This window comes from Saccopteryx bilineata, chromosome 3 (genome assembly GCF_036850765.1).
Source record: "Saccopteryx bilineata isolate mSacBil1 chromosome 3, mSacBil1_pri_phased_curated, whole genome shotgun sequence".
Lineage (NCBI taxonomy): Eukaryota > Metazoa > Chordata > Mammalia > Chiroptera > Emballonuridae > Saccopteryx > Saccopteryx bilineata.
The window spans coordinates 302,133,415-302,202,263 of NC_089492.1; the positions used below are offsets into that span (position 1 = coordinate 302,133,415).

General features: G+C 40.5%; 1 protein-coding gene and 1 pseudogene across 1 annotated transcript; both read left to right on the forward strand.

Annotated features, from left to right (window-relative positions):
• Positions 1–200: 200 nt before the first annotated feature.
• LOC136331966 (leukocyte immunoglobulin-like receptor subfamily A member 6) lies at positions 201–29,634 on the forward strand. Its single transcript, XM_066271161.1, is given in 10 exon segments — positions 201–325; positions 596–682; positions 841–876; positions 1,061–1,168; positions 1,171–1,344; positions 1,491–1,694; positions 1,697–1,795; positions 2,005–2,301; positions 2,545–2,847; positions 29,025–29,634. Coding segments are annotated over 9 exon segments (1,392 nt in total). The 5' UTR covers positions 201–325; positions 596–648; the 3' UTR covers positions 29,162–29,634.
• Positions 29,635–58,594: 28,960 nt separating this feature from the next.
• On the forward strand, positions 58,595–61,464 carry LOC136331969 (leukocyte immunoglobulin-like receptor subfamily A member 6; annotated as a pseudogene).
• Positions 61,465–68,849: the final 7,385 nt, after the last annotated feature.

Below are 68,849 nucleotides of genomic sequence, written 5' to 3' on the forward strand. Positions count from 1 at the left end.
GAGCCCTGCCTGAGGAACATGGGCACTGAGAAGGCAGCACTGAGCCGTAACCTTGCCCCCCACCCCACAGAAGGAGGGGGTGGACGCAGTTGCGAGAGAAAGGAGAAGACCGTGGAGGGTGTAATAGAAACCCACACGCTGGGGCCATGGAAGGACATGTTTCCTTCCCTATTTCCTCGTGTTTCCCCTTTGTGCTCATTGTCAGAGACACTGGACCTGAACTGCTCAGGGAGAGTGTGGGCCTGTCCCTGCTGATCTGAGCTCCGCAGTCACAGGGACCTGAGTCTTCCTGAAGCATCTCCAGGGCTGGTGACCACCGTCCATGGTGAGGACCCCACAGGCAGGAGCTGATGGACAAGCTGAGGATGACGGTGGCCCCATGGGGGAGGCTCTGACAGGGAAGGACGTGCCCTGGGTCACCTCACCTGGAAGGGGCGTCTCAGGAGACCATGGATCTATTTCCTGCATCTTCATGGAAATGAGAGCTAGGCCCTGGGGGGAATGTTTTCCTTTCTGGAGGGTGCTGATGTGACAGCCTTGTGACAGGGAGGAAAAACCTCCCAGTGGCTGTAATTTGTGTGTCTTTCTGTCCTAGTGGCACCCTGGTTTCCTCCATCTGCAGAGCGGGGTCCAGAGAGAGGAGACTCCATGACCCCCACACTCATAGCCCTGCTCTGCCTGGGTGAGAATGGGGAAGGGAGGGGAAGCCCTGGTCTGGGATGGACCCCGCCCCACAGCCAGGCCCTGGTCTGTCAGGACCCAGGACTCAGGAGGATCATGTTGGGGGAGGTGGTTCTGCTCAGGCTCAGGAGCAAATCTCTCACAGGAACTCTCTTCCAGGACTGAGTTTGAGCCTGAGGTCCCGAGTGCAGGCAGGTGAGTCTGTTCACAGGAGCCCCTGGTCGCATTCATCATAGGGGACAGGGGCCACCCCACGAGCAGCTGGGGATGGAGAACATCAGATCTGTCTGACAGATGAGAGACCTCTGGGAGGGCCCTGGGACTGACAGCTGGGAGCGGGGTGGGAGGGAAATGTCTTATGACCTCTGACTCCTTCCAGGGACCCTCCCCAAGCCCACGCTCTGGGCTGAGCCTGGCTCTGTGGCCCCTCGGGGGGACCCTGTGACCCTCTGGTGTCAGGGGACCCTGGGGGCTGAGGAGTACCATCTGGAAAAGAGGGAAGCACACAACCGTGGGACACACAGAAGCCACTGAAGTCCGAGAACAAGGCCAAGTTCCCCATCAAGTACATGACAGAGCGTGATGCAGGGAGATATTACTGTAGATTCCTCAACTCCACTGATGGGTCAGAGCTCAGTGACCCCCTGGAGCTGGTGGTACAAGGTAAGGAAACACTCAGGGGTCCCAGCCTCAGGCTCTGCCCTCAGGAAGGAGGTCTGCTCTCAGGGGGTCTCCCCTCTCACAGCCCAGCCCTGGGGGACGTGAGGGAGGGGTGAGCCCATCTAACATGCTGCCTCCTCCTCTCCTAGGATCCTACAGAAAACCCAGCCTCTCAGCCCTGCCCAGCCCTGTCGTGACCTCAGGAGGGAACGTGACCCTCCAGTGTGGCTCAGGGCAGGGATTTGACAGGTTTATTCTGACTAAGGAAGGAGATCACAGGCTCTCCTGGACCCTGGACTCACAGTCACACTTCTTCAGTGGGAGATATCGGGCCCTGTTCCCTGTGGGCCCCGTGACCCCAGTCAGAGGTGGACATTCAGATGCTATGGCTGTTACAGAGACAGACCCTATGTGTGGTCATTGCCCAGTGACCCCCTGGAGCTCCTGGTCTCAGGTGAGTAAGTCTCATCAGTGTTCTATTTTTGGACTGAGGCATGAAACATATTTCTTACATCTTTGCTGTGAGGGGAGCCCTGTGTGAGAGAGTGGTGTGAGGGGAGCAGAGACACAGAGAGAGAGTGAAGACAGTGAGACCTGGGCCAGGACAGGAGAAAACATTCTATGGGAGGAGCAGCCCCTGTAACTCATGTCTGGTCTCCCCAGGTGTGTCTCAGAAGCCCTCCCTCCTGACCCAGTAGGGCCCCACCGTGGTCTCTGGACAGAGCCTGACCCTCCAGTGTCACTCTGCTGTCAGCTATGACAGATTTGTTCTGTTTAAAGAGAGGGGACGTGACCTCCCCCAGAGCCTTGTCCTGCAGCCCCAGGCTGGGCTCTCTCAGGCCAACTTCTCCCTGGACACTGTGAGCAGCTCCCACGGGGGCCGGTACAGATGCTACGGTGGATACAACGTCTCCTCCGAGTGGTCAGCCCCCAGTGACCCCGTTGACATCCTGGTGGCAGGTGAGGGGCCTGTGGGTTCAGTCAGGGACCCAGACTCTGCACAGGCCCTGCTGGGGGATCTCAGGTGGTGATGGGCAGAGTGAACGTGCAGGATCCCAAGGAGGGGGACAGAGAGACAGGGGATCATAGGGGAGACTCAGAGAAACAGAGACAGACAGGAGGAGGGTCCTCAGAGAGAGGCCTGCTGACTCTCAGGTCAGAACAAGGTGGCGGGCAGTCCTCACCCACCCTCCCTCTCTCTAGGACGGCTCCCTGACAGACCCTCCCTCTCGGTGCAGCCGGGCTCCACGGTGGCCTCAGGAGAGACCGTGACCCTGCTGTGTCAGTCACAGAGCCCGACGGACACTTTCCTTCTGTCCAAGGAGGGGACAGCCGATCCCCCCCTGCGTCTTAGATCAGAGCTCCGAGCTCAGCAGTACCAGGCAGAGTTCTCCATGCGTCCTGTGACCTCAGCCCACGGGGGGACCTACAGGTGCTACAGCTCACAGAACAGCAACCCCTACCTGCTGTCACACCCCAGTGAGCCCCTGGAGCTCCTGGTCTCAGGTGAGGGGACACTGACCCTGTCCTTCCTATACTTGATCACCTCAGGGCCATGCCCCTAGGAAAGTCGGGGACAGTAATAAATGAGGGGGTGCAGAAGGTTTCAGAGAGGAAGGTCCAGCCCACGTGAGGTTGGAAACACACAGGACCTCCTACCCTGAGCCCCCATTTCTGATCTCAGCAGAGATAACGAGGAGTGGGTGGAGGGAGGTTCTGTGAAATGAGCAGGGACATGATCAGACCGAGCAGAGAAGACAGACCCCACCCAAAACCTAATGTCCTCATTTCAGAACTTGGGCCCCTGGAGTCCCAGCCCCCACGGGACACTCTCCTGTAGAGGGAAGCATCCCCCCTTGTGGGCACTGCTCTGCATGGCTCCTGTGCTCCCCTGGGGGCCTCTAGGCACTCAGTGCTCCCCTGGGAATAAGGAAGGGGTGTGCACAGCTCACAAGGGACCAGGGCCTCGCCCAGACGGTGTGCATTCGTGTCTGTGGGCTGTGCACATGGGTCTGTTATTGCTCTTGTCTGAGAACTTGTAGGCAACTCTTCAATGTCTAAACTGACAATTTAATTTCCATTATATGGAGTTACGATTCAAATATAAATAACTCTATTTCTATTTTCATTGGGAGTACATTAAATTCATACATTTATTATTGTGAGTAACATCTTGTTGATAGTGTCTTCTTATCACACACATTTTCAAAGGAGGTTTAAACCTTTTTTTTTTTTAATTTTTTTTACTGAGAGGGGGAGAGGCAGAGATAGACTCCAGCATGCACCCCAACCAGGATCTACCTGGTAAGCCCACTAGGGGGTGATGCTCTGCCCATCTGGGGCCCTGGCCATTGCAAATGCAATGGGAACTTTTTCTTAGCACCTGAGGCAGAGGCCATGGAGCCATCCTCAGCACCCAGGGCCAACTTGCTCTAATTGAACCATGGTTGCTGGAAGGGAGAAGAAGAAAGAATTAGAGAGAGAGAGAAGTGAGAGGAGGAGGGGTGAGAAGCAAATGGGTGCTTCTCCTGTGTGCCTTGACTAGGAATCAAACCTGAGATATCCACTGGCTGGGCCAACGCTCTACTGGCCAATGAACTAACAGGCCAGGGCCAGGTTTAAACTTTCTTGAAGTTAATAAATGTCAGAAACATTTTGATAGGTATTGTTATAATTCAGTAAATTTATAATATTTAAGAATTGTACACCTGAAATCAGTATGACTTTTTTAACAAATGTCACCCCAAGAAATTCAATTTAAACTTTTTGAAAAAAGAATTACACATCTAATTTGTAATTTATGAACAAAATATTTGATTCCCTTATATTTTCTTAATAATAGTAAGTATACATGAGAAAGCTGTCGGTTTGGGCATATTTATTTCATGACTTGCTAGCTTCCTAAGATTCTCTCTCTTTGATTGTTTTTTCTTTTTTTTAATTTATTTAGAAAATTAAATTTCACAGGATCACATTAATCAATGAGTATATAAGTTCCAGTAAATGATTCTATAGCATTTAAACTTTTGATTAAGTCAAATAATTTTCTGTCACCATATGTTTATTCCTCTTTATCCACTTCCCCCTCTTCCTCCCCACAGCCCCCTTTCCCAGTAACCACTTCACTTTTATCTCTAGCCATGCGTCTCAGTTTTATATCCTACGTATAAGTGAAATCGTACAGTTCTTAGCTTTTCCTGATTTACTTATTTCACTCAAGGTCCATCTATGTTGTCGTAAATGGCAACATGTCGTCATTTATTATGGCTGAGTAGTATTCCATTGTATATGTACCACTTCTTCTTTATCCAATCCTCTATCCAGGGACACTTCGGTTCTTTACATATCTTGTCCACTGTGAATAATGCTGTAATGAACATGGAGGAGGAGTACATGTGTCTTCGTGTTCCAATCTTTTTGAGATTTTTGGGGTAGATACCCTGTAGAGCGATTGCTGAGTCATATGGTAGTTCTATTCTTAATTTTTTCAGGAACCTTATACTTTATTTTATAATGGCTGTACCGGTTTACATTCCCACCAACAGTGCATGAGGGTTCCTTTTTCTCCACAGCCTCTCAAACACTTGTTACTAACTTTCTTGCTGATAATAGTCAATCTAACAGGTGTGAAGTGGTATCTCATTGTAGTTTTGATTTGCATTTCTCAAATAGCTAGTGAAGATGATCATCTTTTCATATATCTGTTGGCCATTTGTATTTCTTCTTCGGAGAAAAGTCTGTTCAGGTCCTCTTCCCATTTTTTGATTGGATTTTTTGTTCATTTGTTGCTGAGCTTTGCGAGTTCTTTATATATTTTGGATATTAACCCCTTATAGAAACTGTTTGCAAATATCATCTCCAATTTAGTTAGCTGCCTGTTTGTTTTGTTGTTGGTTTCTTTTGCTGTGCAGAAGATTTCTAGTTTGATGTAGTCCCATTCATTTATACTGACTTTTACTTCCCTTGCCTTTGGGGTCAAATTCATAAAATGTGCTCCACATTCAAGGTCCATAAGTTTAGTACCTATCTTCTCTTCTCTGTAATTTATTGTTTTAGATCTTATATTTAGGTCTTTGATCCATTCTGAATTAATTTTAGTGCAATGGAACAATCTGTAGTCAAGCTTCATTCTTTCGCATGTGGCTTTCCCAGCACCATTTATTGAAGAGGCTTTCTTTTCTCCATTGTGTGTTTTTGCTCCTTTGTCAAATACCATTTGTCCATATATATGTGGTTTTATTTCTGGGCTCTCTATTCTGTTCCATTGATCTGTATGTTGGTTTGTCTGCCAATACCATGCTGTTTTGATTATTGTGGCTCTATAGAATAATTTGAAGTCAGTTGATGTGATTCCTCCAGCTTCATTCTTTTTCCTTAGGGTTGTTTTGATTATTCAGTGTATTTTATGGTTTCATACAAACCTGGTAATTATTTATTCTACTTCTTTATAAATGACATTGGGATTTTGATGGGGATTCCATTAAAATTGTATATTGCTTTGGGTAATATGGCCATTTGAAATATGTTAAATCTTCCAATCCATGAACATAGACTACAATATTTTTCCATTTCTTTGTGTCTTTTTCATTTTTTTTCAATAATTCTTTGTAGTTTTCAGTATTTAGGTTCTTTACATCCTTGGCTAGGTTTATTCCTGGGTATTTAATTTAATTTTTTTTTTTTGCATTTGTAAAACGAATTGTATTTTTGAGTTCATTTTCTGAAGTTTCATCATTGACATATAGAAAAAAAATAAAATTTTGTATATTGATTTTGTATTATGTGACTTTACTGTATTGGTTTATTGTTTCTAATAAGGTTTTGGTGGAGTTTTTGGGGTTTTCTATATACAGGATCATGTCATCTGCACAAAGTGATACCTTTACTTCTTCTTTCCTGATATGAATACCTTTTATTTCTTTCTCATGCCTGATCACTCTGGCTAAAACTCCCAAAACTGTGTTGAATAAGAGTGGAGAGAGTAGGCAGCCTTGTCTCTTCCTGATTTTAGAAGAAAAGCCTTCAATTCATCACCATTTAATATGATATTGGCTGACGATTTATCATATATGGCCTTTATTATATTGAGATACTCTCCTTTATTCTGATTTTATTGAGTGTTTTAAACATAAATGAGTGTTGTAGGTTATCAAATTTCTTTTCTGCATCTATTGATAGGACCATATGATTTTGGTCTTTGTTTTGTTGACATAGTTTATTATGATGTTTAATTTGCATATGTTGAACTATCCTTGTGCTCCTGGAATGAATCCCACTTGATCACAATGTATTATTTTTTAAATGTGTTGTTGTATTCGATTTGCAAATATTTTGTTTAGGATTTTTGCATTTCTGTTCCTTAGAGATATTGGTCTGTAGTTTTCTTTTTGTGTGTTGTCCTTGGCAAGTTTTGATATGAAGGCTATGTTGGCTTCATTATATGTGTTAGGGAGTATTGCTTCTTATTCGATATTTTGGATGACATTGAGAAGGATGGGTACCATATCTTCTTTGAATGTTTGGTAGAATTCACTAGTGTAGCCATCTGGTCTTGGACTTCTGTTTTGGGGGAGGTCTTTGATAATAGTTTCTATTTCCTCCTGTTTAAAGGTCTATTTAGGTTTTCCACTTCTTCATGATTCAGTCTAGGAAGATTGTATAATTCTAGGAATTTGTCCATTTCCTTGGGTTGTTGAATTTGATGGCATACAATCTTTCATAATATTCTCCTCTGATCCTTTCATTATGAATTTTGTTTATATGAGTCCTTTCTCTCTTTTCCTTATTGATTCTAGCCAATGGCTTGTTGGTGTAATTGACCTTTCCAACAACAATAAAACTTGTATTAATTTTTTCAATAGTTTTTTTTGTTGTTCTCTATTTCATTTAGTTTTGCTCTAATTTTTATTATTTATTTTTTATACTGACTTTGGGTTGCCTTTGTTCTTATTTCTCTAGTTCTTTAAGATGTGATGTTAGGTTGTTTATTTGGGATCTCTATTGTTTCTTGATATACACCTATGATGATATAAACTCTACTTTTCTGCATTCCAAAAGTTTTGAGATGTTATGTTGTCATTCTCATTTGTCTATATATATCATTTGATCTCTGCTTTTATTTCTTCTTTGACCAAGTCATTTTTTAGAAGTACATTGTTTAATTTTCATGTTTTTGTGGATTTCATTACTTCCTTTTTGCAGTTGAATTCTAATTTCAAAGTCTTATGGTCAGAAAATATGTTTGGTGTAATTTTAATCTTTCTGAATATATAGATGTTAGTTCTGAGGCCCAATATGTGGTCTATCCTTGAGAATGTTTCATGAACCTTGGAAAAGAATGTATAATCTGATGTTCTGACATGAAATATTCTGTAAATGTTTCTTATGTTTCATTAGTGTAACGTGTCACTTAAGGCTGATATTCTTTGTCGATTTTCTGTTTGAATAATCTACCTAAAGTTGTCAATGGTGTGTTGAGATACTTAAGTATGATTACGTTTTTGTTTTTATTTTTTAATTTTTTTATAAATAAATTTTTATTAATGTTAATGGAATGACATCAATAAATCAGGGTACATATATTCAAAGAAAACATGTCCAGGTTATCTTGTCATTCAATTATGTTGCATACCCATCACCCAAAGTCAGATTGTCCTCCATCACCCTCTATCTAGTTTTTTTGTGCCCCTTCCCCTCCCCTTTCCCCTCTCCCTCCTTCCTTCCCACGCCGCCCTCTCCCCCACACCTCTGGTAACCACCACAATTTTGTCCATGTCTCTTAGTCTCGTTTTTATGTCCCACCAATGTATGGAATAATGTAGTTCTTGGTTTTTTCTGATTTACTTATTTCACTCTGTATAATGTTATCAAGATCCCACCATTTTGTTATAAATGATCCGATGTCATCATTTCTTATGGCTGAGTTGTATTCCATAGTGTATATGTGCCACATCTTCTTTATCCAGTCTTCTATTGAAGGGCTTTTTGGTTGTTTCCAAGTCTTGGCCACTGTGAACAATGCTGCAATGAACATGGGGCTACATGTGTCTTTACGTATCAATGTTTCTGAGTTTTGGGGGCATATACCAAGTAGAGGGATTGCTGGGTCATAAGGTAGTTTTATTTTCAGTTTTTTGAGGAAACACTATACTTTCTTTCATTTCTTCTAATGGCTGTACTCTTTACATTCTCACCAACAATGAATGAGGGTTTCTTTTTCTCCATAGCCTCTCCATCATTTGCTATTAACCTGTCTTGTTGATAATAGCTAATCTAACAGGTGTGAGGTGGTATCTCATTGTAGTTTTGATTTGCATTTCTCTAATAACTAATGAAGATGAGCATCTTTTCATATATCTGTTGGCCATTTGTATTTCTTCCTGGGAAAAGTCTCTGTTCATGTCCTCTCCCATTTTTTATTGCATTGTTTGTTTGTTTGTTATTGAGTTTATGAGTTCTTTGTATATTTTGGATATTAGGCTCTTATCTGAGCTGTTGTTTGAAAATATCATTTCCCATTTAGTTGGCTGTCTGTTTACTTTGTTGTCAGTTTCTCTTGCTGAGTAAAAACTTCTTAGTCTGATGTAGTCCCATTCATTTATCTTTGCCTTCACTTCTCTTGCCTTTGGAGTCAAATTCATAAAATGCTCTTTAAAACCAAGGTCCATGAGTTTAGTACCTATGTCTTCTTCTATGTACTTTATTGTTTCAGGTCTTATATTTAGGTCTTTGAGCCATTTTGAATTAATTTTAGTACAAGGGGACAAACTGTAGTCGAGTTACATTCTTTTGTATGTGGCTTTCCAGTTTTCCCAGCACCATTTGTTGAAGAGGCTTTCTTTTCTTCATTGTGTGTTGTTGCCCCCTTTATCAAAAATTATTTGACCATATATATGTGGTTTTATTTCTGGACTTTCTATTCTGTTCCATTGCTCTGAGTGTCTATTTTTCTGCCAATACCATGCTGTTTTGATTGTCTTGGCCCTATAATATAGTTTGAAGTCAGGTATTGTAAGGCCCCCAGATTCATTCTTTTTCCTTAGGATTGCTTTGGCTATTCAGGGTTTTTTATAGTTCCATATAAATCTGATGATTTTTTGTTGCATTTCTTTAAAAAGTGTCATAGGAATTTTGATGGTAATTGCATTAAATTTATAAATTGCTTTGGGTATTATGGCCATTTTGATTATATTTATCTTCCTATCCAAGAACAAGGAATATTTTTCCATCTCATTGTAACTTTTTTCGATTTCCCTTAACAATGCTTTGTAATTTTTGTTATATAGGTCCTTTACATTCTTTGTTATGTATATTCCTAGGTATTTTGTTGTTGTTGCAATCGTGAAGGGGATTATTTTTTGAGTTCATTTTCTAATATTTTATTGTTGGCATATAGAAAGGCTATGGACTTTTGTATATTAATTTTGTATCCTGCGACTTTACTGTATTGGTTTATTGTTTCTAGTAATCTTTTTGTGGAGTCTTTGGGGTTTTCGATGTATAGGATCATATCATCTGCAAAAAGTGATACCTTTACTTCTACTTTTTCGATATGGATGCCTTTTATTTCTTTCTCTTGTCTGATTGACCAGAACTTCTAGCACCACATTAAATAAGAGTGGGGAGAGTGGACAACCCTGTCTTGTTCCTGATTTAAAGTAGAAAGTCCTCAGTTTTATGCCATTTAATATGATGTTGGCTGATGGTTTATCATATATGGCCTTTATCATGTTGAGATATTTTCCTTCTATACCCATTTTGTTGAGTGTCTTAAACATAAAGTTGTATTGTATTTTATCAAATGCCTTTTCTACATCTATTGATAAGATCATGTGGTTTTTGTTCTTTGTTTTGTTGATATGGTGTATTATGTTAACCATTTTATGTATGTTGAACCATTCTTGAGATTCTGGGATGAATCCCACTTGATCATGATGTATTTTTTTTAATATGTTGTTGTATTCAATTTGCCAGTATTTTGTTTAGTATTTTAGCATCTGTATTCATTAGAGATATTGGTCTGTAGTTTTATATTTTTGTGCTGTCCTTTCCAGGTTTCGGTATGAGGGTTATGTTGGCTTCATAAAATGTGTTTGGAAGTATTGGCTTCTTCTTCAATTTTTTGGAAGACTTTGAGTAGAATAGGAACCAAGTCTTCTTTGAATGTTTGATATAATTCACTAGTATAACCGTCTGGGCCTGGACTTTTATTTTTGGGGAGGTTTTTAATAGTTTTTTCTATTTCCTCCTTGCTAATTGGTCTGTTTAGACTTTCTGCTTCTTCATGACTCAGTCTAGGAAGGTTGTATTGTTTTAGGAATTTATCCATTTCTTCGAGATTGTTGAATTTGGTGGCATATAGTTTTTCATAGTATTCTACAATAATTCTTTGTATATCTATGATACCTGTGGTGATTTCTCTTCTTTCATTTTGGATTTTGTTTATATGAGTCCTTTCTCTTTTTCTCTTAGTGAGTCTTGCCAAGGGTTTGCCAATTTTGTTGATCTTTACAAAGAACCAGCTCCTTGTTTTAATAATTTTTTCTATAGTTTTTCTGTTTTCTATTTCAGTTATTTCTGCTCTGATTTTTATTATTTCCTTTCTTCTGCTGGTTTTGGGTTGTCTTTTTTCTTCTTTTTTTAGTTCCTTAAGGTGTGAAGTTAAGTGGTTCACTTTGTCTCTTGTTTGTTCATATAGGCCTGAAGTGATATGAACTTTCCTCTTATTACTGCTTTTCCTGCATCCCAGAGATTCTGATATGTTGTATTGTCATTTTCATTTGTCTGTATATATCTTTTGATCTCTGCGCTTATTTCTTCTTTGACCCATTCATTTTTTAAAAGTATGTTGTTTAGTTTCCATATTTTTGTGGGTTTTTTCTCCTCTTTTTTACAGTTGAATTCTAGTTACAAGGCTTTATGATGAGAAGATATGCTTGGCACAATTTCAATTTTTCTGAATTTGCTGATGTTATTTTTGTGGCCCAACATATGGTCAATTCTTGAGAATGTTCCATGTACATTACAGAAAAATGTATACTCTGTCGCTTTGGAATGAAGTGTCCTGTAAATGTCTATCATATCCAGGTGCTTTAGTGTTTTGTTTAAGGCCAATATATCTTTATTGATTTTCTGTTTGGATGAACAATCTAGAGCCATCAGCGGTGTATTGAGGTCTCCAAGTATGATTGTATTTTTGTCAGTTTTTGTTTTTAGGTCAATAAGTAGCTGTTTTATATATTTTGGTGCTCCTTGGTTTGGTGCATATATATTAAGGATTGTTACGTCTTCTTGATTCAGTGTCCCCTTAACCATTATGAAATGGCCATTTTTGTCTCTGAGTACTTTTGCTGTTTTGTAGTGAGCATTATTAGATGTGAGTATTGCTACACCTGCTCTTTTTTGGATGTTATTTGCTTGGAGTATTTTTTTTCCAGCCTTTTATTTTGAATTTGTTTTTATCCTTGTTGCTTAAATGTGTTTCTTGTAGGCAGAATACAGTTGGATTTTCTTTTTTAATCCATTCTGCTACTCTGTGTCTTTTTATTGGTCAGTTTTATCCATTTATATTTAGTGTAATTATTGGAACTTGTGGGTTCCCTATTGTCATTTTATGAATTGCTTTCAGTTAGTTTTATATCTTGTTTGATTCTTCTCTTTTTTTTCTATCATTTGGTTTTTTTGTTTGTTTGTTTGTTTGTATTCCATACTTCTTTCTTCTGTTGCTACCCTTTTTAAGTCATGTGCTTCTGTGGTAGTTTTTTCAAGGGTGGTTACCATTAAGTAATAAAAGGGGTACCTACCATATTCATTGTAGTACCCTATCTTATGAGTGTTTCTGTACTTCATCATCCTTTGCTACTGTTAATCTCCGTCCTCTCCCCTTTTTTTTGCTTTTGTTGTCACAGTTTTAAATTTGGTTTTATTGTGTCCTTGGTGGAGCTTTTACTTGTGGTTTTGTTTTGTTTTGTTCTTTGAATCTGATTGGAAAACCCCCTTTAGTATTTCGTGGAGTGGGGGTTTTCTGTTGATAAATTCCCTCATCTTTTCTGTATTTGTGAATGTTTTCATTTCTCCTTCTTATTTGAAGGATAGCTTTGATGGGTATGGTATTCTTGGCTGAAACTTCCTCTCTTTATGGGCTTTAAATATTGGAGTCCACTCTCTTCTAGCTTTTAGAGTTTCTGCTGAGAAATCTGATGATAATCTAATAGGCCTTCCTTTATATGTTGTATTCTTCTTTTTCCTGGCTGCCTTGAGAATTTTTTCTTTTTCGTTGTTTTGTGCCAATTTCATTATGATGAGCCTTGGAGTAGGTTTGTTGGGGTTAAGAAAACTTGGTGTTCTGTTTGCTTCTTGAATTTGAGGCTTTAGTTCTTTCCACAGGCTTGGGAAGTTCTCATCTATTATTTGTTTGAATATATTCTCCATTCCATTTTCTCTCTTTTCTCCCTCTGATATACCTATTATTCTTATGTTATCCTTTTTGATGGAGTCAGACAATTCCTGTAGGGCTTTCTCATTTTTTTTTAATTTTTTCAGTCTCTCTCTTCTTTCTGTTGTGCCTGAAGTTGCTTGTCTTCTATGTCACTAATCCTACCTTCTATCTGGCCCGTTCTATTAATTAAGCTTGTTACCTCGTTTTTCAGTTCATAAATTGAGTTTTCATATCTGTTTGATTTGTTTTTATAGTTTCAATTTCCTTGCTAATATATTCTTTGTGTTCGTTGAGTTTTCTGAGCTCCCTAAATTGCCTTTCTGTGTTTTCTTGTATATCTGTGAGTATTTTTAGTATTTCTATTTTAAATTCTCTGTCATTTAGTTCCAAGGTTAACAATATATTAAATTTTTTCTCTATTGATTTTTGCACATCTATCTGTGCTACTTCTCTATCTTTTGTATCCATGATATTCAATTTCCTTTTTCTTAATGGCATCTGAGTGTGGTCTTGTTGATAACACTAATGAGAATTAATAAGAATTTAAAGTAAAAAAAATAAAAAGTAAAAATAAATGGAAAAATATTTGGAAAAAACCCAATAATAATTTATTATTTTCCCCCTTTTTTTCTTCTCTTCCCCTCCTCTCCTCTCCTCCTTAGAAAAATATCGTGGTGAACTGTGTATTATATTATGCTAGCTCGATCCTACCCTCGTTTTCAGTGTTTGGAACTCCCATACACTCCAAGGATAGATTTTTCTGACTCTGGTTGATGAATTTGTTGAAATTTTGGGGAGATTTGTCGGTCATGCTCCTCATGGCACCATTTCTCTGACATCAGTTTCTGTTTTTAGATCAGTTAGTAGATGTCTTATGTAGTTTGGAACTCCCTGGTTTGTTGCATATACATTAGAAAGTGTTATATCTTCTTTTTTTCCGAAGCTGGAAACGGGGAGGCAGTCAGACAGACTCCTGCATGCACCCGACCAGGATCCACCTGGCATGCCCACCAGGGGGCGATGTTCTGCCCCTCTGGGGCATCGCTCTGTTGCATCCAGAGCATTCTAGCGCCTGAGGCAGAGGCCACAGAGCCATCCCCAGCACCCGGGCTATCTTTGCTACAATGGAGCCTTATGGCTGCGGGAGGGGAAGAGAGAGACAGAGAGGAAGGAGAGGGGGGAGGGGTGGAGAAGCAGATGGGTGCTTCTTCTGTATTCCCTGGCCGGGAATTGAACCCAGGACTCCTGCACACCAGGCTGACATTCTACCGCTGAGCCAACTGGCCAGGGCTATATCTTCTTGATATACTGTCTTTCTTATCATTATAAAATGTTTATCTTTGTCTCTGGTTTCCTTTTGTTGTCTTGGAGTCATCCTTGTCAGATATGAGTATGGCTGCACCTGCTTTTCTTTTGTTATTATTTACTTGGAGAATTGTTTTCCAACTTTTCACTTTGAGTCTACTTTTGTCCTCACAGCTTAGACGTGTCTCTTAAAGGCAGCAAACAGTTGAGTATTGCTTTTTGATTCAGTCTGCGACTCTGTGCCTTTTTATTGGTGAGTTCAGTCCATTTACATTTAGGGTAATTATTGACCCTAGAGGATTTCCTATAGCCATTGTATGTTTTGTTTTATGGTATCTTTATGTCTTCTTTGGTTCTTTTCTTTTATGTTTCTGTCAGTTCTTTTTATGTTATTCCATACTTTCTCCCTTGTTTCTTCCTTTTTTTAAGGTATGTGTTTTAGTATTGTGGGAATTTTCTTGTGGTTGGTTACTTTTAGGTTATTAAGAGAACAATATTTGTATGTACAAGATTCCTTTGTCTTATTAGTGCTTCTGCACTCTATCTTCCTTTGGTACTGCAAATCTTTATCCTCTCTCCTTTTATATTACTGCTGTCACAGATTTCCCTGTTTTTATTGTGACATTGATGTAGCTTTTACTTGTAATTTTGTTTTGCGTTGTTCTTTGTATCAGGAAGAACAACCCCTCGAGTATTTCCTGCAATGGGGGATTTCTGGTGATAAATTCTCTCAGCTTCTGTATGTCTGTAAAAGTTTTTATTTTGCCTTCATATCTGAAGGATAATTTTGATAGGTATAGTGCTCTTGGTTGGTAACTCCTCTCTTTTTGTTAATTAAATATTTGGGTCCACTCTTCTGACATGTAGAGTTTCTGCTGAGAAGTCTGAGGAATACCCAATATGCCTTTGTTTATATATTATGTTCTTTTTCCTGGGTGTTCTGAGGATTCTTTCTTTGTCATTGATTTTTGAAATTTTTACTACAATGTGCTTTGGGGAAAGTCTGTTTGGGTTATTAACTCAGCATTCTGTTTGCTTCTTGAATTTGAGAATCTAACTTTTTTCATAGATTTAGAAAATTGTTATCAATTATATTTAGAATAATCTCTCCATTCCCTCTTTCCTTTCTCCTTCTGATATACCCATTATTCTTATTTCTTATATTGCTCTCTCTGTTGAAATCAGGCAATTCTTGTAGAGCTCTATTGTTTTTAAAAATTGTGAGTCTCTTTCTTCTTCTGTCTGTATCATCTCTAGTTACCTGTATTCAGTGTCACTGATTCTTTTCTTTATTTAACCTGTTTTAATAGCTAAACTTGCTAGCTCACTTTTTAATTCATGTATTGAGTTCTTCATCTCTGTTTTTAAATTTTCAATCTCCTTTGTGAAGTATTCATTTTGTTTATTAATTTGTTTTTTTGAGTTAAATTTATTGTCTGTCAGTGCTTTCTTGTATCTCATTGATTATATTCAGAACTTTAATTTTGAATTTTCTATTGTTTAATTCCAAGGTTTCCATGTGATAGAGATTGCTTTCTGGAGATTTTTCTTTTTCTTTCTGAACTACATCACTTTTTGTGTAACCATAGTATTTGTTTTATTTTACCTTAATTACATTTGAGAATGATTTTGTTAAGAAATCTAACAAAGAACAACTAAAAAATAAAAACAAATAAAATGAAAACTAGGAAAAATTTAAGAATAATGTAAAGTAAAAGGAAAAATCCACAAAAAAGAAAGAGAAAAGACCAAAAGAAAAAATCAAAAGCAAACAAAACACTTACAGAAAATACTAATAAAAAAATAAAAATTAAAGAAAATGAAGTTCAAAAGATAAAAGATTTCAGTTTTGGAGGTTTTCTGGGGGGTTTTAACCAGTAGGTGGCGCTGTGTTACAAGTTTTAGCTCTAAATTTTTTTTTACATGTTTATTTTTTTTTAATTATTGTAATGGGTTGACATTGATCAATCACAGTACATAAATTCAGGGAAAACATCTCCAGATTATTTTGACATTTGATTATGTTGTATACGCATCACTCAAAGTCAAATTGTCTTCTGTCACCTTCTATCTGATTTTCTTTGTGTCTCCCTCCCCCATTCTCTCCCTCTCTTTCCTCCCCCTCCTCCTCCCTGGAAACAACCACACTCTTGTCCATATCCCTGAGTCTCATTTTTATGTCCCACCTATGTATGAAATCATATATCAGTATAGTTCTTAGTTTTTTCTGATTTACTTATTTCACTCAGTATAATGTTATCAAGGTCCATCCATGTTGTTGTAAATGATCTGATGTCATTATTTCTTATGGATGAATAGTATTCCATAGTATATACACACCACATCTTCTTTATCCAGTCATCTATTGAAGGACTTTTTTATTGTTTCCATGTCTTGACCACTGTGAACAATGCTGTGATGAACATGGAGCTGCATGTGTCTTTACGTACCAATGTTTTTGAGTTTTGGGGGTATATACCCAGTAGAGGGATTGCTTGGTCATATAGTAGTTCTATTTTTAATTTTTTGAGGAACCACCATACTTTCTTCCATTTCTTCTAATGGTTGTACTACTTTACATCCACACCAACAGTGAATGAGGGTTCCTTTTTCTCCACAGCCTGTCTAACACTTGTTATTACCTGTCTTGTTGATAATAGCTAATCTAACAGGTGTAAGGTGTTATCTCATTGTAGTTTTGATCTGCATTTCTCTAATAACTAATAAAGATGAGCATCTTTTCATATACTTGTTGGCCATTTGTATTTCTTCCTTGGGAAAAGCGTCTGTTCAAGTCCTCTTTCCATTTTTTTTTATTGGATTGTTTGCATGTCTGTTGTTGAGTTTTTTGAGTTCTTAGTACATTTTCAATATTAGGCCCATATCTGTGCTGTTGTTAGAAAATATCACCTCCCATTTATTTGGCTGTCTGTTTTGTTGTCAGTTTCTCTTGCTGTGCAAAAGCTTCTTAGACTGATGTAGTTTCATTTATTTATCTTTGCCTTCACTTCCCTTGCCTTTGGAGTCAAATTCAAAAAGTGCTCTTTATAACCAAGGTCCATGAGTTTAGTACCTATGTTTACTTCTAGGTACTTTATTGTTTCAGTTCTTATATTTAGGTCTTTGATTCATTTTGAATTAATTTTAGTACAGGGGGACAAACTGTAGTCAAGTTTTATTCTTTTTCATGGGGCTTTCTAGTTTTCCCAGCACCATTTGTTGAAGAGGCTTTCTTTTCTTCATTGTGTGTTGTTGGCCACTTTATCAAAAATTATTTAACCATATATATGTGGTTTTGTTTCCGGGCTTCCTATTATGTTCCATTAGTCTCAGTGTCTATTTTTCTGCCAATGCCATGCTGTTTTGATAATCATGGCTCTATAATATAATTTGAAGTCAGGTATTGTAATGCCCCCAGCTTCGTTCTCTTTTCTTTAGATTGTTTTGGCTATTCGGCGTTTTTTTTTTGTTTGTTTGTTTGTTTGTTTTTTACAGGGACTGAGAGAGAGTCAGAGGGATAGACAGAGACAGACAGACAGGAACGGAGAGAGATGAGAAGCATCAATCATCAGTTTTTTGTTGCGACACCGTAGTTGTTCACTGACTGCTTTCTCTTATGTGCCTTGACTGTGGGGCTAAAGCAGACTGAGTAACCTCCGCTCGAGCCAGTGACCTTGGGTCCATGCTAGTGAGCTTTATGCTCAAGCCAGATGAGCCCTCGCTCAAGCTGGCAATCCCAGGGTCTCGAACCTGGGTCCTTCTGCATCCCAGTCCAACGCTCTATCCACTGCACCATGGCCTGGTCAGGCTATTCGGCATTTTTTAAAGTTCTGTATAAACCTGATGATTTTTGTTCCATTTATTTAAAAAATGACATTGGAATTTTGATGGGAATTGCATTAAATTTGTATATCGCTTTGGGTAATATAGTCATTTTGACTATATTTATTCTTCCTATCCAAGAACAAGAAATATTTTCCCATTTTATTGTATCTTTTTTTATTTCCCTTAATAATGCTTTGTAGTTTTTATTATATAGGTTCTTTACATTTTTTTGTTATGTTTATTCCTAAGTATTTTTTGTTGTTGTTGCAACCATAAAGGAGATTTTTTTTTTTTTAGTTTATTTTTTGATGTTTCATTGTTAGCATACAGGAAGGCCATGGACTTTTGTATATTAATTTTTTATTCTGCTACTTTACTTTATTGGTTTATTGTTTCCAGTAGTCTTTTTGTGGAGTCTTTGGGGTTTTTGATGTATAGGATTATGTCATCTGCAATAAGTAAAACCTTTATTTCTTTCCCAATATGGATGTCTTTTATTTCTTTCTCTTGTCTGATTCCTCTGGTTAGAACTTCCTGCACTACGTTGAATAAGAGTGGAGAAAGTGAACAACCTTGTCTTTTTCCTGATTTTAGGGGAAAAGTCCTCAGTTTTATGTCTTTTAATATGATGTTAGCTGATGGTTTATCATAAATGGCCTTTATTATGTTGAGATATTTTCCTTCTATACCCATTTTGTTGAGTGTCTTAAACACAAAATAGTGTTGTATTTTATTAAATGCATCTATTGATAGGATCATATGGTTTTTGTTCTTTGTTTTGTTGATATAGTGTATTACGTTAACTGTTTTACATATGTTGAACCATCCTTGTGATTCTGAGATGAATCTCACTTGATCATGATGAATTTTTTTTTACAGAGACACTGAGTCAGAGAGAGAAAGAGATAGGAACAGACAAACAGAAATGAAGAGAGATGAGAAGTATCAATCATCAGTTTTTCATTGTGACATTTTAGTTGTTCATTGATTGCTTTCTCATATGTGCCTTGACCATGGGCCTTCAGCCAACTGAGTAACCCCTTGCTCGAGCCAGTGACCTTGGGTCCCAGCTGGTGAGCTTTGCTCAATTCAGATGAGCCGTGTTCAAGCTAGCAACCTTGGGGTCTCGAACCTGGTTCCTCCACATCCCAGTCCAATGCTCTATCCACTGCGCCACCACCTGGTCAGGTGAATTATTTTTTAATGTGTTGTTGTATTCAATTTGTTAGTATTTTGTTTAGTATTTTAGCATCTGTATTCATTAGAATATTGGTCTGTAGTTTTCATTTTTGTGTGTTTTCCTTGCCAGGTTTCGGTATGAGGGTTATGTTGGCCTCATAAAATGTCTTTGGAAGTATTGCTTCTTCTTCAATATTTTGGAAGACTTTGAGTAAAATAGGAACCTAACCTTCTTTGAATGTTTGATAGAATTCAATAGTATAGCCATCTGGCCCTTGATTTGTATTTTGGGGAAGGTTTTTGATAGTTGTTTCTATTTCCTCCCTGCTATGGGTCTGTTTAGGCTTTCTGCTTCTTCATGACTCAGGCTAGGAAGATTGTATTGTTTTAGGAATTTAGCCATTTCTTCTAGGTTGTTGAATTTGGTGGCATATAATTTTTCATAGTATTCTACAATAATTCTTTGTATATCTATGATACCTGTGGTGATTTCTCCTCTTTCATTTTGGATTTTGTTTATATGAGTCCTTTCTCTTTTTTCCTTAGTGAGTCTTGCCAAGGGTTTGTCAATTTTGTTGATCTTTACAAAGAACCAGCTCCTTGTTTTATTAATTATTTATAGTTTTTCTTTTTTATTTCTGCTCTGATTTTTATTATTTCCTTTCTTCGGCTGGTTTTGGGTTGTATTTGTTCTTCTTTTTCTAGTTCCTTAAGGTATGAAGTTAAGTGGTTTACTTGGGCTCTCTCTTGTTTGTTCATATAGGCCTGTAGTGATGTGAACTTCCCTCTTATTACTGTTTTTGCTGCATACCAGAGATTCTGATATGTCATATTGTTATTTTTGTTTCTCTGTATGTATCTTTTGATTTTTGTTTTTATTTCTTTTTTGACCTCATTTTATTTCTTCTTCATACTCATTTTTTAAAAGTATGTTGTTTAGTTTTCACATTTTTGTGGGTTTACCATTTTTTGCAGTTGAATTCCAGTTTCAGGGCTATATGATCAGAGAACATGCTTGGCATAATTTCAATCTTTCTGAATTTGTTTATGTTATTTTTGTGGCCCAACATATGGTCAACTCTTGAGAATGTTCCATGTACACTGTTGAAAAATATATGCTCTGTCACCTTGGGATGAAATGTCCTGTAGATATCTATCATATCTAATTTTTCTAATGTTTTGTTTAAGGCCAATATTTCTTTATTAATTTTCTGTTTGGACGAATGATCTAGAGCCATCAGCGGTGTATTGAGGTCTCCAAGTATGCTTGTATTTTGTATTTTTGTTGGTTTTTGTTTTTAGGTCAGTCAGTAGCTGTCTTATATATTTTGGTGCTCCTTGGTTTGGTGCATATATATTAAGAAGTGTTATGTCTTCTTGATTCAATATCCCCTTTATCATTATAAAGTGACCATTTTTGTCTCTGATTACCTTTGCTGTCTTGTAGTCAGCATTGTTAGATATGAGTATTGCTACACTTGCTTTTTTTTGGGGGGGGGATGTTATTTGCTTGGAGTATTGTTTTCCAACCTTCCACTTTGAATTTGTTTTTATCCTAGTAGCTTAGATATGTTTTTTGTAGGCAGCATACAGTTGGATTTTCTTTATTAATCCATTCTGCTACTCTGTGTCTTTCTATTGGTGTGTTCAATCCATTTACATTTAGTGTAATTATTGACACTTGAGGGTTTCCTATAGCCATTTTATAAATTCCTTTCTGTTAGTTTTGTATCTTGTTTGGTTCTTCTCTTTTGTTTTTCTATCATTTGTTTTTGTTTGGTTGTAATCCATACTTCTTTCCTCTGTTACTTTTTTTCAAGCCATGTGCTTCTGTGGTGGGTTTTTTTAGGGGTGGTTACCATTAAGTAATGGAAAGGATACATATCATGTTCATTATAGTACACTATCTCATAAGTGCTTTTGTTTTGTTCTTTGTATCTGGTCAGGAAACCCCCTTTAGTATTTCCTAAAGTGGGGTTTTCTGGTGATAAATTTCCTCATCTTTTCTGTATCTGTGAATCTTTTTATTTCTACTTTGTATTTGAAGGATAGCTTTGATAGGTATAGTATTCTTGGCTGGAAGTTCCTCTCTCTCAGAACTTTAAATATTGGGGTCCACTCTCCTCTAGCTTGTAGAGTTTATGCTGAGAAATCTGATGATGATCTAATGGGTCTTCCTTTGTATGTTTTATTCTTTTCCCTGGCTGCCTTGAGAATTTTGCTTTGTCATTGGTTTGTGCCAATTTCATTATGATGTGCCTTGGAATATGTTTGTTATGGTTAAGATAACTTGGTGTTCTGTTTGCTTCTTGAATTCGAGGCTTTAGTTCTTTCCATAGGCTTGGGAAGTTATCACCTATTGTGTGTTTGAATATGTTTTCCATTCCATTTTCTTTCTCTTCTCTTTCTGATATACTCATTATTCTTATGTTGCTCTTCCTGATTGAGTCAGAAAATTCCTGTAAGGCTTTCTCGTTTTTGTTTTTTTTAATTCATGAGTCTCTCTCTTCTTCTTTCTGTCGTGCCTCTAGTTACCTGTCTTCTATGTCACTAATTCTCTCCTCTATTTGGCCTGTTCTACTGGATAAGCTTGTTACCTAGTTTTTCATTTTATGAATTGAGTTTTTCACCTCTGTTTGATTCATTTTCATAGTTTCAATTTCCTTGGTGATGTAGTCTTTCTGTTTGTTGAATTGTTTTTTGAGCTCTCTAAATTGCCTTTCTGTGTTTTCTTGTATGTCCCTGAGTATTTTCAGGGCTTCAATTTTAAATTATCTCTAACTCCAAGTATTCCAAGCTATTACATTTTTTTATACTTTTTTCCTCATCTGTCTGAGCTACATCTCTGTATTTAGTATCCATCACATTCAATTTCTTTTTCCTTAATGACATTTGAGAGTGGTATTGTTAATAGCACTAATAAGAGATGATAAAAAAAATTTTAATTTTTTTTTGAGAAAATACAGTGAAATACCGAAAATTTAATTGTGCTAAGTGGAACAAAAACTGCATTGAATAGAGGGCCTGAGTTGGGGGAAAGTGACAAGGAGGCAAAAAGTGAGGTAAGAACCCACAGAATGCCATAATAAAAAAATTTGGATCAAGAATAAAATAATTTGTTTTTAAATGATGGTCAAATGAGAGAAATAGTGAAAGAGAAAGGAAGAAAAAAGAAAAAGAGAAAAAAGAAAAAATACAGTGAAAAAATAAAAATTCTATTGTATTAAGTGGAAAAAAATTACATAGAATAGAGAGCAAGAGTTGAGGGAAATGCTAAAGAGATTTTTTAAAAACCAAGTAAAAAGTACACAAAAGGCAACAAGAAAAAATTTGAATCCAGAATAAAATAATGTGTTTGTGGGTGAGATTTAAATGAGACAAAAAGTGAAAGAGAAAAGAAGAAACAAAGAGAGAGACAAGAAGAGAGAGTTAAGAATTTTAGAATGTAACACTCATAAAAAAAAAGAATGGAAAATGTAACACCTATGGGTAATGAAGTTCAAAATGAAAAGGAAAGAATAAAACTGAAAGAGGATAAAATGATCAAGGTAGAAAAGAAAAAAAAGATTAAAAATACAAGAAAAAAATGAAAAAGTTATAAAGACTGTGGATTTTTCCTGGTTTTAAGAGGTTATCTTCTTCCTTTTTTTTCCTCTCTCTTTTTGGCCAGTGGCACTCTACCCTAGATTCTGTCCCTGTGGCACTCTTAGGCAGACATTGCAGTTGATGTGTCACTACGGTGATGACATAAACTAGGCCTCAGTCCCATTGGTAGGCGGGACTTATTAGCGTTTTCAGGCTCCGACAATGGGAGAGTTTGTTTTCCTGGAGGCTCTCCCCAAATTTCTCTTTTCTGAACCAGCAGCCTGGAGACACAGCTGTGGGGTTGCCAAAGCCACTGCCTGGAGAGCAAGAGGCTCTGAGAGCTGCCAATCCCACTCCCCCCAGCCCCACTCAAAGCAGGGTTCTGGGTAAGGCTTTGCCAGCTATAGCCGCCAGTGTGATCAGACAGGGCTGGGAGCCAATTGCTTTTCAGGTGTTTTTCTGTGAGCCTCCAGGCATGTCTAGTATGCCTCAGTGCTCCACGGGTCTATTCTCTCCAGACTTTTTCCACTTTTCAATCTGTACCAGCTGGCAGGAAGATCCCCCAGTCACTGCCTGCAGAGCAAGAGGTCCTAAAAGCTGCCAAGTCCCTCCTCCAGGTCTATTCAAAGCACAGCTCTGGGTGTGAAAGCTTTGTCAACCAGAGCCACCTGCTCAAGCAGGCAAGAGAGTGAGCTGACTTCTAGTCAGACTCTTTCTAAGGTTCCCCGGGTATGTCTAGTTAAATTTGCCTCAGTGCTCCATGGGTCTGCTCTCCACAGGGCTTCTCCCTTGTTGTGAAGCCTACAGCCCAGCCCGCCCAACTTACACAGTGTTCTCTGAAGTCTGTTCTGTGGGAATGTGCTTTTTAACCTGTATCAGCTGGTAGGAAGTTGCCCCAGCCACTGCCTGCAGAGCAAGAGTTCTTAAGAATTATTAAGTCCCTCTTTGGGGTCCACTTAAATCGCAGCCCTGGGAAAGAAGGCTTTGTCAACCAGAGCCACCAGCGTAAGCCAGCAGGGCAGTGAGCAGACTGCGGGTTAGGCTCCTTTCTAATGGTTCTGGGGTACATCTGGTTTGCCTCAGCATTCATCAGATGTGCTCTCTAGAGTTTGCCTGCTCCAATAAGCTGCCTGATCACCCTGCCCCCCAGCACTTCTGCAGTTCTCTTCAGCAGGAATGTGTTTTGTAGCCTGTTTTGGCTTGCGGAGGCTCCCCACCTGGACAGGTCCTGGCATAGGGAAGCCGGCTCTTGCGCACTTCCCACGCATTGTTGTTCAGAGAGCTGGGATTACTCAGAAATTCTGGCTACAGCCCATGCAGAAGGTCACTGCTGACAGTCTTTAACCCAGCCCCTGTGTCCAGGAACAAGAGCGCACATGCCCAAAGCGCCAAGTGGAACCACTTGCACACTGCTCGCGCTCACCCAGGAGATCAGGAATAAACAAATCCAAAGCCACTCTGATATCAGTCTCTGCAGGCAACTGCTTGCCCACCTCTGCCGGGGTTTGCTGCTGGTGTTAGCTCTGCATAGGTTGAGCCACAGACACACTCTCTCCTCGGCTTGAACGTCTCTTCCCTAGCCATTTTATTCCCTCGCTCCTAGCCCTTCCTTCCTCTCAGTTCCAAGTGAAAGCAGCCCTTCCTCAGGTCAGTGAGGAAAGAGAATACTTCGTTCTCTGTCTTAATTTCTTTAGAGTGGATTATATATGCAGCCACCTTTCACCCAATCGTACCTTTGTTTGATGTATGTGTATTTCAGATGTTCCTGGGATTGTGTTTCTGTCTCTAGTTGTTGAATTTGTTGAAACTTCAGGGAGAGATATTGGGAGCACCCTTCATGGTGCTGTTTCTCTGACGTCACTCCCATAGCTCTGAAATTTCTATGCTGACCTCTGCTGTGATGCTGCCATCACAATGATGGAGGCAGGGCTACAGTCATGATGATGGATGAGTAATATTGTGAGGGCTTTACTGCTTTAGTAATATGTGTATCAGGCCTTGGGCACTGTTCTCCACATCTCGACAGACCAGAGGACCAGATACAGAGTGCTGGCGTCCTTCAAGGGAGAGAATGATTCTGGAAAACTAGCTATGGGATATGTCTCTGTCACTCTCTGCACCCCTCAGTGTTAAGGAGGTGGGATCTGAAAGGCTGGGAGTCTGCACTTTGTTTTTCTCTATCTCTGTGCAGAGTGCAGGCTGCCAGCAGATCAGGAAACCCTGGCCGTGACACCTCATTCTGCTGCTGCCTTCGTTCAATATCACCCTCTCTGCCCCTCAAACTCAACACTCCTCCTGTTAGAAGAAGTATCAGTCACTCTGGGTTTCTACTTTCTCTGGACCCCAGTAGACAATAACCCAGACAGTCTAGGTTTCTCTCCTTTACCAAGCTGATGCCATTACACCTCATTTTCTGCCCTCCTTCTAAACCAGTAGTTCTCAACCTGTGGGTCGTGACCCCAGCGGGGTTGCCTAAAGCCATCAAAAAATACATAATGCATATCAGATATTTACATTCAGAATCATAACTGTAGCAAAATTACAGTTATGAAGTAGCCACCAAAATTATTTTTTGGTTTGCAGTCACCGCAACATGAGGAACTGTATTGTGGGGTCACGGCATTAGAAAGGTTGAGAACAACTGTTCTAAACCCTTCCTACCCTCAGTTGACTGCATGCTTGGATCGTTTCATGCAAACCTGTGAGTACAGCTTGGGTTTTCTTACTGCACCACAGCTGCTCAATTTGTTGGAATTTCAGGGAGAGATCAAGGGTATCTCTCACTGTGCCATTACTATGGTGTCATCTCACTAAATGTCCTTTTTTAATACTTAGGATCATTTTGTGTAAGTTCTCACTGAGATTATCTATTTTTTTCCCTAAGGCCCTTGAACATTCATGTAACCAGAGGAGCTTCAAAGGCAGGTGCACTGGACATGTGTTATGGTCCCCGATTTTTGAAGGAACCCTCAGAATTCCAACTTTACACTTTTTCTAATGATATCAAGTTTGGATTCATATGTGCAATTTCAACATTAATAGAACATAATATTTTTTACTTATTTAAAAATATGGTTAACATGTGTTTTTATTTTCCCCATTTCTCTCTCTCTCTTTTTCAGGGGCCCAAATATGGTTAACATGTATTTTTATTTTCACTATTTCTCTCTTTTTTTTCCAGGGGCCCAAATATAGTTAACATGTATTTTTATTTTCCCTGTTTCTCTCTTTTTTTTAAGGGGCCAAATATTTTCTTCTGCGTCTGAGACCTCAACCGACCTTAATCCGCCTCTGCCTGGAACCATTGTTTTAAACTCTGCATCTGGTATTTTGATTGCTTCCAATTCATTTCATTCCTTTTCTGTGGATTTCTCTTGTCCTTCCATTTGAGGCATGTTTTTTTCTCTCCACATTTTGTCTCTCTGTGTTAAGTATCTCTGCTGTGACTCTCAGACTTGTTATGATGTTTTTCTGGTGATAGTGGCTTGTTGGGCTCAGTGGCACAATCTTTCAGATGACCTGAGTTCCATGCTCCAGGAATGTTTTTTTTGAGTTATGTGCACCTTCTTGTTGTAGTTGAGTCATGAATGTTGTTGGCCTTTCTTGTGGATGGAGTTAACCCTTCGGGCTGGCTGACTATAAGGATAAACCTCAATCACTGTTTGAAGACATGCTGCAGAGGTTCTCCCTCAAGGCGGAGCTCTTCCTAGCAGAGTCTTGTGGCTGCCGAGATCCCTCTTCAGGTGTGCTGCTTGTATGGCTAGCTGGATTGAGATTAAGTGTGGTCTGAAGCCCACCAGTGGTTGTGTTTGTTCTGGGTCCACTTGGACGTGGTCAGGTATAGGACAATGTCAGACAATGTGTGTGACCTTGGTCTACCTGTCTGGAGCTACCATGCTGTTCACTGTTTGTGGCTACATCTCATGGGCCAGGACATGCATGAAAGGGGTCAGCCTATGTACAAAGGTCTGCTTCCTCCAGCTTAGAGCTGGAGGCAGATCTGTAAAATGACTGAGGCTCCCTGAGGACTGCCTCCACCTGTCAGCTAATCTGTCCTCCCTAAGGTTGCCTGGTCTTCTTCCAGAGCCTTCTGAAGAAAGACTACATAAAGCCTTTTTCACTCAATGTGAGTTCAGTAGGGAGGGGCAACTGGAACTGGGTGTAGTTGGTACCCAATATGGAAGTCATGCAGTGAGGCACTTTATGTTGGGAAAGTGGCCTCTAATCCATCCCTTCTAGAGAAGCCAGCTCAGCCGGGAGGGACCTTGGGCTCAGGAGAATGGATCAGAAGTCTCCCATAAGGGTTGATGTCAGCCCAGCCCACAGGTGGGGGCCAAGCCCTTCATGCTAGTCCCAGACAGTAGCCTTCACGGATCTCCCACTCAAACATCCCAACTCTCAGCAGCTCACCCTTTCTGCTGCACAACTTAGCTCGCAGTTTTGGGTATCTGAGACTTGGAAGGGCAGATCCAAACAGTCAGCTTGGGAGAGTGTGGGCTGAGCTCACAGGGGTGATAACAGTGCTGCCCCCTCAATGGAGGGCTTGTCCCTAGGAAGGCGGCTTCTGGGTCTTCAGCAGACTCCCTTCTCTCCCAAGTGGACCGAATCCCCAGTAATTTTGCCACCAGATGGTATACGGGCTCCTCTTCTTATCTCTGTTGTTCTGGGTTGGGGAGCCCTGCATGGTGTTGAGGTCCCTTGCTCCTGGGGGCAGAAAGTTTTCCAGCCAAGGTACTCCTCCAGCTTCTCAGCTGCCACACCTGGGTGCAGGGGCTAGCTCTTTATACATTTCCACCCTCCTTCCTGTCTCTATGTGGTTTCTTCTGTAAATCCTTAGGTATAATACCTCAGTTCAGCTAGCCTTCAGTTGGGTATTCTGGTTGATTGCTCTGTAAGTTAGCTGTAAGTCTGGTTTAGGGGCAGGAACAGGCGAGTTTAGCTTTCACCGACTCTGCAGTCATCTTGAAATCTGTTGGAATTTCACTTTTTAAATTTCAAACTGTATACCTATCTTCCTCACTCCAAATTCTTGATGATGAAATGGTGGAGTAAAATGTTTTAGAGTTTCATCTCAGGAAAACAGCTTAATTCATACCCAAATTTTTTTGAAGGCAAACCTATTGAGAAATCTATATTTTATATTGAAAGCACTATTTTTTAATAATTTTATTTACAAAATTAAATTTCATGGCAGTATGATTCACAGTGGCCAAGACAGGAAAAAAAACAAATTTTCCCACAAAAGCACTATTCACCTTTACATTTCTATCTGTTATTCTGTTTTATTAAGGCTTATTTAGGCGTGCTTTCTTGTTCTGACAAATACACATCTAGAAATTATCCTTTTTCTCTGATTTACAGCCACATGAGACACATTAAAAAGGCTTTCTGGTTGCAACCATTTGGACATTAACGCAAGAGAACAATGGTTATCATCAATGTGCATTTCCTGAATTGTGTGAGCTGATACTTAACATTTTTGCATGGATTTTTATAATTGGGATAGATCAATAATACTTTTTTACATCTTGCTTTTTCTATCAAGATGGGGTAACATATTGGCATAATTTCCTACTTTTTGTGCTCATTAAATATTATAATTTGGTGAAATTTCTCTGTTCCTTAAAGCTTGAAAACCAGAACTATGGATATCCTTATTTATGACATTTGATAAGGGGTGCATGGAGGTTACCTTTTGGGATAAAAGTTACATCATTAACCATCCATTTAGCTCTCTCTCCTTCTATCCCTAGATACACAACACATGCACCACACACACACACACACACACACACACACACACACACACACACTACATATTGGTACAGCACACATATATGTAGATATAAATGATAATATGTAATTCTAGTATTTATGAAAGAATATATATGCAACTATATATACATATATGTTTTACATACTATTTTATAATATACTACATAAATTGTATATATTTATATATTATATAAGTTATGTATGTATGTGTGTGTGTATTGTGTTTCTGTCATTCAGAGCCCCTGACAGCAACCCCTCCACCAAGATCCCTGATTCCCAACTATTGAAACTATGGGATCTCTCAGCTATAGGTAATAAGCTTTTGGGACTTTGAGTCTCAGACTGAATACAGAACACACAGTCCTTAAATAGTTTCCGAATTGAGATAGTTTTTTTCCACTAATCCTGAGCTCTTCGACACAGCTAACTCTTATCACAGTGACTCAGAGCAGGTTTTGAATTCAGACGTCACGGGGACACTGAGGCCAAGGGGTGGTGGGAACCCATGGTGGAAAATCAGAACCAGGAGATTTGGGTCTTCCCTGACTATGGTGACCTCTGTATCCACATTTTCTAGCCACTGAACCTGAAGACTACACAGTGGAGAACCTTATCCGGATGGCCGTGGCTGGACTGATCCTGGTTGTCCTGGGGGTGCTGCTGTTTCAGGCTCGACACAGCCCAGGAAGGACCCATGATGCAGCCAGGATGTGACCCCAGAGGGAACAATGCAGTGTTCAGAGAGGTGGAGCCTTGGAGCACATGTGATGGCCCAGGAGGTGGTGAGAGAAAGTCTGGACCACAGTTGGGGACACTGCCTGCTGAGACTGTCTAGGAGAGTGACTGTGACTGAGGTGCAGACAACGTGTGCCGTGTTCCTGTGGAGAATGCCTCCTCCACCCACTGGGGGCCTCCCTCCCTGTCACCACTGACTCTCCCTGACTGTCCTTCCATTCTCACCCTTATGACAAGAGGATGCACCCACATGGCTGGTTTGGATCCACATCTATACATCCCTTCACGCCAGACCACATTCACATAAACAAAACATGGCATCTTCAGAACACCGAGATTTTTAAACAATAAAGAATAATGCATTGCCACCTGCTACACTGTTGGGTGAACGTCAAAATTATGCCACTAAATGATAGAAGCCAGACACAAAAAAAATCACATTTTGTGAGATTCCTTTTACATGAAATGTCCAGGAGAAAGAACCCCATAGACACAGAAATTAGGTTTGTCAGGGGTTGCACTGGACAGAGAGACTGGAGATTGAGTGCTTTGTGTTCATTGGGGAATGACAAAATTTTCTTGAAAGTGAAAAGAAGTTGTGGTTGAGATATTGTGTATTTACTCTATTCCATTGAATGATATTCTTGGAAAAGCTGAATTTCATGGGCCCTGGAAAGTTAGCTAAGTCTGTTAGAGCATCATCCTGAAATTTCAAGGTTGCGGGTTTGATCCCTGGTCAGGGTACACATGGGAGAACCAAAGAGCAAACGACTGAGTGTGACAACAAATGAATGCTTCTCTTCCCCCTCCCCTTTTTCTCCCTTCCACTCTCTGTTTCTCTAAAAGTCAATCACTAAATTAAAAAAGAATTTAGCCCTGGCCAGACAGCTTGGTTCATTGAGCATTGTCCCCAAACTCAGAGGTTGCCGGTTTGATCCCTGGTCAGGGCACTTACACAAACAGCTCAATGTTTCTCTCTCTCTCTCTCTCTCTCTCTTTCTCTCTTATTGCCTCCTTTAAAAATGCAAGTTAAACAGATATGGTTCCCTACAGATGTGTTATACCTTAGAAGTTAGACCATCTCCCCATGGAGTTTATGGGGAGAGGACTCTCACCAGGTCAGAGATGCCCTAAGTGCCTTAGTGTTTAGAGATCAACTCATGAATGAAATTTCCACTTTCACTCTTGATTTACTCTGTGTATAAAATCCAGTGTGAGAACCACAAACCCTGCATCCTGTAACTCTGTGTTCATCAACCATTCAACCAAGGATGTCGTGTAGTTTCAGATTTACCTTGTAGGTTGGGGGATATGTACGTGTCTCCCAAGTAGTCCTTCCTACCATAAGTCTCAAATAGTCAGGTCTTAACCAGGTCACATACATAACACCAGATTGAGACCCTTTGTGTCTCAGGTACTGCTGATCCTCCTAACGACCCTGAGAGGTGACATTTCATACTTTCCTACCATAAGGAAAAAAGGAAGAGAAGTTACTGACTCAAAATAGACAGTCAATAAATGTATCCCCACGTCTTAGATGAAAATCTGTGAACTGTCTTTAACTAGTTCTTTTGACCAAAGCGTGGGGATAGAATTTACAGTATCTGATATAGACTTGGTGCCTCACAGAGAGGAGACAATGAGGACGCTGAAATGACTCAGAGGTTTTGAGGGACTGTGACAGAGAAAAGGGGTTCCTGCTCACAGAAACAAGGAAGCCAGAGGGAGGAAGTGTTGGGAAGAAACAAACCACACACCCAGGCCAGGCAGAGGCTGGTGGTTCTCTCTGTGAGTCAGTTGACAGTGCTGTAAACATCTCCTCAAGAATCCTGTTCCTCTTGGGGCCATAGTTCTGTGACAGCCCCATTGGCTTCCCCAGTCTCCCAAGGCAGGGACTAGTAGAGCCCTCAGTTCTCTGCTTTCTCCCCTCGATGCACAGTGAACAAATCCCACATTTCTCACTCTGAGCCCTTCTTTATGTGACCAAGTTCATCCTCACAGTCAGGCTCAGTTGTAGTCTCAGGACATCTTGGTGCAATTTCTTCTGTCCTCCTTTCTGTCCTCTGCAGACTCTCATCCCCAGCTGAGGTGTTTTACTGTCACAGACACAAACTTATCTGTCACCGACCATCCCTGCACAAAGCCTTTCCACAGATTTCCACCTCACTCCAGCACATCCAAGCATCTCCATTTTCCATCCCATGTTGTTGAAGGTCAGGCTGAGATAAAATTTGCAGTCCAACCAGAGCTAGCGCTGCCCTACAAACCAGACTCATCCCAGGGAACCTCCTACCCTCCCCAGACACACACAACCTGAGTTATGACCACATTGTGCCTTCTCATGGGCGTTCCTGAGCCAATCTGAACAGAGCAAACTCCTTAGAAAACCTCCTAGACCAGTGGTCAGCAAACTCATTAGTCAACAGAGCCAAATATTAACAGTAAAACAATTGAAGTTTTTTTGAGAGCCAAATTTTTAAACTTAAACTATATAGGTAAGTACATTCTTTATTGAGGTAGCACACGCACGTGGTATTTATGGGAGAGCCACACTCAAGGGACCAAAGAGCCACATGTGGCTCGCAAGCCACAGTTTGCCAACCAGGATCCTAGACCATGATAAGGACAAAGACGTCTTCCTGATGCTTCTCACTCAACTGTACACGCAGTTATGGTTTAGATATTGTGTAATATTTCACAAGAAATTCTTGCACGCCACTTAGAATACTGATCAACCCCTCACCTAGTAGCCTGTGATGGTGGAGTTTTCTCACTATTATTCATAAAGTCCTCCCAGAGTCTATTCCCTACAGAGTACGTATATCATGTTTTTGTAAAGGAATCTTCTTCTATTAAATGTGTGTTTTCTTTTCCAACCATGATTGGCTTTCTGTGATGACCCCTCTTCTTTTTTGCATGTCTGTGACTTGAGAGTCCAACCCACATGGCTGCTTTGGACCCACACATCAACAAACCTCATGCTGTCCTCCACTGTTATATGATACAATGTTCTTTATTTCTATTCACCACACTACCGGATGGACATTAATGGGTCTTCATAATTTCATGTCATTGGACTTCACTTGGTTTCAATAATGGTAAGTGGGCAAAATCAGATTCAAGCCTGGACAAGATAAACCCAAAGTGATGCCTATCAGTCTCTCTGGACTCTACAGTCTTTCCTGTCTTCATGAGATGTCACTAGTGTCATTTACTCAGAAATGTCACCACTTGAAATCAACTCACCAGTGTTTGAAGGGACAGCCTCTGAAAACAATAATTTTTAAGAATGTTCTGATTTGAAGAATGTGCCCATTTGTGTGTGTGTGTGTATACAAACACACATATATGTGTGTGTGGAATATTATTAGGAATGTAAATATATATTCCATATATATAATAGAATATTATTCAGCCACAAGAAAAAAAAAGGAAATCCTACCATTTGCAACAACATAGATAGACTTTTAGGGAATTATGCTAAGTCAGAGAAATCAGACCAAGAAAGACAAATACTGTGTGTTCTCACTTATAGATAGAATCTAAAAAAAATGCAAATTCAGAAACAGACTAGAAGGGATGTTAGCACAGTAGGGGCAGGGAACATAGAGAGATGTTGGTCAAAGTGTATAAACTTTCATTTTTAAGGTGAACAATTCTGAAGTTCTAATGCACAGCATGGTAGTTAGTTAACAGTACTGTAGTATAAACTAAGAGTGTGTATTTAAAATGCTCTGCCATAAAAAAGAAGTGATGATGTGACTTCTTGAGGAAAGTGGTATCTAGAACTCAGATGGTATAATACTGCAAGACATAAATGTATCAGATCAACACGTTGTACACCTTATACCTACACAACGGTATATGTCAAGTACATCTCAATAAAGCTAGAAAAATATTAATCTTTTAACTTGATGTAAGAAAACCTTACCTAGAGAGCAGAAAAAATGATGGAATATGACTAACAGCAAATGTTGGGGAATTAGTGACTTTATCTACCTACCTGTGTATCCATTTATCTACATGCTTGTATGTCTAGCTATGTGTGTCAGTCTGTCTATCAGTCTTTTTATCTATCATCTGTCTACCTACCTACTTACCTATCTATTTATCATTTATTATCTATCTATTTATCTTTATGTCTATCTCTATCTGCCACTCAATCTGGCCTTGACAATCTGAACTGATAAGATAAATTTAGTTTTCTTGAACCACACTGTTAGTTGTCATTTGTTGTAATAACCTTACCAAACTAATTTAATGTCTTCCTTTCTCTCTCTTTCTCTTTTTCATTCTCTTTCACTCCATGGAGACAGGTGGAACTGAGTTTTGGCTCACACACAAGAAATAATTTCATCTAAAACAATAAAAAACAAATTGTTCAGGTTTTATTCTCTTCTAAAAATGCAGAATTAAGCTGAGCACTTTGTTTTTGTTTGTCACAGACTAAAAAATATGGTACAAGGCTTAATTAATATGAGGTTGAAAATGGACTTCATATTTCTTCTGAAAATAGTTTCACATCATTAATCATTTTGTATAGTAGCTTGGTCAGGTAATATTAAATGCCACTAACTGGATAATTGATATGACTTTGTTCTCATTACATGTTTTTATTGAATATATTGACATCTCAATATATTGGTTAATAAAATTATATAGGTTTCAGGTGTACAGTTCTATCATACATCATTTGTATATTGTTTTGTGTTTACTGCCCAAAGTCAAGTCTCCTCCCATCACCATTTATCCCCCTCTATCCTCTTCTCCCTCCCTTCACTCCCCTTTCCCTCTGGTAACCATTAAACTTGTCTGTGTCCATGAGTCTTTCTTTTTCTTTGCTTAATACCTTCACCAAAAAAAAAAAAGACCTTCAACAATCTCACCCAGCCCCTAACCACCTCTCTTCTGACAGCTGTCAATCCTGTTCTCTGTACTGAATAATTGCTATGACTTTCACATGGCAGCAAACTATCCTAAAATCAATATGTAATTGTAGAATTTAGGAAAACTATTTATGACACCTTACACAGGAGTTGTGCTCAGTAATGTGGTTCATTTTTGTTGTGGTTCAAACAAAATTTGCAACACCCACTATTTTTAGGATGAGAAGAAGCTGATCCTCTTTCTATATGACAGGTACCTTGTGACTGATACAACTGTGGTGTGAGGACATTGCCAGCAGACCCTGTGGGTTTGTCTCCTGAGCTTCACTTTAACATCTAAAAAATAAATCATGAAGAGGTCTGTGAAAAACCGTTATTGGGACTTTTCCACATTTTCTGATGGATAAACAGCACTAACCTGATACTGCAAAGTAAATTCAAAATTCTTACCATGAAACCCACAAGTTGGGTCAGCTTTCTGGTTTCCCTTCACCAGAAACGTGCAGGTGTATCTAGAAGGTTTGCCTTAAGACCACAGACAACCACCTCCCCCCCTAACTACATCTTATTTTCTATGTGACTACCATGAGAGTGAGAGCTAATTCAGCACTGGGTTATAGACAGCTCCACAACCACATGTATATTTTATCCAGGGGTCCTTAGATTTGATATGAAGGGTAATAAAAATATGCATGCTTTGTGTACAATATTTCATAGGTACATATTTTCTTTAATATCTTACATGCACTACAATTGCATTTTTTTTTTGTATTTTTCTGAAGTTGGAAACGGGGAGGCAGTCAGACAGACTCCCGCATGCACCCAGCCAGGATCCACTCGGTACGCCCACCAGGGGGCGATGCTCTGCCCATCTGGGGCATTGCTCTGTTGCAACCAGAGCCATTCTAGCACGTGAGGCAGAAGCCACAGAGCCATCCTTAGCGCCTGGGTCAACTTTGATCCAATGGAGCCTTGGCTGCAGGAGGGGAAGAGAGAGACAGAAAGGAAGGAGAGGGGGAGGGGTGAAGAAGCAGATGGGCGCTTCTCCTGTGTGCCCTGGCCGGGAATCAAACCAGGGACTCCTGCACACCAGGCCAATGCTCTACCACTGAGCCAACCGGCCAGGGCCTTACAATTGCATTTTAAGCACTTGTAGGGTTTGTTTGTTTTTGGTGACAGAGACAGAGAGAGTAACCAACAGTGGCGGGTAGACAGACAGAAAAGAAGAGAAATGAGAAGCATCGATTCTTCATTGCAGCACCTTAGTTGTTCATTGATTACTTTCTCATATGTGCCTTGACCGGGGGCTACAGCAGAGGGAGTGACCCCTTGCTCAAGCCAGTGACACTTGGCTCAACCTAGCAATCTTGGATTTCAAGCCAACCACCTATGGGCTCAAGCCAGTTACCATGGAGTCATGTCTATGATGCCAAACCAGTGACCCCTCACTCAATCCGGTGAGCCAAGGCTCAACCAGATGAGCCTGCACTCAAGCCAGCAACCTCAGGTTTCAAACTTGAATCCTCTACATCCCAGTTCAATGCTCTATCCATTGCACCACCACTTGATCAGAGAGCAATTGTAGATATTTTATATTCCTTTCGTGTGTTGAGAACCAAGAACACATTTTACAGGACAAGCTAGAGCTTCTTTCTTTTCTTTCTTTCTTCCTCTCTTTCTTTCTTAATTTTTAAATTTTATTTATATCCATAAAATTAAACTTAACCTGATCTGAACTGAATAGACACTTCTCAAAGAGGGCATACAAATGGCCAACATATATATGAAAAGATACTCATCTTCACTAGCAAAAAATGCAAATCAAAAACTACAATGAGGCCTGACCTGTGGTGGCGCAGTGGATAAAGCATCGAACTGGAATGCTGAGGTCGCTGGTTCAAAACCCTGGGTTTGCCTGGTCAAGGCACATATTGGAGTTGGTGCTTCCTGCTCCTCCCTTCTCTCTCTCTCTCTCTTTCTCTTTCTATCTCTCCTCTCTAAAATGAATAAATAAATAAAGTCTTTTAAAAAAACTACAATGAGATGCAACCCTACACCTGTTCGGTTGGCTATTATCAATAAGACAGGTAATAACAAGTGTTGGAGAGGCTGTGGAGAAAAAGTACCCTTATTCACTGCTGGTGGGAATGCATATTAGTAAAGCCATTATGTAAGATAGTATAGTGGTTCCTCAAAAAATTAAGACTAGAACTACCATACCACTCAGTAATTCCTTTACTATCTACCCAAAACCTCAAAAACATTGGTACATAAAGACACATGCACCCCCATGTTCATCACCAGAGCTTATTTCAAGAGAAATAAGAGGAACTTAGAGTTCAACTGAGGTCTTAGGACACAGACTCTTAGAAGTAGGGTAGAAACTGAGCTAAAGACAAAAGGACGAGAGACCTGAAGATGGCAGTGGAGTAAGTAGATGTACAGATGCCCAGCTTTCACCACCAAACTGGAATACAAATCAATTTAGGAAAAATCAGCATGAAAAAATCAACTCCAGACTACAAGAACAGCTCTCAAAAACCAAGGAGCAAAGAAGAAGCCACAACAAACCTGGTAGGGAGCGCCTGAATCTCCCCTGCTTACAGGAATGGCGGGGGCGGGGGGGGAATGAGGCTGAGAGCCCAGAGGGGATCTCACTCCAGAAAAAAGAGCAGAAAATACTGCTCACAGCCACTTACCTGGTAACCAGGGAGTGAGGTGTGTTGAAAAGACCAGCTTATCTCCCAAGTGGAAAGCAGAGAGAGAGGGACAGACTGTGAGGGGCAAAGGAATGCAGGAGATGACCTAAAAAAGCTGACTCATCCATGCTGGAGGCGGCCATAGCATGGGCGGGGGGACTAATCCTTCCACAAAACAGTACTGGATTGCTTCCAGATCAGAGATCTCCAGACACCTCTCCAGTTCCAATCAGCGCAACAAGACACAGCTGAAAATAAAAAGTAAGGAGGAGGGGCAGTAACTCTGGTCTCCATGGAGATCTGAGATACACCTCACCCTACTGAAGATGAAAGAACACCCTGACCCTAGAGAGATTAGTTCGTGGAAGAGACCTTCAGAGTCTCAGGTTACACCCATCGCATTCCTGTATACAGTTTCAAGGAAGCCCCATGCTGACATCAGTAAACAAGACTATCTCCTGTTAAGAAAACAAACAAATCAAGACTTCAAAGCGGCCCAAACCCAAAAGTGCATTACAAATAATAGCTGACACCAACCTAAGAAGACCTAGAAATAACACAATTGAAAACTGGAGGCAGACAACACCAAGCCTAGACTCAACCAGCTCTACAATAAAAACACCCAAACACAGACATAATGAGAAGACAGAGAAGTGCAATCCAAATGAAACCACAAGAGAAAACTTCAGGAGATGAACTGAGTGATATGGAAATAATCAAACTTCCAGATGTGGAGTTCAAAATAATGATTGTAAAGATGCTTAGGGAACTTAGAACAACAATGGATGGTCATTATGAAAACCTAAATAAAGAAATAGCAAGTATAAAAAAAGATATTAAAATATTAAAAAAGAATCAGTCGGAGATGACAAATACAATATCAGAAATAAAGACCACAATGGAAGGAATTAAAAACAGGATGGATAGAGCTGAGGATTGAATCAGAGAGTTGGAGGACAACTTGAATGAAGGCAAGAAAGCAGAGAAAAAAAGAGACTCAAAAAGTCTGAGGAAATTCTTAGAGAGCTCTGTGACAACATGAAGAGAAATAACATCCGCATCATAGGGGTTCCTGAAGAAGAAGAGAAAGAACAGGGGATAGAGACTTTGTTCAATCATATCATAGCAGAGAACTACCCTAAATTAATGCAGGAGAAACTCTTACAAGTTCAAGAAGCACAGAGAACTCCATTAAAGAGAAACCCAAAGAAACCTACACCAAGACACATCATAATTAAAATACCAAAGTTGGTGAGACAAGATGGCGCTGGAGTAGGCGGATGTACCAACATCTACCTTCCAGAACCAAAGTGGATTACAAACTAATTTTATGAACTATCATCTGGAAAAACCAACTTTGGACTAAACTAAGAGGACTCTTCAACCAAGAAACACTGAAGAAGCCACACCAAGACTGGTAGGAAAAGCAGAAACGCAGAAACGCGGAGAGGGCTGCCCAGCTCCCCGGAGCAAACGGCAGCAGGGAGAGTCTCGCGTGGCGGGAAGTGAGTTAAGCAGAGGGAAAAGGGGCCTGAGCCCCAGGAACAAAGCCCCAGCCTGCAGCCCCAGAGCCCAGAAGAGGCATAAGGACAGTATTTAGCTGGAAACAAGTCAGGATACTGTTTGTGAGAAAGAGTCTGATTTCTCAGACCCAGGATCCTTCTTAAAGGGACCACACAGAACATCTCTCTCACAACCACTAACCCGGGGCTCATGGGGATGGGAGGAGAGAAGAGAGGAACAGAGTAACAGGAAGAGAGTGTAATCTAGGAGGCACAGGGAGAAACATATTGAAAGATAGACACCCTAACACCTGGGACGAGTCACTCCCCAAAGCTGAAGTGAATATTTCCCCCAGAAACAGCAATACCAGCAAAGGGAAGGAGGAGAGCAGCCAAATAAGCTCCCCCATGGCATTCAGAGCAGAGTCACATAGAAGGAGAGAGTTTTTGGGACTACAGTAGTGAGTCTTAGGGTCAGAGCAGCAACACCCCCACCCACATGGTTGAGGGCTCGCCGGAGGGCGGGCGGCAGTGGGAGAAAAAAGCGCGATTCTGCTGGCAGGGTGGAAGCCAGCTGGCCACCACTGGGCTCAGGTGTGAGCTCAATCTAGCCCAGCTGGGGAGAAGGGGGTGTGCAAAAGCGGTCAAGCTCAGTTGCCGGCAGCCTGTAATCCAGACTGTGGGAGAAGGGTGGGAACCCCAGAAAGGGTGGAAACCAGCCCCTGAGTAAGGGAAGAAGAGCACAGCCTTGCCCCGCCCGTGCAACTCAGACTTGTGGTCTGACTTGGTAGCCGGCTCTTCCCACGAGGGTGGAGCCAAAAGCCTAGAAGAGGTGGAATTCCACTACTGAGCTGAGCTTGGGCACACAGTCCTGCCCAGCGGTAGAGCCAAGGCTAGCAGCCATTCCTTAAGTGGGCTCCTCCTGCAAGGGCAGGGCACAAGCCCTGAAACAGGCGGAGACCCACAGCTGAGTAAAGGTGCTTGCCAGTGCCCTCAGGACCGAGCATAACGTCACACACGGGGGCGGGGAAAAGCCCAAGGCCACCAACGCTTGTGCACCCAAGCATGTGATCACAGCCACTCCCGTGAAGAGAAAATGCAGAGGCAGAGAAATACAACACAAATAATCCAAGAGAAATCCTCAGAAAAGGACATGACTGAATCAGATATAACCAAATTACCAGATGCAGAGTTTAAAATAACAATTGTTAGGATGCTCAAAGATATTAGAACAACCATAGATGGCCATTACGAAAACCTAAAAGAGATAACAAATATAAAAAAGGACATTGAAATAATAAAAAAGAATCAGTCAGAAATGACAAATACAATATCGGAAATAAAGAATACAATGGAAGGAATTAAAAGCAGGATGGATGAAGCAGAGAATCAATTCAGCGAGTTAGAGGACATGAAAAATAAAGGTACGGAAGCAGAGCAGAAAAAAGAAAAGAGACTCAAAAAGTCTGAGGAAACTCTAAGAGAGCTCTGTAACAACATGAAGAGAAATAACATCCGCATTATTGGGGTTCCTGAAGAAGAAGAGAAAGAACAAGGGATAGAGACTTTGTTCAAACATATTATAGTGGAAAACTTCCCTCAATTAAGGCAGGAAAACATTTTACATGTTCAGGAAGCACAGAGAACTTGATTAAGGAGAAACCCAAAGAAACCAACACCAAGACACATCATAATTAAAATACCAAAGCTAAATGATAAAGAGAAAATATTAAAAGCTGCTAGAGAAAAAAAGATTATCACCTACAAAGGAGCCCCCATAAGGATGACTTCTGACTTCTCAACAGAAACACTTGAGGCCAGAAGAGAATGGCAAGAAATATTCAAAGTAATGCAGAACAAGAACCTACAGCCAAGACTAATTTATCCAGCAAGGCTATCATTTAAAATTGCAGGAGAAATAAAAAGCTTTACAGACAAAAAAAACCCTCAAGAAATTCACTGCAACCAAACCAAGGCTGCAAGAAATGCTAAGGGAACTGTTGTAAACAGATCAAAGGAAAAAAAGAATATAGCAAAAGAGGAATACAGTTTTAAAGAAAAAAATTGGCAACAAACAATTACATATCAGTAATAACATTAAATGTTAATGGATTAAATGATCCAATCAAGAGATAGGGTAGCTGAGTGGATAAGAAAACAGGACCCATACATATGCTGTCTACAAAAGACACACCTTAAATCAAAAGATGCACACAGACTGAAGATAAAAGGATGGAAAAAAATATTTCACACAAATGGAAATGAAAAAAAAGCTGAAGTAGCAATACTTATATCAGACAAATTGGACTTTAAAACAAAGACCATAGGTAGAGATAAAGGTCACTACATAATGATAGAGGGAGCAATCCAAAAGGAAGATATAACCATTATAAATATCTATGAACCTAATATAGGAGCACCTAAATATATAAAGCAGACTTTGATGAACTTAAAGGGCGAGATCAACAGCAATACTATAATAGTAGGAGATTTCAATATCCCATTAACATCATTAGATAGATACTCAAGAAAGAAAATTAACAAAGAAACAGCAGACTTAAAAAACATATTAGATCAACTCGATTTAATAGATATCTTCAGAACCTTTCACCCTAAAACAGCAGAATATACATTCTTTTCAAGCACTTATGGTACATTCTCTAGAATAGACCACATGTTAGGGCACAAAAGCGGTCTCAACAAATTTAAGAAGATTAAAATCATATCGAGCACTTTCTTTTATCACAATGGCATTAAACTAGAAATCAACCACAATAGAAAAATTGAAAAACATTGAAACACCTGGAAACTAAATAGCATGTTATTAAATAACGAATGGGTTAACATTGAGATCAAAGAAGAAATTAAAAAATTCCTAGAAACAAACGATAATGAGCATACATCAACTCAAAATTTATGGGACACATTACCCTGGCCAGTTGGCTCAGCGGTAGAGCGTTGGCCTAGCGTGCGGAGGACCCGGGTTCAATTCCCGGCCAGGGCACACAGGAGAAGCGCCCATTTGCTTCTCCACCCCTCCGCCGCGCTTTCCTCTCTGTCTCTCTCTTCCCCTCCCGCAGCCAAGGCTCCATTGGAGCAAAGATGGCCCGGGCGCTGGGGATGGCTCTGTGGCCTCTGCCTCAGGCGCTAGAGTGGCTCTGGTCACAACATGGTGACGCCCAGGATGGGCAGAGCATCGCCCCCTGGTGGGCAGAGCATCGCCCTTGGTGGGCATGCTGGGTGGATCCCGGTTGGGTGCATGCGGGAGTCTGTCTGACTGTCTCTCCCCGTTTCCAGCTTCAGAAAAATGAAAAAAAAAAAGAAAAAAAAATTTATAGGACACAGCAAAAGCAATCCTGAGAGGGAAGTTTATAGCATTACAGGCATACCTCAAGAAGCTAGAAAAAGCTCAAATAAACAACTTAACCCTGCATCTAAAAGAACTAGAAAAAGAACAGCAAGTAAAGCCCAGAGCTAGTAGAAGAAAGGAAATAATAAAGATCAGAGCAGAAATAAATGACATAGAGGCTAAAGAAACGATACAGAGGATCAATGAAACCAGGAGCTGGTTCTTTGAAAAGGTAAACAAAATTGATGAATCTTTAACGAGATTCACCAAGAAAAAAAGAGAGAGGACTCAAATAAATAAAATTAGAAACGAGAGTGGAGAAATAACAACTTACACAACAGAAATACAAAATATTGTAAGAAAATACTATGAAGAACTGTACGCCAAAAAAACTAGACAACCTAGATGAAATGGACAAATTCCTTGAATCATATAATCTTCCAAAAATCAATCTGGAAGAATCAGAAAACCTAAACAGACCAATTACAACAAATGAGATTGAAACAGCTATCAAAAAACTCCCAAAAAAGAAAAGTCCTGGGCCTAATGGCTTCACAAGTGAATTCAACCAAATATTCAAAGAACTAACTTCTACCTTTCTCAAGCTATTTCAAAAAATTCAAGAGGAAGGAAGACTTCCAAACTCCTTTTATTAGGCAAGCATAATTCTGATTCCAAAACCAGGCAAAGAAAGCAACAAGGATGAAAACAAATTCAAAGTGAAAGGTTGGAAAACAATACTCCAAGCAAACAACACCCAAAAAAAAGCAGGTGTAGCAATACTCATATCTAATAATGCTGACTACAAGACAGAAAAAGTACTCAGAGACAAAAATAGTCATTTCATAATGATTAAGGGGACACTGAATCAAGAAGACATAACAATACTTAATATATATGCACCAAACCAAGGAGCACCAAAATATATAAGACAGCTACTTATTGACCTTAAAACAAAAACTGACAAAAATACAATCATACTTGGAGACCTCAATACACCGCTGACGATTCTAGATCGGTCATCCAAACAGAGAATCAATAAAGATATAGTGGCCTTAAATGAAATACTAGAACACCTGGATATGATAGACATCTATAGGACACTTCATCCCAAAGCGACAGAGTATACATTTTTCTCTAGTGTACATGGAACATTCTCAAGAATTGACCATATGTTGGGCCACAAAGACAATATCAGCAAATTTAGAAAAATGGAAATTGTGCCAAGCATATTCTCTGATCATAAAGCCTTGAAACTAGAATTCAACTACAAAAAAGAGGGGGAAAAACCCACAAAAATGTGGAAACTAAACAACATACTTCTAAAAAATGAATGGGTCAAAGAAGAAATAAGTGCAGAGATCAAAAGATATATACAGACAAATGAAAATGAAAATACGACATATCAGAATCTCTGGGATGCAGCAAAAGCAGTACTAAGAGGGAAGTTCATATCACTTCAGGCCTATGTGAACAAACAAGAGAGAGCCGAAATAAACCACTTAACTTCACACCTTAAGGAACTAGAAAAAGAAGAACAAAGACAACCCAAAACCAGCCAAAGAAAGGAGATAATAAAAATCAGAGCAGAAATAAATGAAATAGAGAACAGAAAAACTATAGAAAAAATCAATAAAACAAGGAGCTGGTTCTTTGAAAAGATCAACAAAATCGACAAACCCTTGGCAAGACTCACCAAGGAAAAAAGACACAGGACTCAAATAAATAAAATCCAAAATGAAAGAGGAGAGATCACCACAGACATCATAGATATACAAAGAATTATTGTAGAATACTATGAAAAACTATATGCCACCAAATACAACAATCTAGAAGAAATGGATAAATTCCTAGAACAATACAACCTTCCTAAACTGAGTCATGAAGAAGCAGAAAGCCTAAACAGACCAATCAGCAGGGAGGAAATAGAAAAAACTATTAAAAACCTCCCCAAAAATAAAAGTCCAGGCCCAGACGGTTATACTAGTGAATTCTATCAAACATTCAAAGAAGACTTGGTTCCTATTCTACTCAAAGTCTTCCAGAAAATTGAAGAAGAAGCAATACTTCCAAACACATTTTATGAGGCCAACATAACCCTCATACCAAAACCTGGCAAGGATGGCACAAAAAAAGAAAACTACAGACCAATATCTCTAATGAATACAGATGCTAAAATACTAAACAAAACACTGGCAAATCGAATACAACAACATATTAAAAAAATAATACATCATGATCAACTGGGATTCATCCCAGAATCTCAAGGATGGTTCAACATACGTAAAACGGTTAACATAATACACCATATAAACAAAACAAAGAACAAAATCCACATGATCTTATCAACAGACACAGAAAAGGCTTTCGATAAAATACAGCACAATTTTATGTTTTAGACTCTCAACAAAATGGGTATAGAATGAAAATATGTCAACATGATAAAGGCCATATATGATAAACAATCAGCCAACATCATATTAAATGGTGTAAAACTGAAGACTTTCCACCTTAAATCAGGAACACGACAGGGTTGTCCACTCTCTCTACTCTTATTTAACGTGGTGCTAGAAGTTCGGGCCAGAGCAATCAGACAAGACAAAGAAATAAAAGGCATCCATATCGGAAAAGAAGAAGTAAAGGTATCACTTTTTGCTGATGATATGATCCTATACATCGAAAACCCGAAGGACTCCACAAAAAGATTACTAGAAACAATAAACCAATACAGTAAGGTTGCAGGATACAAAATTAACATACAAAAGTCCATAGCCTTTCTATATGCCAACAATGAAATATTAGAAAACGAACTCAAAAAAATAATACCCTTCATGATTGCAACAACAACAAAAAAAAAACCTAGGAATAAACATAACAAAGAATGTAAAGGACCTATATAAAGAAAACTACAAGGCATTGCTAAGAGAAATAGAAAAAGACACAATGAGATGGAAAAATATTCCTTGTTCTTGGATAGGAAGAATAAATATAATTAAAATGGCCATATTACCAAAAGTAATATATAAATTTAATGCAATTCCCATCAAAATTCCTATGACATTTTTTAAAGAAATGCAACAAAAAATCATAAGATTTATATGGAACTATAAAAAACCCTGAATAGCCAAAACAATCCTAAGGAAAAAGAATGAAGCTGGGGGCATTACAATACCTGACTTTAAACTATATTATAGGGCCACAATAATCAAAACAGCATGGTATTGGCAGAAAAATAGACACTCAGACCAATGAAACAGAATAGAAAGCCCAGAAATAAAACCACATATATATGGTCAAATAATCTTTGATAAAGGGGCCAACAACACAAAATGGAGAAAAGAAAGCCTCTTCAACAAATGGTGTTGGAAAAACTGGAAAGCCACATGCAAAAGAATGAAACTTGACTACAGCCTGTCCCCGTGTACTAAAATTAATTCAAAATGGATCAAAGACCTAAATATAAGATCTGAAACAATAAAGTACATAGAAGAAGACATAGGTACTAAACTCATGGACCTGGGTTTTAAAGAACATTTTATGAACTTGACTCCAATGGCAAGAGAAGTAAAGGCAAAGATAAATGAATGGGACTACATCAGAATAAAAAGTTTTTGCTCAGCAAGAGAAACTGATATCAAAATAAACACACAGCCAACTAAATGGGAAATGATATTTTCAAACAACAGCTCAGATAAGGGCCTAATATCCAAAATTTACAAAGAACTCATAAAACTCAACAACAAACAAACAACAATCCCATAAAAAAATGGGAAGAGGACATGAACAGACACTTCTCCCAGGAAGAAATACAAATGGCCAAAAGATATATGAAAAAATGCTCAGCTTCATTAGTTATTAGAGAAATGCAAATCAAAACTACAATGAGATACCACCTCACCCCTATTAGATTAGCTATTATCAACAAGACGGGTAATAGCAAATGTTGGAGAGGCTGTGGAGAAAAAGGAACCCTCATACACTGTTGGTGGGAATGTAAAGTAGTACAACCATTATGGAGGAAAGTTTGGTGGTTCCTCAAAAAACTGCAAATAGAACTACCTTATGACCCAGCAATCCCTCTACTGGGTATATACCTCAAAACCTCAGAATCATTGATACGTAAAGACACATGTAGCCCCATGTTCATTGCAGCACTGTTCACAGTGGCCAAGACATGGAAACAACCAAAAAGCCTTTCAATAGAAGACTGGATAAAGAAGATGTGACACATATACACTATGGAATACTACTCAGCCATAAGAAATGATGACATCAGATCATTTACAGCAAAATGGTGGGATCTTGATAACATACGGAGTGAAATAAGTAAATCAGAAAAAAAGAAGAACTACATGATTCCATACATTGGTGGAACATAAAAACGAGACTAAGAGACATGGACAAGAGTGTGGTGGTTACCAGGGGTGGGGGGAGGGAGGACGCAGGAGGGAGGGAGGGAGAGAGTTAGGGGGAGAGGGAGGGGCACAGAGAAAACTAGATAGAGGGTGACGGAGGACAATCTGACTCTGGGCGAGGGTATGCAACATAATTTAATGACAAGATAACCTAGACATGTTTTCTTTGAATATATGTACCCTGAATTATTAATGTCATCCCATTAATATTAATAAAAATTTATTTTAAAAAAAACAGGCAAAGACAACACAAAAAAAAAATTATAGGCCAATATTCCTGATGAACTTAGATGCAGAAATCCTCAACAATATATTAGCAAACTGAATCCAGCAATATATGAAAAAAATCATACACCATGATCAAGTGGGATTTATTCTGGGGAGGCAAGGCTGGTACAATATTCGCAAATCAATCAATGTGATTCATCACATAAAAAAAAGAAAGGAGAAAAACCACATAATAATTTCAATAGATGCAGAAAAAGCATTTGAAAAAGTCCAGCACCCATTCATGATCTAAACTCTCAGCAAAGTGGGAATACAGGGAACATACCTCAACATGATAAAGGCCATCTATGACAAACTCACAGCCAACATCATACTCAATGGGCAAAAATTAAGAGCAATCCCCTTAATCTCAGGAACAAGGCAGGGGTGCCCCCTTTCACCACTCTTATTCAACATAGTTCTGGAAGTCCTAGCCACAGCAATCAGACAAGAAAAAGAAATAAAAGGCATCCGAACTGGAAAAGAAGAAGTAAAACTATCATTATTTGCAGATGATATGTTATTGTATATAGAAAACCCTAAAGTCTTAGTCAAAAAACTATTAGACGTAATAAATGAATTCGGCAAGGTGGCAGGATATAAAATCAATACTCAGAAATCAGAGGCATTTTTATACACTAATAATGAACTGTCAGAAAGAGAAATCAAGGAGTCAATCCCCTTTACCATTGCAACCAAAAAAATAAAGTACCTAGGAATAAACTTAACCAAGGAGATTAAAGACTTGTACTCGGAAAATTATAAAACATTGATAAAAAAAATCAGGGAAGATACAAATAAGTGGAGGCATATACCGTGCTCATGGTTAGGAAGAATAAACATTATTAAAATGTCTATATTACCCAAAGCAATTTATAAATTCAATGCAATACCGATTAAAATACCAATGACTTACTTCAAAGATATAGAACACATATTCCAAACATTTATATGGAACCAAAAGAGAACATGAATAGCCTCAGCAATCTTGAAAAGGAAGAATAAAGCGGGAGGTATCACACTTCCAGATACCAAGTTATATTATAAGGCCATTGTACTCAAAACAGCATGGTACTGGCATAAGAACAGGCACATAGATCAGTGGAAGAGAACTGAGAACCCAGAAATAAACCCACAGCTCTATGGACAACTGATATTTGACAAAGGAGGTAAGAAAATACAATGGAGTAAAGACAGCCTCTTCAACAAATGGTGTTGGGAAAATTGGACAGCTACCTGCAAAAAAATGAAACTAGACCACCAACTTACACCACTCACAAAAATAAACTCAAAATGGATAAAATACTTAAATGTAAGCCGTGAAACCATAAGCATCTTAGAAGAAAACATAGGCACTAAGCTCTCTGACATATCTCGCAGCAATATATTTGCTGATTTGTTTCCACAGGCAAGTGAAATAAAAGGCAGGATGAACAAATGGAACTTTATCAAACTAAAAAGCTTCTGCACAGATAAAGACAATAAGAACAGAATAAAAAGACAAACTACACAATGGGAGAACATATTTGACAATATGTCTGATAAGGGTTTAATAACCAAAATTTATAAAGAACTTGTAAAACTTAATACCAGGAAGACAAACAATCCAATCAAAAAATGGGCAAAAGAAATTAATAGACACTTCTGCAAAGAGGACACACAGATGGCCAATAGGCATATGAAAAAATGTTCAACATCACTAATGATTAGAGAAATGCAATTTAAAAGCACAATGAGATATCACCTCACACCAGTCAGAATGGCGCTCATCAATAAAACAACACAGAATAAGTGCTGGCGAGGATGTGGAGAAAAGGGAACCCTCCTGCACTGCTGGTGGGAATGCAGACTGGTGCAGCCACTGTGAAAAACAGTATGGAGATTCCTCAAAAAATTAAAAATCAAACTGCCTTTTGATCCAGCTATACCACTGTTAGGAATATACCCCAAGAACACCATAGCACTGTTTGAAAAGAAGAAATGCACCCCCATGTTTGTGGCAGCATTGTTCACAATAGCAAAGATCTGGAAACAGGCCAAGTGTCCATCAGAGGATGAGTGGATTAAAAATCTTTGGTATATATATACTATGGAATACTACTCAGCCATAAGAAATGATGACATAGGATCTTTTACAACAACATGGATGGGCCTTGATAACATTATACTGAGTGAAAGAAGTAAATCAGAAAAAACTAAGAACTATATGATTCTATACATAGGTGGGACATAAAGATGAGACTCAGAGACATGGAATACAGTGTTGGGGTTACAGGGTGGGGGAGGAGAGGGAGGGGGTTGGGCAAGGGGAGGGGCACAAAGAGCATGGCTCTTCAGCATTTGCCATATTCCCCCTTTAATCTATAGACAGACAGCAAATATTTACTTATGGTGTTTCCACTATAAAGACTGCTGTCTTAGGGACAAATGCTGATGAACTATTTCAGCAGTTCCTCCTTCTTCAAAGACTTATATGTCAACATAGAGCTCCATGTTTCATAGGACATACTCAAGCTCACTCCATGCTCCCTGGAGCTTTAGCACAAGGGAATGCCTTTTTTTTTTTTCTCTTTTCTTTTTTTTTTTTTTTTTTGTTATATATTTTTTTCTTTATTTATTTTTTGTATTTTTCTGAAGATGGAAATGGGGAGGCAGTCAGACATACTCCCGCATGCACCTGACTGGGATCCGCCTGGCATGCCTACTGGGGGGGAATGCTCTGCTCATCTGGGGTATTGCTCTGTTGCAATCAGAGCCATTCTAGCACATGAGGCAGAGGCCATGGGGCCATCCTTAGTGCCTGGGGTGGCTTTGCTCTGGTGGAGCCTTGGCTGTGGGACGGGAAGAGAGAGACAGAGAGGAAGGAGAGGGGGAGGGTGGAGAAGTAGATGGGCGCTTCTTCTGTGTGTTCTGACTGGGAATTGAACCCGGGAATCCTGCACACCAGGCCAATGCTCTACCACTGAGCCAACCGGCCAGGGCCTAGGAATGCCCTTGTTGAGCAAGCTATCCAAAAAAAAATTATATGGAGCAACATTGACAGAACAAGCAAGTCAGTCTCATACTATTCATCATCAGAACACTGCAGCCCGGTGTAAACAGTTTCAACTTTCTCGGGAAGTACCACGGCAGATTGGGAAATCCTGCCCAAGGGGTCCTATACTTCCCCTTCATTTGGAGTTAACCCTCAAGGACCCCTACCAGGACAACTTTGGCAGATGGATGTTATTCATATACCTTCATTTGGCAAACAGTCGTATGTCCACATTACAGTGGATACATATTCCGGATCTATAGTAACCTCTGTCAGAACAGGAGAGGCTGCTAAGCATGTTATAGCTCATTGTCTGTATGCATTGTTCTATTATTGGATTTCCTAAACTGGCTAAACTGAAAATGCTCCTGCATATGGAGCAAAAGCATTTACTGTATTTTGTCATGCTTACAATCTTTAAAGTTAAGGTATTATTAAAGTGTACTCAGCAAACATTTTAAGGTCAATTTAAAAAAAAAATTTAAATGGAGTAGTCATATCCTGGAACTCCTACAGGTCTATCATATCATGCTTCTTACTTAAAAAAATTTACATTTCTTTTGAATGCTGATGAACAGGAGACACCAAATCTTTTTCGCCTGCAAACTACTACCTTCTTTATTAGATCCAGCTAATAACACTGTTTTGTCTTTTTCCAAATAGCTCCAGATATATGGAAAAGATTTATATAGGCGGATGGGGATCCTCAAACCCCTCTGCAAGATCTTCTGAGCATGGCTTTTAAGATACTTAGAGGCAGAAAAAACCCAATAGAGATCAGGGGAACTACCAGCTTTTAGGATACACCTTTAAAGGCTCCAACACCCCAAAGGGCTCTCATAGGATGCCATCTGGGTCCTGCTTCAATAGTGGAAAGGAAGATTATTGAGCTAAAGCCTGCCAGGCTTACATGCCTCTGCTGTGAGGAAACAGGGACACTGGAAGGTAGGCTTCCCCCTCACTCCTCTAAGGGAGGGTTCAGTCTCTTCCAGCCTGCTCCAGCCACCTGTAACCTAACCTTGCCCAGAATGCTGGGGTTAGCCACTGAAGGCTGAAGGTGCCCAGGGCCATCGTCCCCATCTATGACACTGTGGATGAGCCTAGGGTATTTCTTCCAAGAAGCAGGTAAACTGATCTCATTTGCACAAGGGCCACTTAACTATGTTTTGCCTGAATAGTCAGGTTTTTTATTCTTCCCTCAAAGATCTCTGTTGTGGGTGTTGATAGTCCTATTCTCTGCTGCTTTGCTTAATATATAGTGTTTCCTTTTTCCCTCCTACCTCAATGCCCCACTCATATTTCAGGCCAGGACCTACTCCTAATTTAGAGCTCTCTTTCCCCCTTTTGCCAACTTCTATTATGAATCTACCTTTGCCATCCAGCTTAGTGTATCCCAAGGTTCTCTTTACCATACCACAGAGCTCCAGGGAAAAGCAACCTGGTCTCATCTCTCCAGGCAGAGGATAACAGAAGCTCCATATCCACGCATGCTGCAAATGGCCTTTCCAGTCTACCTGAATCATTACCAGCTAGAAGCAGTGGTCATTGGGACTTGGACATGAGGTGCAAAGTATAGAATGGTGACAATTCCAGTGCCATGAGGACTTTTCCTGTGGGGAACTTTCCTGGACTCCTGCTCCCTGTAACAGCTCCTAACAGACTGAACTGTGGTTGGGTTGCATTTTTCAGGAATTTGGCATGGTGATGTGGCCAACTTGGACTTGGTGAACATGGTGAGGACACTACTCTTTTATGGATTTTTGCTGTATTGGCCAAGAGTTTGCTTAAAGGCTTTTAATCACTGTAAAAAAATATAGAAGACTGGACAAAGAAGATGGAGCACATATACACCATGGTATACTATTCAGCTAGAAAAAATGATGACATCGGATCACTTACAACAGAATGGTGAAATCTTGATAACATTATGCGGAGTGAAATAAGTGAATCAGAAAAAAACAAGAACTGCAGAATTCCATACATTGGTGGGACATAAAAATGAGACTAAGAGACATGGACAGGTGTGGGGTGGTTTTGGGGGGTGGGGGGAGGGGAGGAGGGATAGGGGGAGGGGGAAGGGGAGGGGTACAAAGAAAACTGGATAAAGGGTGATGGAGGACGATCCCTCTTTGGGTGATGGGTATGCAACAGAACTAAATGACAAGATAACCTGGAAATGTTTTCTTTGAATATATGTACCCTGATTTATTGATGTCACCCCATTAAAATAAAAATTTATTCATAAAAAATATACCAAAGCTAAGTAATAAAGAGAAAATATTAAAAGCTGCAAGAGAAAAAAAGCTATCACCTACAAAGGAGCCCCCATAAAAATGACATCCGACTTCTCAACAGAAACACTTCTGCAGATGATATGATATTGTATATAGAAAACTCTAAAGTCTCAATTAAAAAACTACTGGACCTGATAAATGAATTCAGCAAAGTGGCAGGATATAAAATCAATACTCAGAAATCAGAGGCACTTTTATACACCAACAATACACAGTCAGAAAGAGAAATTAAGGAAACAATCCCCTTCACTATTACAAACAAAAAAATAAGTACCTAGGAGTAAACTTAACGAAGGAGACTAAAGACTTGTACTCAGAAAATTATAAAGCATTGATAAAAGAAATCAAGGAAGATACAAACAAGTGGAAGCATATACCGTGCTCATGGTTAGGAACAATAAACATCATTAAAATGTCTATATTACCCAAAGCAATCTATAAATTCAATGCAATACCAATGACATACTTCAAAGATATAGATCACATATTCCAAAAATTTATATGGAACCAAAAAAGAACATGAGTAGCCTCAGCAATCTTAAAAAAGAAGAATAAAGTGGGAGGTATCATCCTTCCTGATATCAAGTTATACTACAGGCTGTTGTATTCAAAGCAGCCTGGTACTGGCATAAGAACAGGCATATAATCAATGGAAAAGAACAGAGAACCCAGAAATAAACTCAGAGCTCTATGGACAACTGATATTTGACAAAGGAGGTAAGGAAATACAATGGAGTAAAGACAGCCTCTTTAACAAATGGTGTTGGAAAAATTGGACAACTACCTGGAAAAAATAAAACTAGATCACCAGCTTACACCATTCACAAAAATAAACTCAAAACGGATAAAAGACTTAAATGTAAGCCATAAAACCATAAGCATCTTAGAAGAAAACATAGGCACTAAGCTCTCTGACATCTCTCGCAGCAATATATTTGCTGATTTATCTCCAGTGCTTGTTGAAAAGACAGGATAAACAAATGGGACTATATCAAACTAAAAAGCTTTTGCACAGCTGAAGACAATAAGAACAGAATAAAAAGACAAACTACACAATGGGAGAACATATTTGACAATATGTCTGATAAGGGTTTAATAACCAAAATTTATAATGAACTTGTAAATCTCAACACCAAGAAGACAAACTATCCAATCAAAAAATGGGAAAAAGAAATAAATAGACATTTCTCCAAAGAGGACATACAGATGGCCAATAGGCATATGAAAAAATGCTAAACATCACTAATCATTAGAGAAATGCAAATTAAAACCACAATGAGATATCACCTCACACCAGCCAGAATGGCACTCATCAACAAAACAACACAGAATAAGTGCTGGCGAGGATGTGGAGAAAAGGGAACCCTCCTGCACTGATGGTGGGAATGCAGACTTGGTGCAGCCACTGTGAAAAACAGTATGGAGATTCCTCAAAAAATTAAAAATCAAACTGCCTTTTGATCCAGCTATACCACTGTTAGGAATATACCCCAAGAACACCATAGCACTGTTTGAAAAGAAGAAATGCACCCCCATGTTTGTGGCAGCATTGTTCACAATAGCAAAGATCTGGAAACAGCCCAAGTGTCCGTCAGAGGACAAGTGGATTAAAAAGCTTTGGTACATATATACTATGGAATACTACTCAGCCATAAGAAATGATGACATCGGATCATTTACAATAACATGGATGGGCCTTGATAACATTATATGGAGTAAAATAAGTAAATCAGGAAAAACTAAGAACTATATGAATCCATACATAGATGGGACATAAAAATGAGACTCAGAGACATGAAGAAGAATGTGATGGTAACAGGTGTAGAGGAGTGGGGGGAAGGGGGAGGGGACGAGGAAGGTGAGAGTGGGGGCAGGGGAGGGGCACAAAGAAAACCAGACAGAAGGTGACGGAGACAATTTGACTTTTGGTGAGGGGTATACAGCATAATCAAATGTCCAAATAATCTGGAGATGTTTTCTCTCAACATATGTACCCTGATTTATCAAAGTCACTGCATTAAATTTAATTTAAAAAAAAAGACAAAAGGACGATAGATTCACCTTGACCAGGAGTTGAGATTGCCTTCTCACACTCATTATTTTACTCACAGAAAAGCATGCAGGAGTGGCTGGGGCCAGTGCTTGTTGAATTCTCTCAAACACATCAAGAGGATTATTTGTGCCTTAAAAATATTTACTACTCCTGTTTTACAACCAGTATCCTGTTAGAAAGGACATAAAATTCTGCTCAGTAGAATGGAATATCCGGATTGATGAACCTGTCAAATATGACTGTCCCAAATTCTGCATTTTCCAGGACAAAAAAAAAGTGAGCTTCTGAAATCCTAGTTTCTAGAGTAAGCATTTTCTCAGGAACATTTTCAAAAACTTAAGATGAAGCATCACAAGATTATGCTTTAAATATCAAAAAGCTAATTACAAATCTATATGGAAAACAAAAGGAGCATAAGATGTAGTCCAATTTGTTTATTTTTATTCCTTTGACTCCTTTGCCCAAGGAGATATATTGGCAAACATATTTGCTATGAGAGATGTCTGTGATTTTATTTCCAAAGTTTTCTTCTAGGATTTCTATGGTTTCACAACTTACACTGAAGTCTTTTGTTTGTTGAGTTTATTCTTGTATGCAGCATATGTTGGTAGCCTAGTTTCATTTTTTTAACATGTACTTATCCTCTTTTTCCAACACCATCTATTGAAGAGACTGTCTTTACTCCATTGTATACCCTTGCCTCTTTTGTCAAACAGAAATTGACCTAAAGGCATGGGTTTATTTCTGGATTCTCTATTCTGCTCCATTAATCTATATTGATCTGTATTCTGCTCCATTGATCCATTCCACTCTGAATGCACCCTATCTCATCTGATTTCAAAAAAAAAAAAAAACCCCATTGATCTGTATGCCTGTTTTTATGCCAGTGCCAGGCTGTATAGATTACAATGAACTTGTAGTATAGTTAGATATCAGGTAGTATAATACCTCCATTTTTTTTTAATTTATTGATTTTTAGAGAGAGAGAAAAAGAGAGAGAGAGAGAGAGAGAAACATTGATCCATTGCTTCACTTATTCAGGCCATCACTGGTTGATTCCTGCAAGCTCCCTGACCAGGGGTCACACCTTCAATCTCAGCATGTCAGACAACACTCTGGCCAACTGAACTATCCAACCACAGCATGTTCCTCTTTCTCAAGTTTGCTGAGGTTATTTGGAGTCTTTTTGGGTTCCATGTAAATTTTTGGAGTATTTGTTCTAGATCGTGAGATACGACATTGATATTTAATAAAGATACATTGCTTTAGATATTATGGACATTTTAATGATGTTAATTTCTCCCATCCATGAACATGATATATGTTTCCACTTGTTTGTGTCTTCCTCTTTTTCTTTCTTCAGTATCACATAATTTCCAAAGTACAGGTGATTTATGTCTTTGGTTAAATATATTCCTAAGTACTTTACTTTATTTTTTTGCTCCAATAGAAAATGGGACTGTCTTCTTAATTTCTCTTTCTGATAGTTCATTATTGGTATATAAACATGCCACTGATGTATTTTTTTATTTTATTTAGAAAATTAAATTTAACAGGGTGACATTGATCAGTAGAGTGCACAGGTTTCAGGTAAACATTGTTATAGCAACTGAACTGTTGGTTATGTTGCATATGCATCACCCAAAGTCAAATCATTTTTCATCACCATATCTTTGTCCCTCTTCACACCCTTTTCTCCACCCCCTACCCTATGTCCTCCTGCCCTTGGTAACCACTTCACTTTTATCTATGTTCATGAGTTTCAGTTTCACATTCCACCTATGTGTGACATCATACAGTTCTTAGATTTTTCTGATTTACTAATTTTACTCAGTGTAATGTTCTCAAGGTCCATCCATGTTGTGAATGGCAATATATCATTTCTTTTGGCTTAGTAGCATTTTATTGTACATATTTACCACACCTTCTTTTTTTTTTTTTTTTTTTTTTTGTATTTTTCTGAAGCTGGAAACGGGGAGAGACAGACAGACTCTCACATGCGCCCAACCGGGATCCACCCAGCACGCCCACCAGGGGGTGACGCTCTTCCCACCAGGGGGCGATGCTCTGCCCCTCCGGGGCTTCGCTCTGTTGTGACCAGAGCCACTCTAGCACCTGGAGCAGTGGCCAAGGAACCATCTCCAGCACCCGGGCTATCTTTGCTCCAATGGAGCCTCGGCTGCGGGAGGGACAGAGAGAGACAGAGAGGAAGGAGAGGTGGAGGGGTGGAGAAGCAGATGGGTGTTTATCCTGTGTGCCCTGACCGGGAATCGAACCCGGGACCTCTGCACGCCAGTCCGATGCTCTACCACTGAGCCAACCTGCCAGGGCCTACCACACCTTCTTTATCCAATCCTCTATCGAGGGACACTTTGGTTGTTTCCATGCCACTGATTTCTGAACGTTAATTTTCTATCTTGCTACTTTACTAAATTCATCGATCAGTTCTGGTAGCTTTTTGGTGGAATTTTTAGGGTTTTCTATGTGCAGCATCATGTCATCTGTGAATAATGACCATTCTTCTTCTACTATTTCAATTTGGATGATTTTTATTTCTTCTTCTTGCCTGAGGTTTGTGAGTAGGACTTCCAGTACTATGTTGAATAAGAGTGATGAAAGCAGACATCTTTGTCTCATTCCTGATCAATTATGATACTAAATGAAATAGGCCAGTCAGAGAAAGACAACTACCACATGACCTCACATAAATGTAGAATTCTAACCAAAAGTAGATATGCTATATTACTGATTTGCTGATATTAGTGTGACTAGCCATAAAACAGAGCTAAATAAGAAGGTACTAACAAAGTAAGTTTATAAAAGAATTCCTGCACAATGTTAAATTCAGTTTGTGGCTTTTATAACCATGATTCAGTATTACTGGTTTAGTAATCACAGTTATATATTCTGTAGCAAGTCAAAGCATATAATCAGTTCTGTACTTTCTCCTCTGGCCAAGCTCTCATTGCAGTTAAAATTCCCATTTCTGTTCAGTTTGATGCACATCAGGGGTGAACAGCCAAGCTGGAAGAATAACCATTTCTCCTCATTCACACCACACCGAGGTTTACAATCCTGATTCTCACTCAAGACAAGTTGTCAAAAAGATAACCTGACTGTGGGGATTTGTGGACACTTGTTCTAAGTTACTTGCTAGCTGCCATTCTTACAGGGAAGGAACAGACTCTGACGTTCAGAGATACCAGCTCCGGAACATATGTGCCCACAACCTTTCATTGGAAAAGTCTGAGCTGGGTTGCGTTGCCTCTCCCACCTCCACCCACTTCAGCACAGGACCCTCAGACTCCACCTTTTGATTCCTTTGTTCTATTTTTGTTCATCACCTCCTCCTTCCCTCTCCTTAAAAAAACCTGAGTTACAACCCATTTTTTTTACACACGCAATAGCATACAGCCAGGGGCCCCCAAACTTTTTACACAGGGGGCCAGTTCACTGTCCCTCAGACCATGGAGGGCCACCACATACAGTGCTCCAGTACACTGACCACCAGTAAAAGAAGTGCCCCTTCTGGAAGTGTGGCAGAGGCCGGATAAATGGCCTCAGTGGCCCACAGCCTGTAGTTTGGGGATGCCTGGTACACACTCGTGACAGGGCTGTGTTGACCATGAGCTAAGTCAGAGGGCATAGATATATTGATATATCCCAGTGCTCACTCTAAACATGTGGTGGGAACAGCCCTGTTTCTGATTTCCACCTCCCTGCCTGTGAGAGCCTGAGGCCCCTCTCAGTCCGCACAGAAGTGGGTAACCTCCCCGCTGAGCACTGCCTGCATGCCCCAGACACCAACAGCCACTCAGCTTTGGCCTCTTTTCTCTGTTCTGGTTCCCTCTCCACTTTGGAAAAATTCTCCTTTGGTGCATTACATATGGCTACATATTTCAGAAATATTATTCACAACATTTCTCAGCATCAGGGGAAAATGCAGGTTCTTAAGTGGGTATAACAATAGTCCAACTTTTTGTGGAGTTTAAGACAACATCACTCATGTCTCAACTCACATGTTCCAATCAGATCTGGAAATAAACAGAGATTCATCCCTCCCCTCCATGTCTTGGTGGCACCGACACGACAACCACTCTGAGGACTGAGGATCCTCACCATGTGCTGCGGAGGGAGAACATGGGACTCAGAGATCGTACATCGCAGCTCAAGGTCACGCAAGTAGTGGACAATGAAGAAATGTTTCAAGAAGAATCAGTGTGGTTCTCCAAATCAGGGCAATAACCCATTTGTTGTCCACTGAATCTGAAGACAGGATCATGTGACAAAGGCGATAGGTCTTTCCAAGGAATAAGGGCACTGACGAACATGATAGACGCAGGCTTGTTCCCAGAAAGGCAGGTGGATGTTGTCATAAAAAAGAGAAGTTCACCTGGGGACTGTGATAAAAAGCCACACTTTGAGGCCAGAAGGGACACGTTTACTTCCCTTATTTTTCTCTATTTCTCCATTTGCTCATTGTCAGAAACACTTGACCTGAACTGCACAGGGAGACGGTGGACCTTTCCCTGCTGATCTGAGCTCTGCAGTCACAGAGACCCATGTCTTCCTGAAGCATCTCCAGGGCTGGTGACCACCGTCCATGGTGAGGACGCCACAGGTAAGAGCTGATGGACAGGCTGAGGATGAAGGTGACCCCATGGGGGAGGCTCTGACAGGGAACGACGTGCCCTGGGTCACCTCATCTGGAAGGGGCATCTCAGGAGACTCAGGGTTTATTCCTGCTCGATCAAACTTGAGAACCAAGCTTATGAGGAGAGAATATTCTCCTTTCTGAGGGGCTGCTTATGTGACAGGATGGAATAGCCCCTGAGTGGCCACAACCTATGTTTCTATCCTGAGGACACTGAGCTCCTCCATCTGCACTGCCAGGACCGAACAGAAGAGACACCATGACCCCCATCTGCATGGCTCTGCTCTGCCTGGGTGAGATTGAGGAGAGGGAGGGGAAGCCCTGGTCCAGTGGGGACCCCGCCCCACAGCCAGGTCCGGTTCTCTCAGGACCCCTGGACTCAGGAGGCTCATGATGGTGGTGGTGGGGAATATGCTCAGGTTTTAAGGGCAAATCTCTCATAGGGACTCTCTTCCAGGGCTGAGTGTGACCCCAAGGGCCAGAATGCAGGCAGGTGAGTCTTTCTCCAAGGGGCACCAGGAACCATACCACAAGGGGAACCAGGAGCCATCCCCTAGTAAGTTTGGGATGGAGAACATCAATTCTGGGCTGACAGATGGGGGACATTTGTGGTGTTCGGGGCTGAGAGCTGGGGGTGGGGAATATCTTGGGACGCAGCCTCTAATTTCTTCCAGGGATCCTCCCCAAGCCCACTATCTGGGCTAAGCCAGGCTCTGTCATCCCCCTGAAGAAGTCCATGACCATCTGGTGTCAGGGGACCCTGCAGGCCCAGGAGTACCGTCTGTATAAAGAGGGAAACACACAACCTCTGAAACCAGAGAAGGCACTGAAGTCCGAGAACAAGGCCAAGTTCCCCATCAAGTACATGACAGAGCGTGATGCAGGGAGATATTACTGTACATACCGCAACATGAACACCTTATCAGGGCGCAGTGACCTCCTGGAGCTGGTGGTGACAGGTGAGGGGACACTCAGGGATCCCAGCCTCAGGCTCTGCCCTCAGGAAGGAGGTCTGCTTTCAAGGGGTCTCCCCTCTCACAGCCCAGCCCTGGGGGATGAGAGAGAGGTGTGAGCCCATCTAACACGCTGCCTCCTCCTCTCCTAGAATCCTACCGCAAACCCAGCCTCTCAGCCTTGCCCAGCCCTGTGGTGGCCTCAGGAGGGAATGTGACCCTCCAGTGTGGCTCAGAAGAGGGATTTGATAGGTTCATCCTGATAAGGAAGGAGATAACAGGTCCTCCTGGACTCTGGACTCAAAACAACATTCTAATGGGAAGTCCCAGGCCCTGTTCCCTGTGGGTCCCGTGACCCCCAGCCACAGGTGGACATTCAAATGTTATGGCTATCACAGGGACAGCCCCCAGGTGTGGTCACAGCCCAGTGATGTCCTGGAGCTCCTGGTCCCAGGTGAGTAAGTCCCATTAGTGTCCCATCCATGGATTGAGGCACCAGACTCATTACTGGCATCATTTCTGTGAAGGGAGCCCAGTGTGAGAGAATGGGGTGAGGCGACACAGGGGATCCTGGGTCAGAGACACAGAGAGAGACAATGAGACCTGGGTCAGGACAGGAGAAGACATTGTATGGGAGGGGCAGCCCCTGTAACTCACATCTGGTCTCTCCATGTGTGTCTCAGAAGCCCTCCATCTTGACCCAGCAGGGCCCCATCGTGGCCTATGGACAGAGCCTGAACTTTCAGTGTCTCTCTAATGTAAGCTATGACAGATTCATTCTCATCAAGGAGAAGGGATATGACCACCCCAAGATTTTTCTTGAGTCCCAGGCTGGGCTCTCTCAGGCCAACTTCTTCTTTGGCGTTGTGAAAATTTCCGAATGGGGCCGGTACAGATGCTATGGTGGATACAACCTCTCCTCCGAGTGGTCGGTGCCCAGTGACCCAGTGGACATCCTGGTGGCAGGTGAGGGGCCAGCCGGTTCAGTCAGGGACCCAGACTCTGCACAGACCCTGCTGGGGGATCTCAGGTGGTGATGGGCAGAGTGAACGAGCAGGGTCACAGGGAGGGGGACAGAGAGACAGGGGATGGGAGGGGAGGGGAGATTTAAGAAACAGAGACAGACAGGAGGAGGGTCCTCAGAGAGAGGGCTGCTGACTCTCAGGTCAGAACAAGGTGGTGGGCAGCCCCTCACCCACCCTCCCTCTCTCTCTCTCTCTCTAGGGGGGATTGCTGGTCGTCCCTCCCTCTTGGTGAAACCAGGAACTACTGTGGCCTCAGGAGAGAATGTGACCCTGCTGTGTCAATCTTTGAGGCTGACAGACACTTTCCTTCTGTCCAAGGAGGGGGCAGCCGACCTGCCCCAGCATCTTAAATCAGAGTTCCGAGCTCAGCAGTACCAGGCACAGTTCTCCATGAGTCCTGTGACCTCAGCCCACAGGGGGACCTACAGGTGCTACAGCTCACAGAACAGCAACCCCTACCTGCTGTCACAGCCCAGTGAGCCCCTGGAGCTCCTGAAGCCAGGTGAGGGGCCCCTAACCCTGTCTTTCTGTCAGCTCAGCGTTCTGTCCCCAGAAGAATGATGGGCTAAAAGAGGGGTGAGAGCTTCAGGGATTATTACCCAGAAGACATTTGTCCCTCAGAAACTCTCCTACTTCCTCCCACCCTTCCTCCAGCTTAGGTGCAGGAGGCACCAGGTGGACAGTGGGAGGGTCTGAGGGGGACACACTGCCAATGCAGGGGGAGTCTGAGTGAGCAGCTGTGGTCAGACTCTCATCACCTCCTGTTTCCCTTCCCAAGACTCTCTGGGTCCCCAGCCTGCACCCACAGACCCCCACCTTCACAGTTGATGAATCACTGGAATCTCTTTCCTCAGATGGAGCACAGCCCACTCCAGAGAAGCTCTGAGTCTCTCAGAGGATCTACTGCCCCCCAGACACTTAAGGACAGGCTTATGTTCCAGGGCGTCTGGGAGTCAGGACTTGCATAGACATCCAGTGACCCTGGGGTGATTTAATATTACCTTGCCCTCTGTGACCTCATTCTCCACAATCTCCAGCCCCAGGCACCCGAGACTACACAGTGGAGAATCTCATCTGGATGTGTGTGGCTGGCTTGGTCCTCGTGGTCCTTGGGGTGCTGCTGTTTCAAGCTTAGCATCAGAGAAGACCCCACGGTGCAGCCAGGATGGAAACACAAGAGATGACAAACCCACTATTCACTGAGGTAGAACCTTGGAAATGACTCTGATGACACCAGGAGGTTCTGGAAGAATACGTGAGCAGCACTGGGGACTCTCTGCTGGGCGTGTCCAAGGTGCAAGCGTGGTTCACGTGCAGGGGAAACATTGGGACTGTAGCCATAATTAAACAGTGGTCATTATATTTTATTTCATCATTGATTTGTAGTATTTGCTTGATTCCTCGGTGTGAGAGTTTTAGTCATGGTCAACTTGAAGATGGCAGTGATGGTGGAATGTGATGGTGGAATGAATGTAATTTTCTTTACAAGTGAGTATGGCCAACTGCGGCCCCTCACTGATGACCGGACGTGCTTGCTGTCTTCTTCTATTGGGAAGGTCATGGTAAAGTCCACATCAGTCTCATACCACCATTTCAATGAGACTATGATGTTAAAATCAGAGTACACCCACATTAGACAAAAAAAAAAGACAAAACCAATTGTGGGAGAAATATTGAGTGCCTAGAGCTCCAGTACATTCCAGGGAGGAGTAGATCTCCACCGTCCACCTCCATTGTGGGGTCTGACACCACCGTGCTCTCAAGTACCAACTCCCATGCATCTTATTTTGGTTGGTGGTTCAAAGCAGTTGAGCCTCATTCATGAACCAGCAACACTGACCCCACACTCCCTCTGAGAGGTTGAGTTCATGACAAATTGCTTCAAATGCAGAAATTGGAACTCAGAGACTATATGTCATTACCATAGGTCACACAGCCAGTGGCAGATTGATGAATATTTATCAAGGTCACCTTTTCAATTTAAACCACAACCCCAAATCACTGACCCCTAAGCTTGAAGGCAAGACCACAAGAGTTCAGTTCTGAGAAAGGACACAAGGGGGCACTGAGGATCAGAATGGACTCAGAGCTTTGCTTCAAGGAGATAGGGTGGGTGCTGTTGGAAGAATGAGAAAAAAGTCCATGAAGGGGAGCCTTGGGTAGAAAAATCTCACAGTCTGGGATCAAGAGAAGAGTCACATTTTCTCCCCATATTACTTTGTTTTTCTTCTTTGTGCTCACTGTCACAGAGAAGCTGAACTTCACCTGCACAGTGAATGGTAAAGGTATGTCTGTGACCTGAGCTCTGCAGTGCACACAACACTGAACTTCTATCACTGTGCTTTTTGCTAGTGGAAGAAGGAAGTTAAGACACACACACACATGCACAGCATAAGACCAACATGTCCTCTATGCCCTGGGCAGTAGCTCAGTTGGTTAGTGTGCCATTTTGTTATTTCAAGGTTGCAACTTTAATCCCTGGTCAGAGCACATTCAAAGATCAACCAATGAATGCATAAATAAGTGTAATAAAAAAACATTTCTCACTTTTTAATCTCTCCTTTTCTCTAAAAAAATCAATAAATGAATTTTTTTTAATAAAAGACCAATAGATCTTTTTCTTAAATATATTTGGAGTAAAGGATAATTTTTAAGGTAAAACCGTTTCTCTTATGCAAATGTAAAGTAAACATAAATTAACACTTTTACTTAAATTATTGATGAGAGAACTGGAAAGATGTTAGAACCAATTTCCAGAAAAAATGCAGAATGTAGACACTTATAGACGAAGGACATGGAATGGAATATGAAATGGAATTCCCAGGTGGACTCCCTCCACATGCCCTTGTCTCCTCTTGGAATTCTCTGACATTCTCCCACCCTCTTAATTAGGAAGTCCCTCTCACCCCTGTCTCCAAATGTCACCTCCTAAAACCGAGGTCTTCTATCCTATCTCAGACAACTTTTGATTTCTTGTCATCACCTGCCCCAGCTCCAGGGGGTTGTACCTTCTAATACATATTTGGATACATCTCACACTCTATAATAATTTGATTACTATCTGAGACTTCTCCAAATTTAATCATTCCAAGACAGCAAGAGTCATGAAATTTTATTACAGATTTCTGCTTTATTTTTTATTAAATGTTATTTTATTGTGTTAAGAACGTTGAACATGAGAACAAATCTTTTAAACAAAACTTTAAGGCACGGTGCAGCATTGTTAACTATGTGCATTTGCAGTTCAACAAACTCTGGCAATTGTTATACCACATAATTGAAACTTCATACCCATCAACTCAACATAAGTTAGTTCATTATTCTTAGCAACATGTGTAAGATAGAGTTAATTTATTTATGTAGAATTTAAAAAAAATATGTATATGATAAATAGATGTGTGGAAGGGTGAATGAATAGATAGATTGATAGATGGATGGGTGGATGGATGGATGGATGGATGAATGGATGAAAGGATTGGGTGGGTTGATAAGTGGAATAGATGATGAATGTAAAATTACAGAGATAAATGGTCAAATGAATTTATGAAGTAATTTATTCACTCAAAACATTACACATCGATGATACAAAGTTCCAGTGATAAAATGAATCCCTTCTGAGGATCTAATGTGCAGCATGGTGACAACCATAACCATACTGTTTTGTGTACTTCACAGTTGTTATGAGACTAGATCTTTAATCTTCTCACCATAACAACAACAAAATGGTAATGGTGTGAGATGAAGAATATGTTAACCAACCTTACTGTGGTAAACACGGATGAGATTCTGGTTTCTGGCACCAAAGCCTTCTACATATTATTTGATCTGTAATTATTTGTTTAAGGATGAGTCAGAGAGGGAAGTTAAATTCCATTTATAGAATACTGAGAATATTATTGGTTGCCCTATTTAGAAACTGCCTGTCAGGGTCTGTCTCAGGATGAGAACTTTACCTCTCTGATTCAGAAAGAGTCTTGGGAATCAGATGAGATCTCATATCTGCGCAGACATGTCACCAGGAGGTCAGCAGTCCTGCACCAAACCAGGGAAACACACAAGGTAGACATTGGTCCTAATGTAAAAGGGGCACAGACACACTGACAGAGTGACATAAGCATTATGGTGTCCAGAAGTGTTTTTCCTTTTTTTTTCCTCCTTAAATGTCTTAAACTTAGCATCTATTTACAAACAAAAGTGTTTCTGTGGGGCCATAGGATCTAGCACTATATACTTAGGAACCCAGAACGTGTTTGCCACTTGTGCATTGTAAAATGGGTAGACAGTCCCTGGGACAGTCTGTGTAACCAGCAGGAGACTGTGAACTAATTCCATCCCCTCATGACCAAGGTCCAAGATGACCAGAAAAATGCTGATGTAGACAGATCTCAATAGACTAGAGAATCTTTGTAGCAGTCTAGGCAGAGAGAGAAGCTTGAATAGATAAGACTGTGTACAGAGAACAAACCAGGGTCTGTGGGTAAGGCAGCAACCACAAACCTGAGCTGTTGTGCCAACTTTCAGAAACAAAGGAAAAGTTATTCTTGACCCATGCCAGTGCAGTGGACAGAACACTGACCTAGAGTGCCAAGGTCTCCAGCTCAATCCTCAGGTCACTGGCTTGAGCCAAGGGTTGCCAACTTGAGCCCAAGCTTGCTGGTTTGATTTAGAGTAAAGGTACATATAAGAAGCAATCTAGGGGTGCACAACTATGTGGAACAATGAGTTGATGCCACTCCCTCTCAATTCCTTTTACTCTCTTTCTCAAAAAAAATAAAAAAGAGGTTACCAACCACTGCCCAGATGCTTTGTACAATCAGGACAAGACATGCAACTAAAGAGTCCTGTCATCAGGGGAGGCAAGGAGCACAAAGCAGGTGTATCCACACAAGGTTGGAGAAGCCTCAGAACATAATAAGCAAAGCAGCAGAAAGGATCTCTCACCTTAAGGGGCTGGTCAGGATTGGAGGAGTTGACTGATACTTCACATATACAAACAAGAACACAGAACTCTGAAGAACATGAGGAATCCAAAACATGACATCACCAAACATCATAATAACATGCCCCCTCAACCAATACCTGAACCCAAAGACACAGAGAGCTGCAATTTATCCTATAGATAATTCAAAAGAAACTTCTCTGACTACAAGAAAAAAAAGAAATGAAAGACAAGTCAATAAATCAGGAACACCATACATGGACCAAATGGGAACTTTAACAAATAGACAGATATCATAAAATAATACCTATAAATTCTGAGGCTGAAGAACTCAGTGCATGAAGTGAACAATGCAACAGAGGTCATCAACAGAAGGCTAGGTCAAGAAATGACAAGATGCCAATATCCTAGTAAAATATAGATGTAAAATCCTAAAAAAAAATATTAGCAAACCTAATTCAACAGCAAGTTAAAAGATTTATACACCATGATCAAATGAGATTTCTTTTTCAGAAGTAATGATTTAAAATTTTTTTATCAGTATTAATTTATTGTGTTAAAATGGATTGAAGTGTATCACTCAATATAACTTCCTCACCCCCACCTCTTTGTCCCCTATTAACCCCCCCTTGTCCCTCTCTTCCTAACTCACTCCCCCCTTTCCTTTGGGATTAGCTTTCCTGTCATCTGTATCTATGTGTTATGTATATATAATTTCACTAATCCCTTCACCTTCTCTGATTGCATGCCCTCATCCTCTATCCCTCTGACAACTGTCCCTCTGGTCTCTGTGACCCTGCCTCTGCCTCTATTCCTTTCTTCAGTTCACTTTGTTCATTAGATTTCACATACAAGTAAGATCATATGGTACTTGCCTTTCTCTGCCTGGGTATTTCATTAGCATAATAATCTCCAGGTCCATCCATGCCATCACAAATGGTAAAATTTTCTTCTTTTTCATGGCCACATAGTGTTCAAGTGTATTTATGTACCACTGCTTTTTAATCCACTCATCCACTGATAGACACTTGGGCTGTTTCCAGATCTTGCCTATTGTAAACAATGCTGCAATAAACATGGGGGGTGCATATCTTCTTTTGAATCAGTGATTTGGTATTCTTAGGATCAGAATTTCTAACAAAATATTAGCAAACCAGATCCAGCAATACATCAAAAAGGCCATACATCATGATCAAGTGGGATTTAAGGCTGGTACAATATTGGATATCAATAAATGTGATTCATCACATGAATAGAAGGAAAGATAAAAATTACATGATTATATCAATAGATGCATAAAAAGCATTTGATAAAATCCAGCACCTAGTTATGATCAAAATTCTCATCAAAGTGGGAAAACAAAACATACCTCAACATAACAAAGGCCATCTATGACAAACCAGCAACTGATATCATACTCAATAGACAAAAATTAAAAGCAATCTCCCTAAGATCAGGAACAAAGAAGGGGTGTCCCCTTTCACCACTCTTATTCAACATAGTTCTGAAAGTCCTAGCCAAAGCAATCAGACATAAAGAAGAAATGAAAAGCATCCAAATTGGAAAAGAAGTAAAACTACCATTATTTGCTAATGACATGAAAACTCTAAAATTTCAGTCAAAGAACTACTAGACCTGATAAATGAATTCAGCAAAGTGGCAGGATATAAAATTAGTATTCAGAAATCAATGGCATTTTTATACACCAACAATTAAATTGTCAGAAAGAGAAATTAAGAAAACAATTTCTTTCACTATTGCTACAACAATAAATAAATAAATAAATAAATAAATAAATAAATAAATAAATAAATAAAGTATCTAGAAATAAATTTAACCAAGGAGGTAAAAGACGTGAACTCAGAAAATTGTAAGACACTTTAAAAAGAAATCAAGGAAGATACAAACAAAAGATATATATGGAAGCATATATCGTGTTCATGGATAAGAAAAATAAACATCATTAAAATGTCTATACTATCCAATAAAATCTATAAATTCAAAGCAATTCCTATTAAAATACCATTGGCATACTTCAAAGATATAGAACAAATATTCCAAAAATTTATATGAACCCAAAAAAGAACACAAATAGCCTCAGCGATCTTGAAAATAAAGAATAAAGTGGGAGGTATTATCAAGTTATACTACAAGGCCATAGTAATCAAAACAGCTTGGTTCTGGCATAAGAACAGGCATACCGATCAATAGAAAAGAACAGAGAGAGAAGACAAGATGGTAATGGAGTAGGCAGACATACCAACTTCCACCTCCCAGAACCAAAGTGGACTACAAACTAATTTTAAGAACCATCACCTGGAAAAAACAACTTTGGACTAAACTAAGAGGACTCTTCAACCAAGGAACACTGAAGAAGGCACACTGAAACTGGTAGGAAAAGTGGAAATGCAGAGAGGGCTGCCCAGCTCCCTGGAGCAAATGGCAGCCAGGAGAGACTCTCGTGGTGGGAAGTAAGTTTAGCAGAGAGGGGAGGGTCCTGAGTCCTAGGAACAAAGCCCCAGCCTGCAGCCCCAGAGCCTAGAAGAGCCGTATGGATAGAATTTAGCTGGAAACAAGACAGGATGCTGTTTGTGAGAAAGAGACTGATTTCTCAGACCCAGGATTCTTCTTAAAGGGACTGCACAGAAAACTTCTCTCACAACCACTCACCCAGGGCTCCAGGGGATGGGAAGAGAGGAGAAGACCAGAGTAGCAGGAAGAGAGTGTAATCTAGGAGGCACAGGGAGAAACACTTTGAGAGACAGCCACCCTAACCTCTGGGACTAGTCACTCCCCAAATCTGAAGTGAATATTTCCCCTGGAAACAGCAATACCAGCAAAAGGAAGCAGGACACCAGCCAAACAAGCTCTCTTGTGGTACTCAGAGCAGAGTCGCTTAGAAGGAGGGAGCTTTTGGGACTACAGTAGTGAGTGTTAGGATATGAGCTGCAGTGCTCCCACCCACACGGCTGAGGGCTCGCCTGAGGGCAGGCAGCAGAGGGACATGGAAGCACAGTTCTGTCAGCAAGGGCAGAAGCCGGCTGGCCACCACTGAGGCCTAGGTGTAAGCTCACTCTTGCCCACCTGGGGAGAAGAGGATGTGCAAAAGTGGTCAAGCCCAGCTGCGGGCCGCCTGCAATCCAGCCTGTGGGGGAAGAGCAGAAGCCACAGAAGGGGTGAGACTCTCCCTTGAGCAATGGTGCAGGAGCACAGCCTTGCCCCACCCACAGAACCAAGGCTTGTGGCCTGACTTGGGAACTGGCTCATCCCACGGGAGTGGAGCCAAAAGCCCAGAACTGGCGCAGTCCTGCTACTGAGTGGGCATGCAGTCCTGCCCAGCCTGTGGAGCCAAAGCTTGCAGATGTCCCACAAGCAGGCTTCTCCTGCAAGGGCAGGGTGAAAGCCTGGAATCAGGCGGAGACCCTTTAGCTGAGCAAAGGTGCTGACCCCTGCCTTCAGGGACAAGCATAACGCCACCTGCGGAAGCGGGGTGAAGGCCAAGGCCACTGAGGCTTGTACACTCAAGCACGTGATTACAGCCACTCCTGTGGAGAGGTGGAAACCACAGCAACAGCCCCAGTGGGTAGGCACCAGCAA